Genomic DNA, 55,024 nt, shown 5'->3' with positions numbered 1-55,024 from the left:
GTGGATCTTAAAACTCCCAGATACACGATAAATTGTTTAAGTCTCTTTCCAGGTAAGTACACAAAGCACAGAAATGTACACACTGTATTCAGACATAGCTGGGGGACAAGGGTGGTTCTGAGACTCGCAAGTCCATCACTGTGCAAACATCGTAAAGTACACTGCATACAAATGGAGTCTACTTACACAAGTTAAGAGGGCTACATCCCTCAGTGATACAATCCTAAAGGACCACCGTTATTCACATGGTCTATCCTCAACCAAAATGTGTGTGAGTGTATATACATGTGTGTGTGAATGTGAATGTGTATGCATGTGAGTGTGAATGTGTATGTGTGTGACTGTGAATGTGTATGTGAGTGTGAATGTGTATGTGAGTGACTATGAATGTGTATGTCTGTGTGTGAGTGTGAATGTGTATGTGTGTGACTGTGAATGTGTATGTGAGTGAGTGTGAATGTGTATGTATGTGAGTGTGAATGTGTATGTGAGTGACTGTGAATGTGTATGTCTGTGTGTGAGTGTGAATGTGTATGTATGTGTGTGTATGTGTGTGAGTATGAATGTGTATGTGAGTGAGTGTAAATTTGTATGTGAGTGAGTGTGAATGTGTATGTATGTGTGTGAGCGTGAATGTGTATGTGTGTGAGTGTGAATGTGTATGTGAGTGAGTGTGAATGCGTATGTGTGTGAGTATGAATGTGTATTGTGTGAGTGTTTGAGTGTGAATGTGCATGCATGTGTGTGTAAATTTAAGTGTGAATTATATGCATGTGTGTTTTCGTATGTGAGTGTGATTGTGTCAGCTGGAAGACATTAGCATTCTCTAACTAAGCGACAAACAACAAAAATGCAAGAAACAAAACATCTGAGAGAATGTTCGATAATTGTGATTTTTTTTTCATTAAGAGCATCTTAATTTTTCCCATCAGCTTGATTTTCTGCTTCTGTGTTTGGTTGGCATCCAACCAGAGACCTCAACCACATTAGGCAGGTGCCTCTACCTCCCAACCACACCCCAGGCTCTCCAGCTGAATCTACACTGGATTTTGTTTCCTTGTATTTTGTTTGTTTGTTTGTTTCTCCCCCATCCCCACCCTAATACTGAGGACTGAACTCAGGGCACACTGTACATGCTAGGCAAGCACTCTACCATGAGCTACATCCCAGACCTTGCTGTCAAGACAAACACTGTCTCTTGATATTCCTCTTAATTACACATCTAAGCCCAAGAAAAGGTTGGGAAAAAAAAAATGGATCCAAGGAAAGACTTAATTAGGGTCTGTCCGTTAGCAGTCTGGAAGCGCTTCCTGTGGAATGGGGGAGGGGTGTCTTCTTTGTCACGCCAGAAAGGTTAAGCGGGTGCATGATTTGTTTTCAGCCTTTGCCAAGTCACAGCCTATCTAAGGCAATAAGAGAATGCGATTTTCTTTGTTCACAGTATGCTGCCAGCCTGGAACACTGCATGTCACAGGAAAGAAAATGAAACGGGGGGGGGGGGGTAGTGAGCCAGCTCCTGACTGCAAATCACTCCCCCTCACCATCAGCATCATCCAGAGAGCTTCCTCCGGCCTGACTCATTTACACCTTGCTCCAGACTAAGCAAGACTCTGAGATGAAGTATAAGTACAGAGGCAAAGACCTACCCCACCCCCGCCTGCTTCACAACCCTGATTAAGGCATCTAGACAGAAGCAGAGGAGCGGAAAGGAGAGAGCAGAGCAAAACAGAAACATGTCAGAGAAAAATGTCATACGCAAGTGAAGGCTAGAGGCAAGGAGCCGAGGGACTCCAGGAACCGATGACAGGCCATCAGGAATTTGCAAGAAGCAGGTGTTCATAAAAGACCACTTGCCAAACAAAGCTCTTGATACCAAATCTGAGCATCTGAGCCCTTTTATGTTATGCTAAACACATTTGTCTTATCTGTTTCTAACCAAGCCTAACCTTGCTCAGAAATGTTTGTTTAAAGTAGTTTCACTCCATATCTTATCTTCTAGGGATAAGATCTGCTATACTCAGGCAGGAAGTTCTCAGCTCACTTCTAGCCCTCAGGCCTGGCCTGGCCTTAAGGTGGCAGCAAACCCAACTTCTGTAGAGCTCAACGTCAGAGAGAGAGAGAGAGAGAGAGAGAGAGAGAGAGAGAGAGAGAGAGAGAGAGAGACTGTGTATCAGCTCAGTGGTAGAGCACTTACCTAGCTTGGTCAGGCCCTAGATTTGACTCCAGCACATACATACATAACACACACACACACACACACACAAACACACACACACACACACACACACACACACACACACACACACACAATCTTCACTTCTATAATTCCACACAACTTTTTAAACCCACCATTTTTTCACTTGTCTTCAATGTACATGAGTCCTTTTACAGACTGGCCTTGCCTTGACCTAATAATAAGTGAGCTGTTTAGGAACAAAAGATGCCTGGGGATAAAGTGATGGTTCAGTGGCTAACAGCACTGTAATAGTCAAGTTTCTTTTGGGGTGTGTATGCGCATGTGCATGAGAGAGAGAGAGAGAGAGAGAGAGAGAGAGAGAGAGAGAGAGAGAGGGAGAGAGAGAGAGAGTGTTGGTCCTCCTTGGATGAAGACTTTTAGGTAAAAAATGCAAATAGAGTTGATACTGTTTTCTTGTACCTATTTGACAGTTTTGAGCATCACAGCAAACATGAGAATTTCATGTCTTTTTCAGTGCTTTTCTTTTTCCAGTGCTGAGGACCGAACCCCAAGTTTTGGGTTGGAACCTCTAGTTCACACTCTGCCCCTGCACGATCCAGAAAGCCCCAGTCCTGTCTCTCTTCCTCTCCAAACCCTGCCTGCTCAGAGTCTCCAACAAAGGATAGGCACCAAAAATCTCTGTTCCACATTCTTGGTGGCTACTGAACCTTCTGCCCCTGGGACTTACCAGCCATCCAAGTCCTAGCCTAAGTGGTCAGCTTTTGAACCATACTTGGGCACAAACCCAGCTTGTGGTTGACATGTCATCACCCTTTGCCTACAACCTATAACATCTTCCTAATTTTGTTAGGGGGCAAGACTCCACTGGCCCCAGTCTCTGGGACCCAAGGACCCACCCAGGAGTTGCATTGTTTAAATGAACCTGTTGTTATACTTTTTCAATTCAGCTTGATCTGGCTTACTACATTGGTGGAGAAATCTATTATAGGGGTGAGGCAGAAAACTATTACCAAGACTTTGCTAGGCAAGTATTCTACCATTGAGCTGCCCCTGCCCCCATAATTTCCACTTTGAAAAGTCAGTCTGTGACACACATAAGTTGACTGAACAAATTCTCACATTATGAAAATAATTATGATAACTACTTGCCTCTAGAAGCATGATGTCTGGCAAACACAGAAATCCAATCCAGGCTACTCTTCCTTCCAGTGCTACAGCCCCTGAGGCTTTTTATTTTGCAGTTAATAAGAAGGAAAAAAGACTGTCAGACATCTGTGCTGGAGCAAAGGGAATGTGACTCTATTTCCCTTGTGTATCTTCTTCTATGACCTCTTGCCAAACAGAAAAGGCCAGACTCCTTTTATAGGAGGCAGATTTTTCTGGTCTCTTCTGCAGCTCAACACAAAAACAGGATCAATATTTGCCAGGTTCATCAGACATTGCAAAGGAAAAACAAACAAACAAACAAACAAACAAACAAAAAACAACTTAGGGGCCAGGGTGTAACTTAGAGGTGGAACACTCCCTAGCATAGGCAAAGCTTGGGTTTGACTTTTAATACATGGGGTGAGAGCCTCCAGTCACCGAGAGGCTGAGGCAGGGAGATGGGGAGTTTTAATAGTGAGGCCCTATTAAAACAACCAAAACCCCTCAGCTGTGTCTAGGGGAGGTGGTGGGAGCTAGAGTAGACACCTTACAGTTACAGTATAACCTGTGTGTCACTGTCTCTCCAGAACTTCTTGACCTTAGCCCTAGAAGAGAGTAGTTGGAAGAGAGATTTAAAATTCCCACAAACCAGTTTTCTAATACCACTTTTTGTTTTCCCACAGTGACCCAGAAAAGGAACCATCCAGCCATCCTGGGATACCTGCCCTGACAGTCACATTGACCATAGTAGCAGCCCCTTCCCAGGATCAACTGGTCTCACTGAAACTTGTGCTTGTCCAGTGTTCTCAGCCTTCCTAAAACTGCAACAGCGTACCCAGCTTTTCCATGGAACTTCAGTCATACGCCCCCCCTCCCCCAGCCACAGCCATTTTACCCACAGCCATTTCCTCAGTGCCTCTTGGGATCATCTTAGTTAGAGCTGGCAGCCTTCTCATTGGGTCTGCCAGAGATTCCAGAGATAGTGTTTGGTTATAACATCCAGCTTGATCCTGCATGATCTGGAAAGCCTTCCCCCCCTCCAAACCCTGCACCCCACTCAGAGATTCTCCAAAAATGAAAAGGCACCAAAAATCCCAGTTCTACATTCTTGCAACTATTGTAACTTCCTTCCCTGTTGCCACCAGGAGTTGAAGTCCCTGCCTAAGCAGCCGGCTTTTGACCATACTTGGGTACAAGCCCAGCTTGGGGCAGACACATCATCACCCCTTACCTACAATCTAGAAAGTCTCCCTGCTTTAATGTGGGAGTGTAACTTCTCTGGCCTCAATCTCTGGGACCAGAGAATTCACCTGGGAGTTACTTTGCTCAAATATACCTGTTGCTATACTTTTTCAATTCAGCTTGATCTGGCCTACTGTGTCAGCAGAGAAACTTATTCTCAGGAGGCAGAATACTAACTAGATAGGAATGCAAATTCTCTGCTTCTTCTGGCCCATGTATACAGAAACAAATGTGATTGTGACTGCTGCTGTCCTCACCGTGTCCTGGTTGAGTTTTTGTTGTTGTGTTGATGTCCACTTGATGAAAACTAGAGCTCTATGTGAAGAAGAACCGCAATTAAGAAAACGCCTCCATCATTAAACTGGCCTAAAGGCACATCTATAGTTTATTTTTCTTGATTATGATTGATGTGCCAGGGCCCAGCTCACTGCAAGCAAGTGCCACTGCTGGGCAGGTGGTCATGGGTTGCATAAAAAAATCCAGCTGAGCAAGTCATAGAGAGCAATTCAGTATGATAGTAAGTCCTTGTTTGTCCATGGTCTCCCTGAGTTCCTTTTATGGTGGACTGTAAGCTGTAAGGTAAAATAAGCCCTTTCCTCCCCAGGTTTCTTTTGGCTGTGGTGTTCATCACAGCAACACAAAACAGACTGATCTACAACATTGCCCTGCTCCCTACTTTTGAGATAGATAGGAAAGATGTTCATAACTCACTTACATCACCTCTGCTGTTTTCTGTCCTGTTTGTCTCCAGGGAGACAAGAAGCCCAATTCCCTTAATGCCATATGATCTCCTACACTCATGCTACATTTGCCATCTTATAGATATTGTGACATGGCTCTGTTTTCCTGAGCTGGTCCTCTCTTACATTCATTATCTGGCAATTAACTCTAATTCATAACGACTGGAACTTTTCACTTATTTTTTTCTACAAATTGATAATGTTTAGACATGGAGTGTGAACAAAAAAAACCATTAAGAGTGGCTTTTTTAGCTTTGTTTTTACAGGGGGTTGGTTTCGTTTTGTTTCGTTGATGCTGGTTGGTTTGGGTTTTGTTTTTTTTGTTTGTTTGTTTTTCATCTTGAGGACAATTAGAATTAAAAGAAAAGCACTAGGCAAGCAAGCTATAAATCCCAGCAGCTGTGGGGAGGAGGGAAAGGGGGAGAGAGAGAGAGATAGAGACAGAGAAAGAGAGAGGGTCATGCTGTGTGCAGATGGCCACATAGCAGAAAGTGAAAAGAGAATAAGATTGGGTTTAAGTTTCAGAGGAAGAGTGTAAACGCCCAAACTACCAGAGAAACATACATAGCCCGTAGAAAGAGACAGGGGAAAAGGGGGTGGGGGGCAGTTATAGGCATGATCACAGATACACATAAAGCAGATTAAAGAAAGATTGTCTATGTACAATAGAGGAGACCCCACAAGGGCTTAGAAATGAGGAGTTCCACGGAACATCCAGGACACTGAGTCTACACTCCTAAGGAAATGGAAATGGTGATTTCCAGCAAGAGGTTTCCCTGAGGTACAGAGAGCACCAAGTCCTCCTATAAAGCACTAGAGAAGGCAGAGATGTTAAACACACAGTTTTTCTCTTCTACAGAGGGATTTCACCTGTTTTCCACCCAGAAGGCTGGTGTGGATGCTGTTTATAGCCTGGTGATCATTTGCTACCTATAGAGCCAGGCCTCTCCCTAGTCCCCAGACTCCAGAGCATTGTTCCCCAGTCAACAGAAAACATTCCTATGAAAGACGTCCCAGCCCCTCCCAATTCTGACAAATGCCCCAAAATGATGTGACAGACTTTGATGATCCCCACTCCCTGGGGAGTGGATGGGGGTGCTGATGGGGGGGCATGGGAGGATGGGAGGGTGGGAGGGAGAGGGAACTGGGATTGATATATAAAATAAGATTGCTTCTAAATTAAGTAAACAAATTTAAAAAGAAAGAGGTGCCAGTACTTTGCAAAAGAGTCTACTATTATGCTCATTCCAGACCCTTCCTCCTTGACCCTTATCCTGAGCATTGTCAGTCAATAGATATAATTTACTTATTTATGTTTTTATGTTCATTGGTGTTTTGCCTACATGTATGTCTGTGTGAGGGTATCAGATCCCTGGGACAGGAATTAAAGACAGTTGTGAGCTGTCATGTGGATGCTGGGACTCGAACCCGGGTCCTCTGGAAGAGCAGCCAGTGCTCTTAACTTAACCTCTGAGCCATCTCTCCAGCCCCGGAGCCCATTCTTGTGGAAGAGGTCACAAGTACTTTGCAAAAGACATGCACTATGCAAAGGAGTTTTGATGTGGCCATGCCTTGAGCTTTTTGTGATAATTTTGTGTCACAAGGAAACTTTTTCCAAAGTTGTACTATGCCTAAATATATCAAAAGTAAGCTGCTGGAGGTCAGACTGGAAGTCTGAACCAGCCTAGGCAACTGCACCTTGCTGACCTGTATTCCCTAATTGACAATCTTGGGTCATTCCACAGCTGGTCATGACATTTGCAGGGATCCCTACACTAAGAAACTTAGGTAGGCAGACTCCGGATGCCCTGAAGATTATCTCCACTCACAACAGAAAAGACTGGTTCCCAGTCTTTTTTCTGTCCATCACTAAGATCTGCCTAGGAACTTGCTTGGTTCACAGCCTCGAAGGACAGCAGATCATTCCAACAATGTTTCTACACTACTCCAGTGAGTGACCCTGAAGCATCATTTTCTAAGCATCATTTTTAATGGAAGCCACTGTCTGTTTCCTCTTTACTGGGCCTGAGTTTGAATGAACATACACAGCTCTCTTGATTTTATTTTTGTTTTGTTTTTAACCTACTTTCCTATAGCAATGTTAGTATAATCTTTCTTGTTATTTTTGATCATATTCTTTTAGTTGAAAGTGCCAGAAACATAAACAAATTTCAACCATTTAATGGCATTCTCATCAAAATTCCAATGCCATCCTTATAAAAAATAGGAAAAAAAATCCTAAAATGTACATGGAGGCACCAAAGACCATAAACAGATAAAGAAATACCAAATGAAAGGACCAACACTGTATAAGTATGGTCACATCTTGCTTCAAGTTCTACTGCAAAGCCAAAGGAACAGAAACAGTGTGACACTGGCACAGAAACAGACTGGCACTCAGTGGAAGAGGACAGAGTGCCAAGGGGTAAAATGCTACTGTAGAACTTTATTTTGTCGCCACTGCGGCAATCCGGGCGGCGCCTGCGCAAAGGGCTGAGCGCGGAGGGGCTGCCAGACTGCCCAAAGCCGCAGGGAAGATGGTGGAAAACTCACCTTTGCCATTGCCAGAAAGAGCGATTTATGGCTTTGCTCTTTTCTTAAGCTCTCAGTTCGGCTTCATACTTTATCTTGTATGGGCTTTCATTCCTGAATCCTGGCTAAACTCCTTAGGCTTAACTTATTGGCCTCAAAAATACTGGGCGGTTGCATTGCCTGACCACCTCCTTATTGCTGTTGTAATTGGCTATGTCCTCTTATTTGGAATTAATATGATGAGTACCTCTCCACTCAACTCCATTCATACGATCACAGATAACTATGCTAAAAACCAACAGTGGAAGAACTACCAGGAAGACGCCATCCCAGCGTTGAGAGACGTTCCCATTAGTGAAGTAAACAAAATGTTCTTCCTTGAAGCTCCAGAGCTTAACACCCAAAACTGAGCTGTATGTAAAAGTCCTAACAACAAACAGTTACAAGATTGGGGTGAATAATTTTGAGCATAATTATACTGATCGTCCTTTTAATACTCAGTATTGACATGTAAAAGCATGGAAGTTGATTTCTTAAATTGAGTTCAATTAATATTGTAAATATTTTCAATTTGTGTTTTTAATTGACAGAATAAATAAAATACCACATTATACTGTAAAAAAAAATGCTACTGTAGCCCCCCCAATTCTGACAAAGATACCAAAAAGCACACTTGGAAAAACGTCAACTTCAAAACAAATGGTGCTGGAAAAACTGGATATCCACATAAAGCAAACTGAAAGCAGAGTTCTCTCACCATGTGCAGAAACAGCCCAAATGGATCAAAGACCTCAGGATGAGAGAGAAAGAGAGAGAGAGAGAGAAGCACAAGCAGGGACTGAGAGGGACTAATGGGAAGGGGTAGTCAGACCCCGAACAGCCTCTTGCAGTGTTAGCAGACAAGCTGGAGATATCTCTGTTTGTATGTGTTTGCCTTGCAAAGATAGGTATGGCAGCTTCTTTTATTGTTTTATTGATAAATAAAGCTCAGGAGTCAGATATTAGGGTATAAACCTGATGGATCCTCAGAGCAATAGAGAAAAAGTTCAGCTGACCCTCCTTGCCACCTTCCCAAATGGAAAAGGCCCATGAATCTTTCCCAACCCCTCCATATTCCTCTTTGTGTCTCTCTATCTTCCTCTGGGTCCACCAGAAAACTCTTTGGCTTATTTCAGCCAGCTGAATGCGAATTCTGCCCTCTAAATCAAGGTTTAACTCCATTGGCGGTCTCAGAGTGACAATAAAAACAAATCTCCTGCAACATTTCCCCCTTTTGTCTAAATAAAAAGGAAAGGTTTTAACTGTAACATAGTAAAACTATATACAACAAGAACAATTTTCAGGTAAGAATTAAATTCACAATGTCCAGACCATTTGTATTTGGCAAAGTCAGAGAAAATATTCCATTATCTATCCTCTCTTGATGAATCTAAAGTTTTATACCTAACCTACTTTCTATCATAACTAAGGAAAACTGTAACCATAACTATTTGGCCTTCAACCCCTTCAGAGACCCAAGAAGGATATAATATTATGAGTAAACAGAAATGCAGAGCAAATAAATTCCAAAACTAAGAAATGACAGAAACATCTGGCTGCCTGAATAGTCACCCAAGGTTCCTCTGTAATGTTGGGGCATCTATTTTCAGCTTGCAGGCCTAGAATATCTGACAGACTTTTCTGTGAAGCAGGAAAATTTGAAGGACTGTCCTACCTTGTCTTGGCAAAGTTTGACAGTTGCCTTTCTTTGTGTCCTGCTTGTCTAGTTTGGACAGCATACTGTCAGCAGTCGAGGCGAGGGCAGGTTTTTGCCCAGTGACTAACTTTACCACAATGAAAGCAATTTCCATATGGAATTTCTTTGATTTCTATCATCCTTTTTTGAAGTAAATTGGTGCTTCCAGGAGCAGGCATGTCTCATTGTCATGAAAGCCTTATGTTATTAAAACATTTTAAATGCCATAGTCTATAGGTCTCTGAGGTGTTTGAAGACCATCTATCTATTTAAAATATATCTCTGTTTGACCTTGAAAACACACCTAAGTTTGATTGCTATAGATGATTAACTACTAACCTATCTTTCCTTATTATCCTAAGTAACTATCAAGGACTAGAACTTTATATTACATTTTAAAATGAGTTACATAGGTACAGTACCTAAACAAGAGTAGAAACATATATACAGTACAACAAAAAATAACATATAAATGTATATGTATGTGTATATATATATGTGTGTATGTATACACATACACACATACAGTATAACAAAAATAAGAATACACACCTTTAATCCCAGCACTTGGCAGGCAGAGTCAGGCAGATCTCTGTAAGTTTGAGGTCAGCATGGTCTATAGAGCAAGTTCCAGGACAGGCTCCAAAGCTGTACAGAGAAACCCTGTCTTGAAAAAAAATGGACTTCAGGTACAGTAGGATCCAGGTGTGGTGAAATTTTGCTTGTACAAATAAAGCCTGTTTGAAGGTCAGAGAATGGAGCTTGCCACTAGCTAACCATAGAGGCCCAGCATATCCGACAGACATTTCTGTTAAGCAGGATATTTTGAAGGACTGGACCTCCTTGTCTTGCAAGGTTTGCAGTCACTCTTATTAGTGTCCTGTTTATCCAATGCTCAGCTATCTCAGTCAGTAGAGCATGAGACTCTTAATCTCAGGGTTGTGGGTTCCTGCCTCACATTGGACGCCATTTGTAGATGGCCCTTCAGTCCCAAATAAACACACAGAGGCTTATATTAATTACAAACTGTTTGGTTGATGGCTCAGGCTTCTTATTAGTTACCTCCCTCTTAATTATTAGCCCATTTCTAATAAACAATGTATTTCCACGAGGCTGTGGCTTACCCATAATGCTCGGGCATCTTATTCCTTCAGTGGCTACATGGCATCTCTCTGGCAGCTACTCCCTGCCTTTCCTCTTCCCAGAATTCTCCTAGTCTTGTAGTCCCCTTCTGCCTGGCTACTGGCCAGTCAGCATTTATTTATCAACCAATAAAAGAAACATACATTCACAGCATACAGAAGGACATCCCCATCATCTAGGAGGCCAAAAGATGTCATTGGGTCCTCCCACCCTTCACTGTCTTGCTTTCTCGCTTGGAGCTACATTCAGGTTGCCTATCCTTCCTCATGTTACTGTAGAGAAGACCACTCTGAACTTTCCACCTCCAGACTCCCAGCTAGTTATTCCACCAGCGGTGATGGGAGGAGAAGGAGAAGTGCAAGTTTCTTTCTTCTCGTCTCAGAACATATCCCAAGGAAGGCCGAGTGACCTCACTCCGCAATATGCAAACCCAAAGCCCGTTGCCATGACCAAAAGATCATAGATCCATCGCTGCCAATCTGAGCTTCACATGAACTAAGAAGCAAAGGCAGTTGAAGAAAAAAGCAAGCTCTTTTGACCAGGCTGGCCCTGTTCTCACGTAGCCAAGCTCCACAGACTCTTAGTCAGCAGTTAATGTCCACAGACAAGCAATTCTTTGTCCAGCAGGCAGCCCCAAGGCCCATCCATCCCTTTTGTATAGCTCCTCATATATTTGTGTCTCCCAGTTACAAAAAGCTGAAGCCATTACTAACCAGTAAGGGCATATAATCTAACTCCATTCCCCCTGAGCCCATGTCTTTCGCCTCCCCTCATGCAGAGATCACTGCAGGCCCCCAGAAATGAGAACCCTCCAGCTAAGACTGTCACAGGTTGTATGGATTGCCCTTGCACAAGCTTAGCTCGTACCAGCTGCCCCTATTACAGGTCTGCATCTGCCGGAGGAAGTGGTGCTGTTCAGTCTGCACCGGAAGACTCTGTTGGCTAACAAGGGCCAGGCCTGGACTTTAGACCTGGAGGCAAAGCCAGAGTAATGAGGAACTCTATTGCTATGAGGTGTGGCCCAGATGGGACACAAAACCAAGGGACATCCTGGTAGACACCTTGCCATCACCCCTACTGATGGCCACCTTCACCAACCAACAAACAAAACCAAACCAAAAAACAAGTTAATTAATTAATTAAATAAAAATAATAAAATCTAAAATGTTTGTACTAGTTCTGTTTTGCTTTGTTTTGGTTTGTTTTTTTCAAGATAGGGTTTCTCTGCGTAGCCTGGCTGTCCTGGAACTCACTCTGTAGACCAGGCTATCCCAGAACCAAAGAGATCCACTTGCCTCTGCCTCCTGACTGCTGAGATTAAAGGCTTGGGCCATCACTTCCCAGCTTTTTGCATTAATCTTGATGGGTCAGTTTGTTTGTTTTGAGACAGGGTCTCAGTATGTAGTCCTGACTGGTCTGGAATTGGTAGAGATACACCTGCCTTGGCCTCTAGTGCTTGGATTTAAATTGTGCAGCACCAAGCTCAGCATATTGAGTTAAAATATAATTCTTCCACAAGACATGGTAGTTGTTACCTATAATTCTAGCACTTGGGAGGTAAAGGCAGGAGAATCAGAAGTTCAAAGCCATCTTTGGGTATATAACGTGTTCTAAGTCAACCTGAATTGTGTAAGGTCTAGTCGGTAACACTCATTTCTCTCATACTCAATATTTTGCCCCTTGGATTTTGCATTTAATGTATCTCATTTGTTACAGACTGAGTCATGATTCTTTTTACATCCATCAGGTTCTCCAGATTGACATCTCGGTCTAGAAAAGACCACCAAGGCTTGCCTATCTTCGTACCTCTGTGTAACATAGAAGCCAGCACAAGCAGACTTCAACAGTGTTTAGAGGCCAGACATGGTGGTGCCCACGTAAAATCCTACTGTTTGAGAGGCAAGATGAAGCTCTGTAACAGGCCCCCAGACCTTAGCACAACTGACTCCATGGTAGAAGTACCATTCAGGCTATAAAACTCAGCATGTAGACAGTGCCACCCACCAAAACTAAAACAAAGGCCTAATCCATCGAAGTCCATAGCTCTGGGAAAAGCTCTAAATGTACTAACCTTACCTTTTGATTTCTGTAGTTCCACTTCTGGCCAACTGCTCTTGTCAACTGCAGTGTGTCAGCCCAGGACATGGGTTTGTGCTTGAAAGCTCACTCTGAGAAAAGATCCGTGCTACACTGGATCTGGAACACCCAGTGTAGTCACTGTCTGGCTAATAGACTTTCTCTTGGCTTAAACCCATGTCCTAACAGTCTCTAGTGAATACCCCACAAGAGCTCCAGGGCAGCTTGAGCTACATAACAAAACCCTATTTCAAAAACAACAATAATAACAAAACAATCTTTGATTGAAGGAAAAAAGAAAAAAGCCACTGACAAAATTGTAAGATTTGAGAATGTTACTGTTTATCTGTTTCTTGTTTACCAGAGCTTGTGGTAAAGACTTTGCCAAGTTTTTAAAACTTACTTTTGCTTTGGTTTGGGGGTGGGGGTTGTTGTTTTTTGGTTTGGTTTTTGAGATAGGGTCTCATGTACCCCAGTCTAGCCTGGAACTTGTTATGTAGGTAGCTGAGGATATCAGAGAACTCCTGCTCCTCCCTCCTGCTCCCCAACCCCACTCCACCCCTACCCCCAATGCTGGGATTACAGGTACACACCATGGCTTTCAGATTTTAGGGTTTGTTTGTGGTGTTTTGAGACAAGTCCTTGTATCCGAGGCTGGCCTTGAACTTGCTTTGTAGCCAAGAATGACCTTTAGCCTCCTGACTGTCTAATCTTCTTCCTTCTTCCTCCCAGGTGCTGGGATTTCAAGCCTATACCAGTATGTCATCCGGGGTCAAATTCAGCTCATTGGGTTTGTGCTCTTACCCTCTGATACATCTCACCAGCCCCATCATTTGTCTCTTTGAGACAGGGTTTCACTCAGTAGCCCAAGTTGGCCTCGTGAGACATGGTCTCACTCAGTAGCCTAAGCTAACCTCAAAGTCCATGTAATCGTGCCGCTTCCACCTCCCGAACGAACGCTGGGATTACAAACATGTGTCACCATTTCCAGGGATCACTTTACTTATTAACACGATGGTTGAAGTAATAATCCCATTTTACAGATAAAGAAACTGAGGCAAGTGAATTGGAAATCCTGAGTGACGATGGCAGAACTTAGAACAACCTGGATTTCTTTCTTTTTTTGGAGGGGTGGATTTCAAGGCAGGGTTTCTCTGTGGCTTTGGAGGCTGTCCTGGAATCTTGTAGACCAGGCTGGTCTCGAACTCACAGAGATCCACCTGCCTCTGCCTCCCCAGTGCTGGGATTAAAGGTGTGTGCTACCACTGCCTGGGCAGCCTGGATTTCTAACACATCTCTTGCTTTGGCTACTTCTCCCCTGGGCACAGGAATGAAAGAGCTAAAGAAGCAGGTGGCACTTTGTTTACCCACTCATCCTTTACTCACTCAGTAGCCCAGGCTGGCCTGGGCATCACTGACCACACTTGTCACTTGCAGGAGCCATCTGCTGGTGAGGTCAGGGATAGTGATCCAGGCCTCCCCCTTTACCCCTTGGCAAGCTCATGGTGCCCCCCCCCACACACAAAGTGTTTCCAGATAAGCCGGGCCAGCCCCTCTTGGTGAAGGGCAGGACTCCCCCTGCCCCCCATGTCTGTCACACCCAGAAAGAAGTAGCTGACTCTCTCCAGGGCCTGAGTGGGAGGAAGAGAGCCGATAAGGGGCAGAACTGATGTCATCAGCTCACAAAGCTGCCCTTGTCTCAGCGGGCTTCAACAGATCAGCTCCTCCCTGAGCTTCCTGCGCTCTGGTGGGGAAACCCCTTGAAAAACACTGACATGAAAAGGGAAACGCAGAGCACCCCAAACTAGAACCTAAAATGGTTGAGCAACAAAGACCAGCTTGTGAGGGAGAACAATAAAATTCAGAAGGCTCCTAGGAAGGAGCCATCTCAAATCTTTGCAGCTGGGGAATCCAAGCTCGTCCTACAGAAGAGCCTCAAGACAGAAGGGATGGTTGTGAGCATGCGTGGATGGCGGATGCTTTCGGGAGCCGAACGCAGGTCGGGAAGGCAGGTTGTCCTGGGGCCAGGTTTTTCCCGTACCACACATGCATATATAAACTTGTCATTTAAGGGAAATCATTTCTTTTGTTTTAATTTTGTGTGTGAGTGTGGTTGCCTGTGTGGTGATTAGAGGACAACTTTGGGGAGTCAATTCTCTTATCATGTAGGATCTGGGGACAAAACTCAGGAATCAGAATGAGGTTACAAGCACTTTTTGTTTTGTTTTTCGAGACAGGGTTCCTCTGTATTCTTTTGGTGCCTGTTCACTCTGTAGACCAGGCTGGCCTCTAACTTACAGAGATCTGCCTGCCTCTGCCTCTGCCTCCCGTGTGCTTCACCAACACTTTTACATGCTGAGCCATGTTGATACCCCCACCACACACTTTTTTTTTTTTTTTGAGTTAGGGTGGGTCTCATGTAGCCCATGATGGTCTCAAACTTGCTATTTAGCCAAGGGTAGCCTTGAACCCCTGATCCTCCTGCCTCCCCCTCAAAACTTCTTGGATTAAAGGTGTGTGACCCTATGTTGTGGACTGCCACCAGTGGATGTCAGGTTGGCAGATTCAGTACTGTGGAGGCTCAAAACCTTCCTGATGCAATGGGGAGAACCAATAACAACCCCCTGCCAGGAGGGAACAACTCAGGGCGTGGTGTGTTAGGGATGAGTATGTACCTCCAAGTTAGGCGGCTGGTCATTATGAGTACTTAAGTCACATTTAAAATCATAGTCAGGCTTGGTGATTCACAGCACTTGGGAGGCTGAGGCCGGAGGATTGTCCCAAATTTGAGACCACCTAGGCTACAGGAGACTGACCCTTTCTCAAAAACAAAATGGGGGGAGGGTTCATGCCTTTAATCCCAGTGCTAGAGATCACAGGCAGATCTCTGTGAGTTTGAAGCCAGCCTTATCTACAAAGTGAATTCCATGACAGCCAAGGCTACACAGAGAATCTCTGTCTCAAAAAAATTAGGGCTGGTAAGACACAGTGAATACAGAAACCTAATGACCTGAGTTTAATTCCCAGGACTCACATGGTAGGAGGAGAGAACTGACTCTTAAAAGTTGCCCTCTGGCCGGGCGTTGGTGGCTCACGCCTTTAATCCCAGCACTTGGGAGGCAGAGGCAGGCGGATCTCTGTGAGTTCGAGACCAGCCTGGTCTATAGAATTAGTTCCAGGACAGCCTCGAGAGCCACAGAGAAACCCTGTCTCGAAAAACCAAAAAGAAAAAGTTGCCTCTGACCTCCACACACATACAAATTGTAAAAAAAAAAAAAAAAAGATTGAAGACAATAAGTATATTACATACAGTATGAAGTGTCAATGAAACCCATTTTTACACAATTAATAAATTCTAATCAGTTTCATCTATTATTATTACTGGGTTTTTGAGACAGGATTTCTCTGTGTAACTCTGGCTATCCTAGACCTCTGTAGCCAGGCTGGCCTGGGACTCACAGAAATGTGCCTGCCTCTGCCTCCCAAGTTCAGGGATTAAATGGTAGCTAATCAATTCTTATTTTAAAAATTAGCTCATTGAAAACCGCTTCAGAATGTGAGACACACAACTCTGGCTGGTGCAGTTTCTTGGGAAGCCAAACACAGCCTCTTTCAAGCTCCAAGGTGGAGTCAATGGTCAAGAGCATGCCCTGGGGAAGTGCAAGTCCTTCACCTCAGGACAAGACTAAGATCACTTAGTCAAAGCTAAATGAGAGGCAGAGTGGAGCAAAGGTGACAGGTCAAACTTAGGCAGGGAGTCTGGGGACAGTGTCCCGTCATCTGCAGCAGGAAAAGCTGGGATCCCAGGCAGGAGAGCTGTGGGAGAGGGCAAGAGCCCTGACCGACGAGGAGCCACAGGGGATAAAGGCTGAACCCCCAGTTCTGATCTTTGGTGTGGAGGGGTGGGCAGTGGAGTGTGTGGAAATGGCCCCTGAGGGACTTAGAGGTGGTGGGGGTGACTATGCCAAGAACATGGGACACCTCCCTTTCTACTCCTGTGAAAGTGTGGCACTGTACCTAAGTGAGTTATATGAGCTTTGGCTGGGTTCTGCTGGCTTTCAACCCAACCACAGGGTTTTAGTCAAACCCCTGTTCCCAGGTCTTAAAGACTCAAAAATGCAAAATTATTTTACTATCAAGCAAAAGAGAAAGCGAACTGGCATTCCATCTTCATTTTTGTTTTGATTTTTTGTGGCAGAGTATGGCTTTTCAGCTCAAGCTGACTTGATTGTGCTACTTCCAAGCCCAGATCCATCCTCCTGCATTAGCTTCCCCAGTGCTGGGAAGACAAGCCCAGTGTTTACCAGAAAAGAGCATCTGAGTTGGGTATGGTGGTACACTTCTGTAATCTCGGAACTTGGGTGGTAGAGGCCAAAGGATCAGGAGTTCAAGGTCATCCTCAACTATACTATATAGGGAGTTCAAGACTAGCTTAGTCCACTTGAGACTCACACACACACACACACACACACACACACACACACACACACACACACACACACACGAGGGTCTGGAAAGATGGCTCAGCAGTGAAGAGCACTTGCGGCTCAATGGTTAGGACCAGGGTTCGATTCCCAGCACCCCTGTAAACAAGCCAGACAAACTATTCTAGTTTACAAGAAGTTAGATGGGAAGTGTTCCAGGGCTTTTCTTTTGGGCCACCAACCAGCTCCCAAATCATGACACACAGAGACTTATTAATTTTGAATGCTCAGCCTAGCTTAGGCTCATTTCTGGCCAACTCTTTTAACTTAAATTAACCTGTTTCTCTTTACCTTTTGCCTCAGGGCTTATTACCTTTCTTATTTCTGTATATCTGATTTTCAGAGCTTCCCTGCCTGCCTGGCTTCTTGCCCGGGGTGTGTCCCTCATTCTCTCCTCCTTCTCTCCTTCCTTTCTTTTTTGAGCCTAGATTTCTCCTTCTATTTACTCTCTCTGTCCTGGCCAGCTTGACCTATCCTTTCTCTGCCTAGTTATTGACCAGTCAGCTCTCTACCACACCAATCAGGTGCCTTAGGCAGGCAGGGTGAAACCGATGAAACACATCTTTCCATAATTAAACAAATGCATCATAAACTACAGCAACACACATTTACACAGTTAATGTAATTCTGCAGCATAAACAAATATAACACATCATTGCCTAGTTAAATAATATTCTACAACAGGAGGGGAATTTATAAATCCACAAGTTATTTGGACTAGCCTTTAGGCTCGCCCCCGCTCAGCACGCCCCTCTGCTAGCCTCGGGCTCTGGACACACCAGCCACCGTGGCTCCCGGCAGGCACGCCGTGGCTCGCTACCCTCGCCGCCCCGGGCATGCGGTGCTGGTGACCTGGGGTGGCCGCAGAGTCTGCACCGTGTGGGCCAGGGTCTGGAGAGAGCAGCGGAGCTTCCTGGGCTGGGAGCGGAGTCGCTGCACCTGCCCGAGCTGGGCGGGGCGCCACCCGCTACAGGACCCGCCCCGCCCCGCCCTCCCGGCCGCTCCGTCGGGAAACCGGCGAGCGGCTCGGCGGCTGCGGCTCGGTCTCGGCACGATAGGTAAGCAGCAGCGGGGCGCGCGACCCCGCGGTGTTCTGGGACCTCGCATCCCTGAGCTCCTCCGGGCCTCTCTCCACCCGCGCTCGCCCTGAGTACCGCCTCTCGGTGCCTCGCACCCCTCCTCTCCGACCCGCAGTAAAATGAAAGGGCCGGGCCAGAGGTCCTCCGACTTCGCTCTGTGCCCTGCGCGCCGCCATGGCAACTCGCGCCTCCCTGGGGGGACCCCCTCCGCCTTTGCGGTCCAGAAATGGGGAGGGACGAGCGGGGAGCCCAGACTCCCCCTTCCCCTAATGCACTCCCGGGCGCCTACCGGGCGCCTCCCCAGATTGGGACCACCTAATGTGTTCAAGCGCGGGAAGTCCTTCGGAGAGGGTCCTTCCTGCATGTCACCCTTGCGCAGAAGGGACAAACCAGGAGTAGCCTCGTTGGTGGGGGGCCCTCAGAGACCTTGCCTGATTGACACACACACACACACCCCACCATGCGTGGGGATTTTGAGGAGTAAAGAACAGAGTTCTGTGGTTTTGGGTAGGGAGTGTATGACTGTGACTGTCACCAACTTCCTGATTCTCTCCCTCACTTGTTCCATGCCTCCTGGTGACTACAAGGAGAACCCTCCTGTTACCCACGGGCCTGTCGTCCCAGACTCCAGACCACTGCTTGTGTGGGCACTGCTGATGATAGCTTGCCCAGAAAGCTCAAAAGGGAATCCCTGCTTTAAGCAGAAATTCACCACAGTGGTCCCAGGGAGAGCTTTTACGGGTTGCACCCTGAGCTCACAAAGGCAGGCACCGGCTGAGGTTAATGACTCTAGATACACCAAAGAGCCTGCAGGGTTATGTTCATTTAACCGCAGGTGTGTGTGCATTACATAGGCGCTCCTCCCCTCCCGACAGGAGAGCTGTTCCCCTGTCATCAGAGAGAAGCTAAGAAGGATGAGACAGGCAAATTCATGTGATGACTGGATCAAGGTTTTGAAATCTACTTCATTCAAATTATCCAAGAGTAACCTGCGTCATCACAGACATTACCCAGCTCCATTTCCTCAGCGATGCCATGTGCTTCAGGAATCCAGAGGTGACAGGAGAGAACTATTATCCGGGATACCAGGACCCAAGAGCAAAACAGGGCTGTCACAAGGAAGTGTAGAGCAAGTGAAACTGAAGGAAATTGGCTACTGAGTAATCACTGCCCACAACTGGTACTGTCTGCTGAGCACAGCAGAGTCCAGGAAAAGGGAGGCCCCGTGGGTGTCAGGTGCCCTCTGAGATCAGAACTGTCATAGTTCAAGTTCATCTGGGAGAAACCCTGACACTAGAGCTGACCGTAGGCTGAGTTCTTGTAGCCAGTGCCTGGAACAAAAGTCAGGCTGTGGAGAGGCAGCTCCATCCTCACCTGAGAGCTGCTCACCAGGCAGGCAGTGATACAATGAAGGCAGCAGGTGGCTGACTCAGCGCTCCCACTGATGTAGCTATATGACCCTGGCCACATCACATAAACACTTCCTGGGCAGGGAGCAGATGAGGAGGAGCTGTGGAAGTAATTTGCTGGAGCTCTAAGGACCAACCAGATGTGAGATGTGTCATGGCCCTGAACAGATGGGAGCCTGGGTGCCAGTATTGCCTCTACTTTTTCCTAGCTGTGTGCCGGTAGTCAGCCTAGTCTCCATGAACTTCAGTTTCCTTCGAGGTAAAACAGAAGGTAGGAGTTGGGCATGTAGCTCAGTTGGCAGGGTGTTTGCCTAGTGTGCCTAAGACTCTGGGTCCAGTCTCTAGCATTGCATAAACTGGGTATAATAGGACACGCCTGTAACTCGTAGGAGGTAGAAGCATGAGAATTCAAAATTCAAGGTCATCCTTGGCCATATAATGAGTTTGAGGCTAACCCGGACTACATGAGATTCTGTCTCAAAGAAAAAGCAAAAATCCAAACCAAACAAAACAGAAAACATAACTTGTGTGAGGTTTTGTTTCTTATTTTATTTTATTTTTCAGACCTAGTCTCTACATAACCCTGGCTGGGCTGGAGTCACTCTGTAGACCAGGCTGACCTCAAACTCATAGAGATCCACCTGCCCCTGCCCCTGCAAGTGCTAAGATTAAAGGTGTGCACTACCACTATGATCCCAGCTACTCAGGAGGATGGGGCAGAAGGATTTCTTGAGTCCAGGAGTATAAGGCAAGCCTGGGAGGCATAGTGAAGGGACCACAGGCAGAGTCCTTGTAGCCAATATCCCTTTTTCCTTGAAAAAGCAATTGAAAGATGATAGCATTGTCCTAAACATCCCTGGGTCTGATGGACATATTCTGATGTCTTCAGTTCAGGAAGTTAAGCTGAGTATTTGGTGAATCTGGGTGTTTGGCCATTCCAGAGCTCGGGTGAACTTGGCTCTTCATATATCCTGGACCCTCCTTTTGGAAAAGCCCCAAATGTCCGTTTCTGGCAGATGGGACAAGAGTGAGGGTTTCAATAAGCAAGAGGTCAAGTACAGGGCAGTGCCTGTCTCTGTGTGGATCTCAATGCTGTAATTGTGCTGGGTGAAGGCCTGTGTGGTAAACAAGGATGGGTTCAGCCCAGGGAGAACATGGCTTTAGAATGATCCCACTGGCACCTGAGAGCCCTGTGGGGCCTGGTTGTTCTCCAGCACCGGACCCAGCCCTATCCTGAGTCCTAGGGAGAGATGTGCAGGAAGAAACTCCATTCTTACCTGTAGCTCTGCACCTTACAACAAACAAAACATACATACATGTGCACCCCCCCACACACACACGTACATTCACATACATACACACTTGCGTGCACGTACACACATATATACACATACCTCTGAGCACATGCATACACACACACACACCTACCTCAGTGCAGAGGGATGGACACCTTGAAGGTAGGAGGCTGACCAAACAGTCAGAATAAGCATTCTAGATACAGAAGCTTGGGAAATAGGACTTAAGGGTGGAGAAAGAAAGGGCAAGCGAGATGTAGGTGTCTGGGCTTGTTGCTTCACTCTCCATGAATCTAGTGGGAAAGTCCCACCTGGAGAAAGCAAGGCAAATGAGTGATGTTAGGGACAAAGAAGCACACCCAGCTCCCAGGGGCAGTGACACACGTAGGAAACCTTGTTTTCTTTTGTATTTTAGAGACAGGGTTCCATGTAGCCTAGGGGTTGCCTCAAATTCTCCATATAAATGAAAGTGGCCCTGGACGTTTTTTTAAATTTTATCTTATGTGTGTAAATGTCTTTCTTGTCTGCACTTATGTATGTGTACCATGTGCATGCCTGGTGCCCATGGAGGTCAGAAGACGACATTGGATCCCATGGGACTGGAGTCGCAGGTGGTTGTGAAACACTGTGTCCTCTGCAAGAGCAGCAAATGCTCTTACACTGAGCCATCTCTCCATCCCCTTGAACTCTTGGTCCTCCTTTCAATGCTTTCCAAGGGTTGGGCTACCATGTCCTACTAGGAAGACTTCTTTTTATTTGTTTTTAATTTTAATTATGCATATATGTATATGCCAGAGAGGAATTGGATCCCCCTGGAGCTGGAGTTATAGGTCATTGTGAAGCGTCAGATAAGGATGCTGGGAACTGAACTCAGGTCCTCTGGGGGAGCCATAAGCACTCTTAGCTGCTGAGTCATCTTTCCAGCCTCAGAAGACTTCTGGGGCGGAGGATAGGGGGAAGAGTTACAAGTAAGAGTTTAGACTCTACTTTGTTTTGCTTTGCTAAGACCTTAGGAAGAGAAAGCCAGCCACGCAAAGTATCTGGTTAGGCTGGAAGGTAAATGCAGACAACAAGCCGACTGCTGGACAATTCTACTACAGTTGAATAGCCTTAGTCTAAAGAAAGGTGACGAGGGCTTTGCTGATCATGAACTGGAGAAGCCCATAGCAAAGGAATCTGGCAGGCACTACATCTGGCCCTCCAGGGTGAGAACAGTTTTTGACAACAGTTTTGAGTGGAAAGGAAGGGCATGAAGGGATAAGGGGAGGGGCCCCAGGAGGCCGGGAATAATCAGCAAAGGCTTGGTAACCTTGGTACTGGGAAGTGATTGAACATAACAGAGTTTGGAGTGGACCCAGAATTAGAGGTACTTGGATTCCAGTGCTGCTGGGGAACTGCTCAAGTCAGTGGGCTTAGCTGGCTGCTTGCAGACCTGAGTGCCGTGGCAGGGGAGTGTCCAGCCTTCCTGGGTAGAACTCCTGCAACCTAGAGCAGACTGCTGTCCCATGACCCCCAGCTTGTCTCTTCCCTACCTGCCACCAGCCACCAGCCACTCGATTCAAGCCCTGGGAGGTTAGAGAGGCCCAGCTCCTCCCCATGGAGTCTCTCCATCCCCGGAGTCCTGGAACAAATCCTATGTGCTGCTGAACTTCCTTTTAGCTGCCTGTTCTGATTTTCAGTGAGTTTTGTTTAGGGTAAGACAACAAAGGTGTAACAAACACCTTTTTATGCCAAACGCTGATCCCATTACACAGTGGTAAGAAAAGTGGTTGGTTTTTTGTTTGTTTGTTTGTTTTTTCCAGTAGAAAATCTGTTTGGATAACTTCAGTTCAACATTTTGTGTAAACCTAAATGAACCCAGATGGGCTGGGGGAGAGGCCTTTTGATGGACTGGCTACAGAAATAACTTCCCACAGCATTCTGAGAGGGTGAGCCAGGTCACTGGAGTTTCGGTCTTCAGGAAGAGTCAACGTGTCCATGAAGGTGTAACTCAGGGACAGGAAGTGGAAACCTCCCACTGTCCTGGGACCAGAGGGGGAGGGAAAGCTCTGGGGCTCATTCAGTCATCTCCCCACAGTATGACTACAGGGAGATGAGGCCACTGGGCTTGACGAAGAGAACATGTCATTGAGGATGAAGAGAAAGAGACCACCATTTAGCCAGACAGCCTTGTAGTGCCCTTCCCCTCCAGGATCTTGAAGACAGCCTGTTCCTTCACCATGATGTCCACCAGCATATACCTATGTACTTGTTAGAGTGGCTCCACCCAATGCTTTTGAAGAGATTTGTAATTGAGCCAATTAACTTAAGCAAATATCCTGTGGTGATGGCTTGACAGCTCTGTTCCTGGAGGCCACGTCATCTCTCCACTCTCCCTCCCTGAGGTGTGCAGTTCATTTGAATACAAGAAGAAACTTCATTACAAAGAGGCCACCTGGCCAGCAAGGGTGTGTTCTGGGTGGCTGACCCATCTGTCTTTCACAGGAGCCAAGACCTCACTTGGTACTTCCTAGTTCGGCATCTTTTAGCATTTGACAACTGAGTGGGAGCTGGAGAGAAGGGAATGGCAGTAAGGGGGGTTTAGGAGTGAAAGGGGGGGACAGAAGAGCCCAGTCTCTGTAATAACTCCATGGGGGAGGTAAGAGATCGTCTGAGAACTGAAAACCAGGACCTGCCTTGGGAGCTACTAGCTGTGTGTCTGAAGTCATCCAACCAAGCTAGGCTCACTTATAAAACAAGACTCCTGGATATCCAGATAGACATTCAGATAGCAAACTAAGTGTGACAACAGAGTGTCACCTAACTCAAACTCTTGCGGGAAGTGTCAGCATCATTAGAAAACCACTCTCCAAACTTTAACCCCTCTAGCTCACTCCATTTATAAGAGGCTCGGCCACCTACCACATACAATTGGTACTTTGGACTTTGCAAGTGACAAAGTGGTAGAGATGGATGGCATGGCCCTTGAAGTCCAGGAGTCCAGGTCCCTAGCAGGGCAGACACGTTGACACAAGGCAGGCTTGTGTCATGATAAGAATGATGAGAATTAGGAACAAGAAAAGGCATGAGACCAGAGGTGGAGGTATGGCTCAGTGGTAAAATGCCCTTGCCTAGAGCATATGAAGTCCTGGGGAAGGAAGGAAGGAAAAGAGACAGGTAAATAAGGGGAACAGGTTAATTCTGTTTTAGTTTATGAATTTTGTATGACCCAATTTTCATATTACTTTACTGAAGATGACACTAGATCAGAGAAGACTTCCCAGAAGAGGCCAGCAGTAGGATCAGGTCGTGTCACTGAGTTTTAAATGTGTGACTATAAAGAAGGGCATTTTCCTAGACCTGGAACTCATGTAAGTGTGGCAGGATGGCTCAAAAGTCTCCCAGCAGATTTACACTTGTGATAACATCAGCAGTATAAAGTGTGTGAAGTAACAAAAATTACCTGAAAATGACCTAATCATTTAAATGTGTTTACCTTCAATTTAGAAGTAGAAATTTTGAAGAACACATTTTTTAGTTTTTATTTTATCCCATTGCATTTCATTTTTTGAGACAGGTCCTCACATAGCCCAGGCTGGCTACAAACTCTATAAAGTCCTGTGACCATGAACTTCTGAGTCTCCTGCTGCCACCTCCTGAGTGCTGAGATTACAGGTGTCACCATTCCCAAAATATACAGTGCTGGGGTTGGAGCTGAGGGCCTCAGGTGTCCCAGACTAGCACTTGACCCATGAGCCACATTCCCCAGCCTAAGTCCTATTTTCTATCAAGTAGGATGCAATAATATTAAATTTTGATTATTCAAAATTCATAAACTAAAAGCAAAAATAAAATTTCCAAAGATCCTTGTTAAATCTGTAGCATTTATAGCTCTGAAGCTAAGAGCTGTTCTGAGACTTTGGTATATTCTGTAGCCATAAGTAATAACTGAGAAGAAAATATAATAAAATAATGCAATGTAGTTTTGGAGAGGTTGTTGTTTGTTTTTGTAGTGCTAGAGATGGTACCTGCTGGACAAGTGCTCTACCACTGAACTATGTTCCCAGTCCAACGTGTGGTACACTTTGTTTCTCCTCTTCTCTTTTTAGGCAGTCCCTCACTGTATATCCCTGGCCTGGAACTCACTATGTAGACCAGGGTGGTCTCAAACTCTTAGTGAGCCATCTATCCTTGTTTCCTGAGTGCTGGGACTAAAGACATGTGCCATTGTAACTGTTGTTTCCTATTCTGGCCTTTTTTAAAATTAATTTTTATTTTTATATATATGACTGTTTTACCTGAATGTGTGTCTACTGCATGCATGTCTGGTGTCCTTGAAGACCAGAAGAGGGTGCTGGATCCCCTGGTACTGGAGTTCTGAGCAGTTGTGAGCTCTCATGTAGGTGCTGGGACAGATCCAGGGGCCTCTGCAAAAGCAGCCAGTGCTCTTAACCGCTGAGCCATCTCTCCAGCCTGCCTCCCCCATAAGCTGGCCTTAAAGACTTTTTTATGCAATGACGGTTTGGAATCAGTAATGGGTAGACACTGGGCTCTGCTTCTAGAGCAGTGAGTGAGTCTGTGCTGTGTCTAGTGGAGTCGATCCTATTTCTTCAGTCTGGGAAGGCTTCCTCAACTAGGACTTGGGGCATCTTGGCTCTGACAGTCTGATGAGCAACAGGTCCAAGGGAGGGCTGTGAGCAAACCTGCTGATGGCCTGACGGCCAGGCTGCTACACAGGCCTGAACAGCAGGATGTGGGTCCTGCAGGGCCCTGAACTTAACCACCTACTACATCCAGGGCTATTCCTTTCCCCAGGCTTGTGGGGTGCAACCTCCTGGCTCTTGCTAACTATGATTCTAGGCATTGCATCTGCATGGAGTAGCAACCCTCAACCCCAGAGACCTGTGGCATCCATGAAATTGGTGTTTCCCAAGGGCTACCTTCCTGTTGCCAGCATGCTGAGCCAACACTGCAGAGAACAAGTTGCTTCCTGCCAAGTCTAATCACAGGTGTCTCATTTCGTTTCAGGATGTGGTTAGAACCTTGAGGAACTGCAGGTTCCAGAGAGAGAGAACACTTTAGACAGCCAGACTGGATCCAGAGAGCAGATGCTCCAGAGAGCTTCAGTTTAGCCCAAGGTCTCTTTCTCCAGAGAAAATAAAAGGAGGAAAGGTGTCCGCCTCTTCAAGGGACCACAGGTGGCGCCTGGATGAGGGTGCTGGAGTGACCGGTGACTCCAGGAGGCCTTCCTGGAGGAGGTGAGTCCTGGCCTGGCTCTGGCTAGTCATCACAGTGTTACCATGCCTATGTCTCCAGCTGTGCCCACTCTCATGCTGGAGTGGGAAGTAAACAGAAATCTGCCAAAGAATACAGGCTACAGGGTAGCTCAACAGATCTGCCCCAGTCTCAGAGTTCAGTCTGCTCTTGACAGTATCCAGACTGAGGTCTGTAGCTAAGCAGAGCCCCCTGGAACCTGGCCCTCAGCAATAGCTCAGTCCCTGGGAAGGAGCCTCCACACACAACCCTGCTTCTCTACTTGAAGCCTTTGTGAGACCTATAGGGAACTCTGTATTTCGAGGTTGTCTGTGCTGTGTGCTACCTTTTACTTTCAGTAACTTGAATAGGCAGTGCCGTGTAGGCTCACAGTGCCAGACTGCATTCTGTGCTCACTCCTCCCCTGCCTCCCCTGTGGAACCACCTTGTCCGCTTAATTTTATTTCCTTTTTTAAAATTTGTTTTTATTTTATGCATATGAGTGTTTTGCCTGCATGTATGCCTGTGTACCACTTGGGTCTCTTGTGCCTGCCTGTGAGGCCAGAAGAGAGCGTCAGATCTCCTGGAACTGGAGTTACAGCAGTTGTGAGGTGTCATGTGGGTGCTGGAATTGAACCCAGGTCTTCAGAGCACATAATGCTCTTAACTGCTGAGTTGTTTCCCCAGGACCCTCCTCCCACTTCCTGCTCTGTAGGAAGACCTTCACATCCCTTGGGGAAAGGAGTTGAGTCTCACACCCCATTGTATACCTTTGCGTCCCACCCTAAGACCCAAAGAGATTTTGCTGGTGCCACCTCTGCCATCGGCATGGCTGCTCCCTGGGTCGGATAGCCAGGTCCCTCTTACCTGATCATCACCTCACTGCCCACTAGCTAACATATTCCTCCTCCTAGAAAATCCTTCCTGGAAAATTGCTCCTCATTTCTCAAGGGCAAAGAGCATAAGGACTGCTGCTAGGCTTCAGCCCCTCCTCCAGCCATCTTCTGCTGCTCCTATCTGACCTCCTGTTCCCGCCGTCCTGGGCAGCTGTTCTCTGATTGGTCATTCTGTTTTGGCCTTTGATGATGCTCTTTGCTTGAAATATGTTCAGCTCGTTCAGACAACTGAGGAAAACTAGGTGCCCAGCCCAAGCCTGTCCCCCTATATGATGTTTTGGCCTTTCTCTATTTGCCATGTCCTATATACTCCTCCTTCCATCCGAGGATACCCCTCTTACGCTCCCTTCTTGCTCCATAATCTCTGGAATCTGATTAACTGCACCCTCCCTGAGGGGAGGCCTTACCCATCCCAGCCCTGCCAGAGCCCCTGGCACATAGCAAGTCTTCCACTCATCAACAGAATCAATAAAGGCCTCTCATATCCTAGATAACCCTTAATACAAAGCAGGAATTTAAAAAGATGTATCTGTGTTGTGGGTGTGGGTGTTTGGGTTGCTTGTATGAACGTGCACCATATGCATGCAATGCCCTTGGAGGTCAGAAGAGGGTGCTGGATCCCCTGGAACGAGTTGCAGGTAGTTGTCAGCTGCCATGTTGTGTTGGTAACTAAACCCAGGTCCTATGCAAGAGCAGCTGAGCCATCTCTGCAGCCTCGGAATAAAGATTTTTTCTCATTTGATTTTTGATAATGCTGTGAAAGAAACCACCTGTCTCCTCAGCACAGACCTGAGTTTGCTGGCCATTGAGCCCACGCTGTCCATGCACTTATTCTCCACATACAAGGGACTCCCAACACCAGGCTTCACACGGGCAGGACACACTGTGGCGTTAACTAACAGCACTAAACATCTCAAGCAGTCACTTGTTTTTTTCTTCATACTAGATCAAACAGGTTTACTGTGTGTACTATGAGGAAGGGGGAAAGGTGTGTGGGGGGTAACTATCATGCTACCAGCCCAGAATCACTTTTAGGCAAGGCATGCAAGGTGTGATGAGGTGGCTTTGGGCAAAGAACAGATGCCTGGGGGCAATTGCTGGGAAACTGCATGGGGCCTTATTCACTACAACAATAGAAGTACTTGAGGTCTTAGGAAATGACATGAACCCTGCTGTAGATTTTACATGCATCACCTAACTTAATCCTCCACACAGTCCCAGCTGGGTGTTAGTGACACCTAGTTCATAGATGAGAAAATCAAGGCTTAGTGGGATAAAGTAAATCTCCCAAGGGTCACACGTGGCTAATGGTAAACTAGTTTTTAAAAGCTGCCTGGGCACACTGATAAGACTGCCAAACTTCTGAGAAATACTTCCTTTTCTCCCTTAATCCTGTACCAACTGTAGAGATAGGGGCTCCTCTAAAGGGCGGATTGAGCCTGAGGCCATGTCTCTTGCTACCAGCATCTATTGGCTAGTGATCTTTATCTCAGCTTCACTTCCATAGGAGTACTTCATACTCATCCTCTGACTGGAGTGCTGCCTGGCACACTACCCCTCTCCCCTCCTCTACCTTCATGCCTAGTCCTGCCTGGAAGGTGTTGTCATAGAATAGAATCTTAGAGTGAAAACAACAACAAAATTTCCTCTAGAATTAGCTTGTGGGAGCTGAGGCAGGAGATCATGGGTTTGGGACCAAAGAGCTACATAGTGAAACCCTGTCAAAAAATAAGATAATTGCCAGACAGTAGAGGAACACGCCTTTAATTCCAGCACTCAGGAGGCAGAGGCAGGTGAATCTCTGTGAGTTCGAGGCCAGCCTGGTCTACAGAGTGAGTTCAGGACAGCCAGGGCTACACAGAGAAACCCTGTTTCAAAAACACAATATATATATATATATATGTATGTATGTATGTATGTATGTATGTATGCATATGTATATGTACATATATACATACATACATGCACACACACACACACACACACACACATTCTAAGTTAGTAACTACAGAAGAATCTGCTTGGCCTGTAGACATCATGAGTTTGAACTCCTCCATGGGCATATACATATATGTATTTTGAGGATCAGGGAATTTTTAACAATCTGAAAAGCTAACAGATGAACCTAGAAACATATCTTAACTAGATATCATGAATACATAGAATGTATGTAGAAATAATATATCTGACACAAAAGATACACAAACCTATTGTGTGTGTATGTTTTTAATAGTCTCATATGGTCCAAGTTGACCTTGAACTTATTAGGTAGCTGAGGATAACCTTGAACTTCAGATCCTCCTGCCTCTGCCCTCTGAGTGTTAAGTGTGTCCACCTTACTCTGCCAACTAAGCTACACCCCCAGCCACACAAATCTATTGTGAACAGTTCAATTTATCAGAACTTAGGCACACAAGCATGGGTGCACATGGTGCTGTTTGAAGTGAAGACCAATGCAACCGATCTAAAGATGAATGGTCAGTCCTAGCTATAGGGGACTAGCTGTATGAAGAGTGTTTAGACACCTGAGGCCTCAAAACTGAAGTAAGTCATAATTACACAAAATGAGCCATAATATTACAGTACTGAAATCTATATAACCATACTACGGTGATCATCTCAGAGCTTTCTCTCCTGTGCTCCTGTGGTAACCTCAAGCGTTGTGAGTAGCTGCTTAAAATGTCACTTGACGCCGGGCATTGGTGGCGCATGCTTTAATCCCAGCACTTGGGAGGCAGAAGCAGGCGGATCTCTGTGAGTTCGAGGCCAGCCTGGTCTCCAGAGCGAGTGCCAGGGTAGGTTCCAAAGCTACACAGAGAAACCCTATCTCGGAAAACAAAACAAAACAAAAAAGTCACTTGACACTAATTGTCTTCATCTGAGCTGGTCATTCTTCCAGAAAATCTAACATCATGTTACACGGTAATCTTTCATAGTTGGTGTATATTGGGCACCATAAAGAGTATACAGCAAAAGGAAATTTAGGTACCAGGATGCTGTGAGATACCCCCTTCTCTGATGAGTCACACTCAGGCCCCAAGTCCCTACCTCCCTCCCCATCTCTGCAATGGTTCATTTCTTTCATATCCCCTCTTTTCTCAGGCTGTGGCCACCCTGGCATATCAAGCTATTTCCAAAGTGAGGTTCAAGACTTGGTGCTGACCCTGTTGGGCCCCAGTCAGGAAGATGAGGCTCCTTCGAAGACGCCACATGTCCCTGCGTCTAGCCATGATCGGCAGTGCCTTCATGCTCTTCCTCTTCATCCGGCAAAAGGATGTAAGCAAAAGGGAGCCAGCCATGGAGAAACCGTGGCTGAAGTCCCTGGTGGGCCAGAAGGACCACGTCCTGGACCTCATGCTAGGTGCCGTAAACAACATTAGAGATGTCATGCCCAAGCTGCAGATCAGGGCTCCGGACCCCCAGCAGACTCTGGTCTCCACAAACCGCTCCTGCCTTCCAGGGTTCTATACCCCTGCTGAGTTGAAGCCTTTCTGGGAACGGCCACCTCAGGACCCCAGCAGCCCCGGGGCAGATGGAAAAGCATTTCAGAAGAAAGAATGGACCCCTCTAGAGACCCAGGAAAAGGATGAGGGCTATAAGAAACACTGCTTCAATGCCTTTGCCAGTGACCGCATCTCTTTGCAGAGGTCCCTGGGGCCAGACACCCGACCCCCAGAGTAAGTAGCATCCAGAACTCTCAGAGGAGATCAGAGCTTTCCCAGAACTGTGGCTAGGAGGGCTGTGGTCACCAGCCAGTTGTCATGAAGCAAGCTGAAGGGGATTTGAGAATAGACAGGGATTTTTTCTCTTTTTTTGGCCAATTGCCCTGATCCTAGGGGCTAGAGTTCAGGAGTACTATGGTCTGGCAGAGGCCCATAGGGACAGGTGAGACTAAAACAGAGTTGTGGAGGGAACAGGATATAAAAGAAGGAACCCAGGCCTATCAACCAGGATCTGGCACAGGGAACTGGGAGGGCTGGGACAAAGCTGTGGCTTCTGCAGCCCTCAGATGCTGAACCCGCCCCTGCCATCTGGGCCTCTGATGCTAATCAGAGAGAGATGTTGACTGACTGCTGCTGTGGTGGCCCAGAAGGTTCCCCACACCACTGGGTTCCCTCTAGTGAAGGCCACAGGCCCAAAAAGTCATTCCAGCTTCAAGAGGAAGTGTGCTTTGGAACTCTTAGGACCTTTTCCTAAAATTGAATAACAGCAGTCCTCAACTGAACATTTGCCTTTAATGACTCAGCCCTCTGGGCCCTCTGGACAGTCACACCTTATGCAGCGTCCAAGGTACAGAGTGAGTCAGCTGCGGGAGCACCTGGCCTTCAAGCAGGGTGCCACTGTGGGAGGAGTGGGGTACCTGAGCATCGCCTTAGGGCACTGAGCCAGCTCAGGAGTGGCTTTGGAGGGGGCTGGCTAGTAGTGCATGGAGGGTAGAAGGAAGGAGCCACAGAGTAAGAGCAGTTATTCCCAAGTACAACAGGGAAGGGAGACTGGTGTGTGGAGGGGGGGGTTGGGGGGGTTAGTGAGCTCTAGACAGATCTCTTTCCCATCCTGGAACGCCTCCCCTCCCCAACCCCAGGACTTAGAGAGCTGTGTCCATGCTTCCATTGTTGCAGGTGTGTTGACCAGAGATTCCGGCGTTGTCCCCCACTGCCCGCCACCAGCGTGATCATTGTGTTCCACAATGAAGCCTGGTCCACCCTGCTGCGCACAGTATACAGCGTCCTGCACACTAGCCCTGCCATCCTGCTGAAGGAGGTCATCCTAGTGGATGATGCCAGTACAGAGGGTGAGGCTGGCAGGTCTGGGGAGGGGTGGGGCCCAGGGGCTCTCAGAGGAGGGCCGGCCAGGTCAGGCCTGCTGCTTCACACCTGTCACAAAGGCAGGGAGCAGAAAGAAGGCGGGTGAAGACCCTCTGTCCTTTCCAAAGTCCTTCCACAATCATCCCAAAAAAGCATGGCAATCCACTACTCCTTAGACTAGTTTCTGTATTAGTTAGGTTTTCTGTTGCTGTGATAAAAGCTCATGACCAAAAGCATCTTGGAAAGGAAAGGGTTTATTTCAGGTTATAGTTGTCATCCAGCATGAAGGGAAGTCAGGACAAGAACTCAAGGCAGGAACCTAAAGGAAGGAATACTACAAACTGGTTTGCTTTGCATAGCTTACTCAGCCTGCTTATATAACCCAGGACCCCCTGACCAGGAGTAGCACCGCCCACAGTGACCTGGGCCCTCCCACATAATTAAGAAACTGTCCCATCGGCTTTGGACTACAGGCCCGTCCTATGGAGGCCTTTTCTCAATCGTCAATCTTTCTAGTGTGTGTCAAGTTGAAAAAAAAAAAGAAAGAAAGAAATGGGGGGGGAGGAAGGAAGAGAGGAAGGAAGGAAGGAAGGAAGAAAAAGACCAACCAAGGCAGTACCTTTTTATAGCAGCTAGCAGGCCTGTGTTCCTAAATATATTTATATTTAAATTATATGTATTATATGTGTCCTGTGTGCATGTGTGGGTGTGTGCGTGTGCACACAGGTGCCCAAGGAAGCCAGGGGATCCCCTGGGGATTGAGTTAAAGGTGGTTCTGAGCAACCTGATGTGGGTGCTGGGATCAGAACTAAGGTCCACTAGAGGAGCAGGATGTGGTTTTAAACACTGAGCCATCTCTCCAGACCGCATTCCTGTGTTCTCTCTGGTCACCTCCTGTTTGCCCTGGGCTCTCATTCTTTTGTTTTGTTCTGTTTTTCCTTCTGTGTGAAAGTGTCTTGCCTGCACGTATGTCTGTGTACCATGTGTATACCTGATGCCCTTGGAGGCCAAAGGAACCCCTGGAACTGGAGTTACAGAGGATCGTGAGTCTCTATGTGGGTGCTGGGAATCAGACCCATGTCCTCTGTAAGAGCATCCAGAATTCTTAACCACTGGGTCATCTCTCCAGCACCCCCCCACACACACACACACTCCCTCTTAAGGCCACATCTATCATCTCTAAGTTCTCACCTAAGAACCCTGGCTGGTCCCCTTCATTTTCTGGCTCCTGCTTTGAGAATGTGTGCTGTCCTCCCTGACACAATGCTATTCACTGCCACGTCTCTACATATACTCCTAGGGGATGTGCATGCTCTAGCACCCCTCCCCAAAGCTCTCAGACTCTGGGAAGACTCCAGGAGCTGCTGTTCAGTGGGGAACAGAAGAACCATGGGGTCAGCAATCTCTTCATGTCTGTCCACACAGGATAAAATTTCCCACCTTTGACTGTTTGATCAGATTAACTGGCTTTTGTTACACATACAAAAGGGCTGTGTCTCTAAAGGACAGTGTACCTGCTCTCTGTCCTCCTATGCAGGTGCCCCACAGCAGCGCTGTGACCATGATTATATGGGCATTTGATACTTGGGGGGAGGAGAACCTGTCCTAGGCTGGGGGACTTTTAATTTCTTGCTATGAATCAGAAGCAGAGCCCATACTTCACCCCTTACTGCCCTCTCTTCTTGAAACTTATTTTATTAATTGGTTTTTTTGAGACGGGGTTTCTCTGTGTAGCTCTGCCTGTCCTGGAACTCTGTAGATCAGGCTGGCCTCAAACTCACAGAGTTCCTCCTCCCTCTGCCTTCCAAGTGCTGGGATTACAGGCCTGTACCACCACTGCTTAATTTATTTAGTTGAAAAGAAGAAAATTATTTTAGATTTTTACATTTTTTATGTATATGATTGCTTGCCTGCATGTATATAAGCACATCATGTGTATGCCTGGTGCCTGCAGAGGCCAGAAAAGGGCATTGGATCCCCTGGAACTGGAGTGAAGGATGGTTGTGAGCCGATATAGGTACTGGAAACCGAACCCAGCCAGTGCTCTTAACTGTTGACCTATCTCTCCAATACCTTTGTGGGTTTTTTTCTTATTTTTTTAATGATTCCTTATTTCTTATGTGCATCAGTGTTCTGCCTGCATTGTGTATACGTGCGAGGGTGTTATATCCCCTGAAACTGGAGTTACAGACAGTTGTGAGTTGCCATGTGGGTTCTGGGAATTGAACCTGGGTCCTCTGGAAGAGCAGCCAGCATCTTAACCTCTGAACCATCTTTCCAGCCCTTGTGTTTTTTCTTTAAAATAAGATCTTATTTGTACATATGTATATGTAAATGTGTCTGTGTGCACATGAGTGTAGTGCCCACAGAGGCAAGAAGAGGTCGGCTCACAACCACCTGGTCAAACAGGTGGTTGTGAGCCACGTAAAGTGGGTGTTGGGAACCAAATCCGGGTCCCCTGAAGAGCAGCAAGGGCTCTTAAGCACTGTGCCATCTCTCCAACCCCTATGAAATGATTTTAGATAATAGTGAGTTCTATGAAGCAGTTCCACTAAGAGAGGAAAAGGAACAGTGCTAGATACTAAGTCAGGGAACTCCTTCAGCTGAGATACCAGGGAAGGCTACTCAGGCTGTCCTGCACAAAAACAACAGCCAGCTCTCTCCAAGGGCTTGGTGTGCTGGTGAGAAAGCAGGCTGGTGAGACTGAAAGGAAGTGAGCAAGGCGAAGTGAGCAAGCACGAATACAAAAGAAGTGAATGAGGGTGAGGCACAAGGCCTGTGTAAGCAGTTGCAAGTGAGTGTGCTCTTCTGTGAGTGGTGCAGAGTGCAAGAGGTGCTGGCACCACCGTTTTTTTGTTTGTTTGTTTGTTTGTTTGTTTGTTTGTTTTTCTTGGGTTTTTTTTTGCTTGACTTTTCTTTTTAATCTATAAATTTAATATTTTCTTTTAAATATATGAACTGTTCTCTCATGTGTGTGTATGATGCTGAGACTCAAATCTAGGACCCTGTGTACAATAGGCAAGCCTCCTGCCTCTCCATCTTAACCATGTTTTCCTTTCTCTTCTTAAAAAAAGATTTCTTTTAGCCAGGCATGAAGGCATTTCCCTATAATCCAGCATTTGGGATTTAGTCTATGAATTTGAGGCCAGCCTGGTCTGCATAACAAATTTCAGGCAAGCCAAGGCTACATAGCTTTTGACTTCTAGGACAGCCAGGGCTAGAATAAATAAGCTCTGTCTAAAAAAAATATTATTATTTGGGTGTGCATGTGCATGCGTGTGTTTGAGTACAGGCACACATGTCATGGTACATGTGTGGAGGTCAGAGGACAACTTTTGGGCACTTCTCTCCTCTGACTCTCCTGCCTCTGCCTTCCATCTCACTGTAGGAGGTCTGGGATTACAGATACATGCTTCCGCACATGACTGGTTCTGGAGATGGAATTCATGTCATCAGCACTGTGCCTGTACCCTCGGAGCCATCCTACTGGCCCCATTTTGCCATTTTTTAAGTGCATAGCCCTTTGGCACTAAATCTACCCAAATTGTTGTGCAACCATCGCCATTTCCATTTGCAGACCTATTTCATCTTCTCATATTGCAACTCTGTGCCCATTAAAACCACAGTTGCCATCTGCCCCAGTGCCTGGTAGCCTCCGTTCTACCTTCTGTCTGCTGAGTTTGACCACTCTAGGTACCTCAAATAGGGGAAACCATTTGTCTTTTGGAGACTGGCTTCTTTCACATTCCATAGTATCACCAAGATCTGTCTGTGGAACATACATCAGAATTCCCTTTCTTTTTCAGGCTGAATAATATTCCCTGGTGTAGCTACACCTCATTTTGCATATGCATTCATATGTTGGTGGACATTTAGATGGGTTTACCAGTGGCTTTATGACCAATCCTGCTATGAGCAGGTATACAAATATCTGTTTCAGTCCCTGTTTTGAAATCTTTTTTATCTGTACCCAGAAGTGAAATTGCTAGATTGTATTATGATAATTCTGGGGTGGATTATTTTTTATTAATTGTTATTTGGTTGGATTTTTTTTTTTTGTTCCAGTGCTGGAAACTGAACCCAGGGCTTTGCACTTGTGGGAGAGTTAGTTCTTTCCTTCCACTCTGTGTTCCAGTAATTCAACTCAGGTTGTTGGGTTCCTAGCAAGCACCTTCACTCACTAAGTCATCTCACTGGTCCTAGATTTGTTTCTAATGCACCTTTGAAACATTGTTAGTAAAAATTATCTAATTGTAGTGAGCTAAAACAGAAGAATTGTGAGTTTGAGTACTGCCTGAACCATATAGTAACACCACATCTTAAAAACAAACAAAGCATTGGTAGCACATGCCTTTAATCCCAGCATTTGGGAGGCAGAGGCAGGCAGATCTCTTGTGAGTTCGAGGACAGCCTGGTCTACAAAGCTAGACAGAGAAACGCTATCTCAAACAAAACAAAACAAAAAACCAAATAACAACAAAAAATACTCACAAAAATGACCTGATTTATAGTTCTAAGAGATGAGGTACAAGAGGAAGCCAAGAATATAATTCAGTTAGTTGAGTGTTTGCTTAGCATGTACAGGGTCCTGGGTATAAGCCACTGAGCAGCATTAACCAAGCATCATGGCGCATGCCTGTAATCCCAAAGTGTGGAAGTCAGATACAGGAGGATCAGAAATTCAAGGTCATCCTCAAGTACACAAAGAGTGTGAGACCAGGGACAGGAATGATGCCAAGGCTGGTAAGATAACACAACATTGAAGAGCACTGGCTGCTCTTTCAGAGGACCCAATTCGGTTCCCAGCACCCACCTGGAGGGTCACAACTCTCCAATCCTAGGGATCCAACATCTTCTGGTCTCCATGGGCAATATATCTGTCTCCTGAGTGCTGGGATTAATGGTGTATGCCACCACCACCCAGCAAGGAAACTGCAGTTTAAAGTGGCTTCCTTATCTAAAACATTTTGGGAGAGTATGGAGTAGTGACTGAGAGAGTGGTTGACTGTGACAGCTGAGGTGACAGTAGGAATGGGGTAAGAACTGATCAGCTTTCTGTTGAGTTGACAGCAGAGCTTTAAGGAAAGGAAGGGGCAGGGAGAGCCCAGCTTGGCTCCAGGGTGGATCAGCTAAAGGGATGCTGGTGGGGAAGTCACCAGATGAGGCTGGGGAGGGGCAGACTTGCTGTGAGGAGCAGAGTTCTGCAAGGCTGGAGGAAAGCCTTAGAGCTGTCACTCACAGAAGCATTGTGTGCCATGGGCTGCATGGGGTGTAGGAAAGGGGTTTACTGCAGTCTTGTGGACTCTCATCCTGAGGAGTGGTGGCAGACTATGGAACCTAAATCACAAACTGTCATGTGAGGAACATGAGAGCATATGCTGGTCCTCCTGTCTCTAGGCTCAGCTGTGCTATACTCTGCCCTAGGTCCTATGTCCAATAATCTCAAAGGTGGTGCAGACAGTGGATGACGTGGGAGAGTTGTCTGACTCTCCTGCAAAGACCTGAGGCCTAGAACCAAGAGCCCCTAGTCTGACCCCCTGAGACTGAAAGGAAGGCGTGGGAGAGCTCTAGAGCACAAGGTCCTGGAAGTCACAGCTCAGTACTTCTCACTGTCTTACCACACAACCCACTTCCTGTGATGCTTGCATGCCGTTATCTCCACCATAAGATTCCGGTGAGCAGAACTGATCAGGGTCTCTGGGAGTCAAGCTGCTGAGAAGATGACACTCCAGCTGGGCTCCTCTTTCCTGTCAGCAACACCTGGCTGGGGCCAGGCTGGTGCTCACACATCCAGTGGTAGTGGCAGATCCTCCGGGCACAGGCCAGTGTCCCACCCCTGGACAGTGCATTGCAGACACTAAGTCACTGCTGGGCTGAAGCCACCACATGAGGCTAAATGGGACAGCCAGGTCCTGGCACCAAAGACAATAGGCTCCATTTCTGGAGCAAGACAAGCCCTCCTTCTCAGGTGACTTCCTGGAGGGTTTCATTCCCAGGGCAGTGGGTCAGAAACACTGGCCTACCAGAAGGGCTGAAAAAGAAAAAATGAGTTCAAGTTGCAAAGTATAGTTACTTTCCCTGGGGCTCTGCTCTCCCTGGCGGCTTGACCAAGTCCCTTTATTCTCTCTCCTCCAGCAAGACCATAAGTAACTAAGGGGACCAAGAAATACCCCCACCCCCAAGAAACTCCCATCCGTTAAGTCCTGGTAGGTGGCCTCGCAGTTCTTGGAGGAGACAAGTCTTCACACAGAAGCTGCTTAGGACCCTGTCACTGCCATCATGTTGGCTGGGGTGACCTGGGCTCCAATTCTTGACTTTCCATCTGTTAACCTGAGGTTGACAGACATGAAGTCACCTGCTTTAATGACTGGCACATAGTAGGTGTTCAAGTATTTGGGTGGTATAGGGTGTGTGTGTGTGTGTGTGTGTGTGTGTGTGTGTGTGTGTGTGTGTGTTTGATATCAGTGACAGCACAATGAGTTGTTTTCAGGACCTGTGATTTATAAGGCATGGTGGCCAGAGCAAGGCCCAGTGTGAGCTCACAACTGGAAGGGAAAGGACACATACAATTGTCACAGCTGTCCTCCACTGCTAAAGCTACAAGCAACTCCATTTTACAGCTATGAACAGAAGAGGGGGCTGGAGAGATGGCTCAGGAGTTAAAAGCATGAGCGTCTCTTCCAGAGTCCTGTGTAGCTGGACAGCTCAACCCTGCCTCTAACTCCAGGTCCAGGGGACCTGACATCCTCTGGGCCCTGCAACACTGCACTCACACCAGCAGACATACGCACATACGCATAATTTAAAAATAGAATTTTTTTTGTTGTTGTTAATGTCTCTAAAATAGAACAGTAAGCCAGATGTAGTGGTGCACACATTTACTCTCAGCACTCGGGAGGCAGAGGCAGGCAGATGCAGGTAGATCTCTGTGAGTTCAAGGCCAGCCTGGTCTGTGGTGCTGAAGAGGAGTCTATGCTAGGCAGGTGTCCTGCCACTGATCCATACCCACAGTCCCTTTTATATTTTGTGTACTTACCTTGTTTTACTCTTCTTAAGGAGTTCCATTTACAGAGGAGAAAATCAAAGATTAGGCTTGTAGGGGGCAGTGTAGCTTAGTGGTGCAGCACTTGCATGATACAAGGTCATGGGTTCAATTCCCAGCCCCTCACAGAGGGTAGATGGCCACAGGCACAGGACCCTGATGACACACATGTCCTCTAAAGGACCCAGCCACAGGCAGGGCTTCCTCCCTGCATGTCTCCCCTCTCTGCCTTTGCCTATGTAATGGCTCTGCGCAGGTGTGTGGGAAGGTTGACATTCAGACCTGCTGGAGACCTGGGAGTACCTGGGCTTGGTGCCCACAGGGGATTGGTGAGGTACTGGTAACAGTGGCCTTGTCCCTTCCAGAATACCTGAAGGAGAGGCTGGAGCAGTACGTACAACAGCTGCAGATCGTGAGGGTAGTGCGACAGCAGGAGCGGAAGGGACTCATTACAGCCCGGCTGCTGGGGGCGAGTGTGGCGCAGGCCGAGGTGCTCACGTTCCTGGACGCCCACTGTGAGTAGGAGATGCCCCTGGTGGAGGTCTAGATACCTGCCCTTCACCACTGGAGGATGAGGAAGGGCCCAGACCCACCTGTTCAGAAGTAAAGAGACTTGGAGCTCTTTCCCCATTCCTCCCCTCACGCTGATTCCAGGCATGGTTCCTGAGAGAGCACAGCCATGAGGCTTGGTGACTCAGAACAGCTGGCAGTGCACTCGGATGGCATTTACCCTTCCCTTACGTGTGCCCTGAAAAGAACCCCTGTCCCTACTAGGAACACTCTTGCATGTGGAGTTAAATAGGCCTCCCCCGTGACTTTTTCTGAAAGAACAATAGAAACAGGAAAACTCTAGACTGTCATCAGGAACCCTGGTTCCCATCTGACTCTGCCACTAACTAAGCCTCAGTTCCCTTGCTCACCTAACAAAACATCATTAATATAAAGTAAAAATGTGACTCAAAATATGGCTCAGAGTTTAAAAACATTTGTTCTTGCAGAGGACCAGGGTTTGATCCCCAGCACCCACATAGCTGCTCACAACCATCCGTAACTCCAATTCTAGGGGATTCAATCCCTTTTGCTGACCTCTGCAGGCACAAGGCACACACAAGGTACATAGCTATACAAGCAGACAAAACACTCACATGCATAAAGCAAAATAAATAAATCTGAAACAATAAAGAAATGTAGAACTTATGTTCATTTACAGTCCCAAAACTAGCCGGGCAGTGGTGGCACATGCCTTTAATCCCAGCACTCAGGAGGCAGAGGCAGAGGCAGGTGGATCTCTATGAGTTTGAGGCCAGCCTGGTCTACAAAGCTATACAGAGATATCCTGTCTTGAAAAATCAAGAGAGACAGACAAAGAAAGAAAGAAAGAGAGAGAGAGAGAGAGAGAGAGAGAGAGAGAGAGAGAGAGCAAACCCTAAAACATCTAGGCATTGTGACAGTGCCTGTTATCTCAGCATTTTGGTGGCAGAGGCAGGGGGATCACAGCAAGTTTGAAGCCACCCCCAGCCCCTACCTACCCCACTCCCCACCCCCCACCCCCACTCAGTATAGTGTATAGCAAGTTCTAGCCAGTGGAGACTACATAACAAAGCAAGCAAGAAAGAAGCCCCCGAAGCCTGGGAGGAGAATGATTCTACAGTTAGAGCTGGGAGTTCACATGCACTTCTCTGAAGGACAGAGAGCCAAAGCCCACACTCAGGTGGGGGCTGGAAACCCTGAAGATACCTCGTCCAGGTCCATGGTGGTTTGCATCTGATTTATGCTGACCAGGTTGCTTCCCCCAAACCTACCCCTCCCAAAGCTTCAGAGATGCTCTGTGTCCCCGTGCACCCCTCCCTATCCTCCGGGGCTCCTCTGAGGGTAGAGGGTTCAGCTGCAGCTAGGCCCCTGACCTCCACTTTCTTGTCTGGGTCTGCAGGTGAGTGCTTCCATGGCTGGCTGGAACCCCTCCTGGCTCGAATTGCTGAGGATAAGACAGCGGTGGTGAGCCCAGACATTGTCACCATCGACCTTAACACTTTCCAGTTCTCCAAACCTGTACAGAAAGGCAAAGCCCACAGCCGTGGCAACTTTGACTGGAGCCTGACCTTCGGCTGGGAGATGCTCCCTGCACATGAGAAGCAGAGACGCAAGGATGAAACCTACCCCATCAAGTAAGGACTGCACCCCGGGGAGCCCCCACCCTGGTCTCCACCCACTCAGCTCCGGGTACCACTTCACACCAACATCTGCTAGGTGCTTTATCAAGCCACACCCACTGTGAGGTAGGTCCTTCGGTTAGCCTGTTTTACCCAAGGCAGTGAGCAGGGAGCAGGTAACATTACCTCAGAAGCCCAAGGCAGTAAGCTCAGATCCTGCAGCTAGCACAGGGTAGGCAAGGACCTGTGTGACCCAGCATGGACCATACCGCCTCACGCCATGATAGCTTGCTCCTGTACATCTTCACCTCACTTCTTGTTCCCTATACCTAGAAGACCAGGACCTCTGCTTGCAGAGTAGGTGGGAGATGCTGTGTGGAGGTCATTGTTGAATAACCATTGTAATAGGTAGTTGTGGCATGGGCTCCCAGACTTGGAAAAGGAAAACAGGTGCTGAGCCTGATGTTGCATGCTTGCACTCTGTCTTAGGGTTGCTATTGCTGTGATAAAACACCATATCTAAAAGCAAGGTGGGGAGGAAAGGGTTTTTGTGGCTTATGCTTCTACATCGTAGTCCATCATCAAAGGAAGCCAGGGCAGGAACTCAAACAGGGCAGGATCCTGGAAGCAGGAGCTGATGCAGAGGCTATGAAGGGGAGCTGCTTACTGGCTTGCTTCACGTGGATTGCTCAACCTGCTTTCTTCCTCTTTTTTTTTTTTTTTTTTGGCTTTTCCAGACAAGGGTTTCTCTGTATTGCTTTGGAGCCTATCCTGGAACTCTCTCTGTAGACCAGGCTGGCCCCAAACTCACAGAGATCTGCCTGCCTCTGCCTCCTGAGTGCTGGGATTAAAGGCATACGCCACCAATGCCTGGCTTCAACCTGCTTTCTTATAGAACCTGGGACCACCAGCCCAAGGGATGGCACCACAATGTGCTGTGCCCTCCCCCCTCAATCACTGATTTTAAAAATGCCCTACAGGCTTACCTGCAGTCTGATGTTATGGAAGTACTTTCTCAATTGTGGCTTCCTCCTCTCAGATGACGTTAGCTGTGTCAAGCTAAAGCTATCCAACACATAATCCTAGCCTCTCAGGAAGCTGAGACAAGAGGACCACAAATTCAAAGACTGTCTGGGTTACAGTGTGAGTTTGCTGGGAAATTCAGTGAGACCTTGTCTTAAAATGTTAAGACGTGTCACTGCCCAGGGGTAGAGCACTTCCCATCATATGCAAAGGCCTAGGGTCAGTCTAGGGCAGGGCAGGGTAGGGTGAGGGAAAATGAGCAAACACAGGCTATTCGGGCCAGTTTGAAGCTCGTTACAGTTGCCCTGTACTTTCCATGAAAAGACACATCCTAATAGTCTGACTTTGCCACCCACCTACATATAGTCTATTGGTGTTCTTTTATTTTTTTTAGGGAGGGAGAGGGGTTAGGTTTTGGGTTTTCTACAATTGTTTCAAAATGTGAAAACTATACTAGGCCTGATAGTGCACATCTGAAACCCCACCTTTGGAAGGGAAAACAATATCAGAAGTTCAAGTTATCCTTACTAACCAGTTCCAGGACAGCCTTGAAGAGACCCTATCAAAAAAAAAAAAAAAGTAGAAACCATTCTTTACCATGGAGTAGTGATTTTCAACCTTCCTAACGCCGTGACACTTTAATACAGTTCCTCATGTTGTGGTGACCCCCAACCATAAAATTATGTTATTGCTACTTCATAACTGTAATTTTGGTGCTGTTATGAACCATAATGTAAATATCTGATATGTGATCCCCCCAAAGGGGTGGCGACCCACAGGTTGAGAACCACAGCCATAGTGTCCTCTGAAAACAAGCAGTCAGGCTACATAACCAACATGCTCAAAGCTGGTGGAGGCTTGCCTCTCTTGTTCCCTGCCTGCCGGAACCTCTACAGATTACGGTTTTTCTTTTCTGCTGTGTGTGTGTGTGTGTGTGTGTGTGTGTGTGTGTTCACTTGGGCTAATGTGTATGCAGGTGCGCATGTGCACATGTTTTTGCATGTGTTGTGGGCACACATGTAAGTGAGTGCTTCTGCTTGTGTGTGCATGTGCCCACGGTTGATGTTGGGAGTCATCCTTAATCGATCTTCTACCTCATTCACTGAGGCACTGTCTCCCAGTTAAACCCAAACTCACCAACATAACTGGGGTTGCTAGTCAGCTTTCTCTAGGGATCGTGTCTCTGAAGCTTGAGTAACAAGAAGGTTGGCATGACCACCTGGAATTTACCTGAGGTTTTAGGATCTGAACTTAGACCCTCCCACTTGGATAGCAAACACTTTGGCTGCTGAGCCATATGTGTGCCCTTGTTCTGTCTGGATCGTTATGAATTTTAGGCTAGCCTGAGCTACAAAGTTCCAGGAAAGCCTGGACTATAGAGTAAGAACCTCCCACCCCCATCTTGAGAAACAAAAACCAAAACGAAGAGGGGAAGAGAAGACAGGAAAGGAAGGAATCTGCACTCCCTGCTGACTCTCTATCTCATAGGAACCTTTGTTTGGCATATATGGCAACAAACCCTTACCCCACCCAGCCCAGGGCCAGGCACACAGCAGCACGGTTAAGGGCAGGGCACCTGGCCGTCACCCATCACTAAAGTCCTGGTCTCTGCAAGACCGTCCAGCGGGAGGACAAAGCTCCAGTGTTTGAGGAATGAATGTGCTATTTGGTTCGGGTGCCCTGACAGCACACATGGCTTGCTAGAAACACTCTGTATGGTGGTCCTTCAACAGTACCATTGGTGGTAACTCACATCCTTGTTCTCAGAGTGGTGGGGTGGCTGAGAGGATAGCTAAGAGACACAGGGTCCCAGGAAGTAGGCCAGGATATACAGGCCTAGAGGCTACCTGTTGGGATAAGTCTACAGTGATGTTCCTGGGTGGCATTTACCCTCATGGCTAATTTGTCAGTGACCCCCTCAATCTGGGACCCTCTCAGATGCTCTCAAGAGCAAGTTAGCCTCAGAGTGCTCATCTCGAGTTCTAGGGCTCTCTGAGTCCTCCTGGGGCTACTCGGGTTGCCTTAGGACCCCTGGCAGAAGACAGAAGTGGTGACAGGAAGCCAGCCCAAGCATGAGGGTTTCCCAACTGTGATTCCTTCTAGAATGTGGCCATAAAAGTGACATCACGGAGCAAGAGCAGGTCCAGAGAATCCTCCACTTCACTGGACTCTCGTGGCGTCACCTTGCTACATTGGCCCAATCTTGACTTGGGTCTTTGCCTCCCTGCCGTCACCTGAAAGCCAGAACTCTTAGTAGTTTCCCCACTGTCCAGACTGAATTTACCCTCCCTGTCCACCCTGTTGTCAGGAGCATCTCTCACCAGTGCCCCCTCCCCTGTTCAAGGCCACGAGCAGCTTCTCTCTGAGCTTAAGTTTCTCGGGCAGTCTAAAACACATTAGCAGACTATGCCCCAGCTAATACTGTGGCCATATAGTCCCTGAAGGAACGAGGACTCTGACACAGAATGGGGCCAGCCCAGCCTGTAACATGCACTCATCTCATCATGGTCTGAATCCTGCCTATTTGCAGAAGCTGTTTCAAGGGGCTTCTAGAGGTGGTCATCCTTTCTGCCTTAGTCACATTGCCGTACAAGATGAGAGCCGCAGTTTTCTCCTCTCTCTAGACTGTGGTCCCAGGAACCAGGTTGCCTTTGTCATCTCCAGCTGCAGCGTTGGCACTCAGGCCCTGCTGGGTGATGTTCCCTATATCCCTAGTTGAACAGTGAAGGAGATCATTTAGATCATTGGACTGCCTCTCTCTTGGGCCCAGGTGTGGAAGGGGAAGCAGGCACAATGAAAATTAGCAGGAGGGGCTGAATGACCCAGCAAAGAGGACATGAAGGAGGAGACCTAGCAGGGGAACCAGTCACCAGCCTTCCCTGCCAAGCACCTGCCGCCTCACTACTGATAGTGTACTTCTCGGTCTCTCCAGATCCCCAACGTTTGCCGGTGGCCTCTTCTCCATCTCCAAGGCCTACTTTGAGCACATCGGTACCTATGATGACCAGATGGAGATCTGGGGAGGGGAGAATGTGGAAATGTCCTTCCGGGTGAGGATGAAGAGGGCTTCAAGCGGGAAATCGTAACATCTCAGCCGTGTCTTGACAAGCTGTGTATCAGGCATTGATAGCCTGTCATCTCTGGAACTGAACCTGCCGTGGCTCCACTGTCCCCTGCCAGGGTGGTAGGCTCTGGAGATGAGTTCAATGGCTTGAGCAAAATTCCAGGGCAGAACTTCTAAGAGGTTAGGGGTCGTGGGAGCAGTAAGGATCAAATTCAGGAAACGGACTGTTTTATGGAGAATGTGGGAACTGGTTTGGGTGGAAACGGAAGTGGGTCAGGAGCCAGTGTACCATCCTCCATTTTGGAAAAATCAGTCTCCTCTTCCCAAGTCAAAAGACACCTGCCCTGGTGGCCTTTGGGTTTTCCCCATGTGCTTTCAACAAGCTCTTCATAACCAAGAGGCAAGAGGTGGAACCCAGTTCTGATGGAGGCAGAACTCTGAGGAATTCTGGGAATGAGGCAAATCAAGATAGGTCAGGAAGGATGGCCCTGAAGGCTGCATGAATCCCCAGGTAGCTTATTAACAGGAAAATGAGCTTGTTGATGGAGTCACCCAGTGCCTGGCGTATATTAAGTACATAATTGCCTTCTGATGTTACTATAGCTATGACTATGGACTTCTGTTACGGTCATATCGAAGTGAATAACAAGTAGCTCCCAAAACAAGACCCCAAAGAGCCCAGTGGGAGAAAGGTCTTCAGCCAGCCCGCTGACATAGAGAGGGCCACCAGCCAGTATCTGGTTCACACATTCAGTAAGCCTCTGACCCGGATCCAGGATCTCTCCTGGAAAACTGGCATGTTCAAGGCCCAGTGGCCACAGGCCCCTGACTGGTGCTCTGACATGGGAGAGGTCAGCTTTCATGTCTCTTCTCTGACATGAGTCCTGTGACTCAGGACTCTGCACACCTACATCCACATACCCAGAGTGAACAGCACAGACAGCCTGGACATGAGTAACTGCACTGTAGGAGGAAGCCCACCAATGTCTCTTTCTTCAGGGATAGAAAAGGCGACATTTGCTTCCATCATAGCACCTGGAGTCTGGCGTTCTGGGAACTGAACAGAACTGCTTGGGGGAGGTTGTCATCCAACCTCCTGAAGGTCCCATCTTTTGTGTCAGGTATGGCAGTGTGGAGGCCAGCTGGAGATCATCCCCTGCTCCGTGGTAGGCCACGTGTTCCGAACCAAGAGTCCTCACACCTTCCCCAAGGGCACCAGTGTCATTGCACGCAATCAGGTGCGCCTGGCTGAGGTCTGGATGGACAGCTACAAGAAGATCTTCTACAGGAGAAATCTGCAGGCAGCAAAGATAGTCCAGGAGGTGAGACCCTAGTGGCCGGGTAGCATCTGGTGAAAGGATCATGGACACCAGGCCCATGGTCAACTGCCCAGTGGCAGGGCCATCCCATCTCTATCTTCCTGTCTCCCTTCATCCATCAGAACTCTGCAAGCTAGCCCAATGAACACAGGGCTCTGGGGCTAGAGGAGAACAGGGTGAGCTGTTGTGGTACCTCCCAGGGGAGTGGGGAGGGTGGAGGGGTTGGTCCCAGAATCACTCAGGGGAGAAGAAAGGAAGGAAAGGGATGAGAAGGAAAACCCATCACTGGAGAAATGGTTCTGACAGGCTCAGAGTTGAAGACCAGGAGGGCTGACTGGGGAGTCCCAGGAGGATGAGGGAGTGTTGTAAGTAGTGAGGTCCCCAAGGTAAGGCAAGGGGTCAGGTATTGCTGTGAGGCTGAGCCAGTAGCCACGATGAGCAGGAGAGAGGCCTCAGTACTCCATGTTGTCTGGACTACTGCTCGACCCAGACATGAAGACCTGGGCTGTGGCACTGACCTTTTAGAGGACTGACTTGGTTGACAGAATAACTTCGGTGACATTTCGGAGCGACTGCAACTGAGGGAACAGCTACACTGCCACAACTTTTCCTGGTATCTGCACAATGTCTACCCAGAGATGTTTGTCCCTGACCTGAACCCCACCTTCTATGGAGCTGTAAGTTAACCTGCCCATCCCCATGGTGCCCTAAAGAAGTCAAGACCATGCACCCCCAGAGCAGCCAGGCCAGGAGGACAGGAAAAATAATTTGGGGCTTCCTCCAATAGTTAAAAACTACCAAAGAGGGAAACCCATGAGTATTGATTGAGTGTTTAGTCCATGAGAATACCCATGAAAGTGTGTAAATACACATCGCTGGTCCCATGCTCGCTGTTTCCGTCCAGATCTTGAACAAGGCCCAGGTGATGCTGAGGGTCAGCTTCCAAGTGCTGAAGACCTCTCTGACCTGGCATACTAAGGGCCTACCCATCTTACCCCACAGAGAGCACCCAGCCCTGCCCTGCCCAGCCTTAGGGCTCTTCAGCCACACTTTGCCATTAGTTCCAGGCATCTGGGTTCATGCCCAGAGGGGGAAAGTCATTCCAATTGCTCCCCCACACCCAACTGAGTAATCCTGTTTCCCCTCTGCTCACCTCTCTGCAGATCAAGAATCTGGGCACCAATCAGTGTTTGGATGTAGGTGAGAACAACCGCGGAGGGAAGCCCCTCATCATGTATGTCTGCCACAACCTTGGCGGCAATCAGGTAGAGAAAATAATGCTCACCCTGGGCAGCCCCTACAGAAACCAATCTCTGAGGCACTTCCTCTTTCCAGGGGGCCCCCTTTCTCTATTCTAAATAGCCCTTTTCTGGGGCCTCCCATAGCAGAAATGCAGGAAGCAGCTAGGCTAAATGGGAAAGCATGCTGCTCACAGACAAGGTCTGCAGTTAATGCACACAGACGAGGTCTGTGACATGATGCAACAGATGACTGAGTCAGGGACACAGAGTTGGCATCATTCTGGGCACTAGAGGATGAAGGGATACTGACAATAACAGAGAAGGCTGTGGAAGAGACTAGCTGCTGGCGGCTGTGGAAAACTGTTGAGAATTCTCTCACCCACACCTATACTTTATCCTCAATGCCCACCCCCAGCCAGAAACTACCACTCTGACCCCCAGATAGCCGCCTACTAATGCCCTGGAAACTTTCCCATGCCCCACAGTGCCCCAGTACATCCCTGAGGGGTAACTTCTACTCCCCGTCTTAGTTTGTGTTCTATTGCTGTGATAAAACACCATGACCAAAAGAGGAAAGGGTTTTTAGACACAGGTCTCACTGTGAAGCCTGGCTGTCCTGGAACTCATTATATAGACCAGGCTGGCCTCAAACTCACAGAGATCCACCTGCCTCTGCCTCCTGAGTGCTGAGATTAAATCTGTGCACAAACACTCCTGAAGGGTTTATTTTAGGTCACACTTCTACATCACAGTCTATCGTTGAGGGAAGTCAGGGCAGGACTTGGAGGCAGGAACTGAAGCAGAGGCCATGGAGAACCCCGTGCTTACTAGCTTACTCTCCAAGCTTATACTCAGTTGGCTTTCTACCTACCAGTATCTCCTGTCCAGGAGCACCACTTCCCACAGTGGGCTGGGCCCTGGCATCAGTCAAGGAAATGCCCTGAAGCCCTGCCTACTGGTCAATCTGATGGGGACATTTTCTCAATTGAGTCTTCTTCCAGATGACCCGAGTTTGTTTAAAGGTAACAAAAACCAACCCAAATGCTCCTATCCACTGTCCCCTCAGACACCCAGGACTCAGATCTGGTAAATATACGGTATTTAAAAACAGAGCTGATGCAAGATAAAGGGTAGCTGGAACCAATTGCCAAAAAGTGCAAATGAAAACAAAGCCACGTGAAGGCAGATGCAGAGACAACTAGCTTTAGGATGGTTTTAGGGGGTTCATTGGCGAATATCTTTTATTGCAATGGTGATTTAATTAGCAAACCCAGAACCATCAGGTGACTGTGATGGCACATGCCGTGCATGGGCTGCATGGCACAATGTTCCAGTAGTTGGAAGGCTGAGGCAGAAGGATCATGAGTTTGAGGCCAGCCTGGTCTACATGACAGAGATCAAGACCAGCCTGGGCTACAAAACAAGACTCCATGTCACACACACACACACAAAAGTAGGGCTGTTTTTCCAGTGTATGACTTCACGATGGTGCTTAAAATAAGACTAAGGTAATCTTAATTTATAGTTCAGGTTATATGCACTGTTAATCCAGTATAATCCGATGTGGCAACAATCATGGCAGTGACACAAATCACTAAAAGTCTAAGTCTCGGCACAGCCTCACTTCCTCCCCCCCCCCCCCCCCCCAGGAAGCCATCTACTGGCAAGGGCAAGTAACTCTGGGAGGTAGTGGGGAAGCCGCCCACCTGCTCCACGGGACATCTTTGTCTTGACTTCCAGTACTTTGAGTACACATCCCAGCGGGACCTTCGTCACAACATTGGGAAGCAGCTGTGTCTACATGCCAGTGCTAGCACACTGGGCCTTAGGAGCTGTCAGTTCACTGGCAAAAATAGCAAAGTGCCCAAGGACGAGGAATGGGAGTTGACTCAGGTGAGTCAGTGGCCCAGAAAGCTCAGGAACCTGAGTCCAGAGCACCACATTTCCTTCTTTATTGTCTTCTTCTTCATCTTCTGCTGGGACATCATGGGAGGATTAGAGCAGGGTTGAATGCACAGTGGGTGTGGACTCCATCAATGGTTGCTGATGTCTGGCTAATAAAAAAAAAAAATGGAGCAGAGATGATGATCCAGGTGCTTCTGCCATGGCACATTTTAAGGCTGAGTCCACATAGATGAAGGTGAAGAGTCCCTCAAGGTGCTCACCTGCCTCCTTGTGCCAAGTGCAGAGCAAGGCACAGACATTGTCTCTCTTAATAGTCTAGGAGCTCCGTCCCTAAAGACAACATCCACGTTTCCACAAAGTAGCCAGATGACATTCAACAAGTTTGTCTGACCCGAGCCCTCACCACTGGAAATGGCAGGCTGGATTCAGGTCTTTCTAAGTCTGACTGGGAGTTCAGGGTCTTTCCCTGGCACCACATGGCTGTGAAATGGGTGTGGGAATTCACATCGCTAAGCCCAAGCTCTGATCACTTAGTCACCTACTCAGAAAAGGTGAATGGCCTTAACCGTGAACCTATCAGGAAGGACAGAGCCAAAGTTTAACCAGAAGCAGAAAGGGGGCAGGCGGCAGTGGCCCCAGGTTTTTGAGCCTGGCCATCCCCGGGGAAAGGGGAAGCCCTGAAAGGGTTTTTGTTGTTGTTGTTTGTATTTTTCTAACAGCCATGGTCTTGCAGTCTTCTATGACAGCCATAAGGCTAAAGCTGGGCCTAGAGCCCAGCATCTATATGGGGTGTTCATCTTTGGGAAGGAATTGGAATTGTCCCCCTTGTATCTCGTTTGGTTTCCTTTGCCTTTTGTCTCTGCCCTTGTCTCTTCATCCTCAGGTTGACCCTCTGCTGTGTTGCCTTTTAGGATCAACTCATCAGGAACTCAGGATCGGGCACCTGCCTGATATCGCAGGACAAAAAACCAGCCATGGCCCCCTGTAACCCCAGTGACCCCCACCAGCTCTGGCTGTTTGTCTAGGCCTGGGATCACCCCCACTGCATGTCCATCAAGCCCCTCATGAAGTGGGGCCACCAAGCACCTGGAAGTCTTCTCCCCTGGCTCCTCTGGAAGTCTGAGAGTTGGATTTCCAAGCCCAGTGGCCATCAAGGCAGGATCTTCTTAATTCTTGCAACAATACTGGTCCCATTTTCTTTCCTCTATGCCAGTGGAAGAGACCAGGAGGTCACATACTGTTTGGCCCAAAGCTTTCCTCATCTCCTAGAGACAGTGGCCTCCAAAGCCGACTAAAACTATGTCCTACGGAAGGACTGGTTAGCACACCCTAGCACCAAACCATTCTGACTTCTACAGAGTGCCTTTACCCTACAGCATCTGTGCAATTATCCATGGGAAGAGACGGGAAAGGAGCCCCCACTGTACCAATAAGAAGGTCGTGACTAAGCTGGGATATAGTCCGGGAAAAGGCCGGGGTTTGACTCCCTAACACCACAGAAAACAGAAAAGGAAGGCCAGGGGAGGAAATCAGAGACAGAAATAGAGAGGCTTTTCTGTAATCACATGGCAGGCAGGTGGCTCAAGCTGGGGCTGAGGCCTCATCTTTGGTGCTGAGCCAGGGCTCCTTCCATCATGCAAGAACACTAGACCATGCCCTGCCAGCCTTTCTTTCTTTCGTTCCTTCTTTCTTTCTTTCTTCCTTCCTTTTTTTTTGTTTTGTTTTGTTTTTTGAGACAGGGTTTCTCTGTAGCTTTGGAGCCTATCCAGGCACTCGCTCTAGAGACCAGACTGGCCTCTAACTCACAGAGATCTGCCTGCCTCTGCCTCCCAAGTGCTGGGATTAAAGGCGTGCACCACCAACGCCAGTCGCCTTGCCATTTCTTGACCCCTCTCTGACCATTCTGACTGGATGGCCGGCCTCCAGATAGCCAGGTAGCAAGGTAGGAGACCACACTGAGAATCCTGGGTTGTTAGTGTTGAAGGAAGTTCATGGGCTGAGGTGCTGGTAAGTCTCAACTCGTAAGGCTTGGCCCCTTTGTTCTAACCCATATATAAGGAGATAAAGAGTAAAGCAGGAACTAGGCATGAAGGCACAGGCTTGCAGTCTTGGTACTTAGAGACTAATATATCTTAAATCCAAGGCCAGCCTGGGCTACAGAGTTCAACCTTGTCTTGAAAGCAATAAAAAATACCATGGGGAATATGAGGGCAATGCCTCGAAGCCCTTGAATTAGGATAGACCAATTTTTTATTTATTTTTCAGCAAAAGCTAAATAGGTGTTTTGTACAAGGTCATTTGGCAAGATGCTTGGCAGCTCTGAGGCCAAACACCAGATAAGGCTAATCAGAGTCCTAGCAAGCCTGAGGGTTCAGGGACTGTGTGCAGATGACTGAAGGACTAACGCCATCAACTGTCCTTGCACAAGTGCCCTGTGTGGAGCCAACCTGAGGATGCCAACCCTTCTACAATCAACTTGGATCCCACTGTTGCTCTACCTGGAAGAAAATAGAAATGTCCAGCAAGGCTTTGAGGGACTTCAGTATCGAGCTGTCACCACATGAGGGCACCATGGGATCACAGCTTCCTCCTGCTCCATGCACCTAACTGCACACTGCAGCTAGTCTCCCAGGGAGACAGGGGTGGTCTAGCCAAAGGGAAGGAAACTGGCCAAGCTGTGGTCCAGCATGGGGGAAGGGAAGGGAGACTGACATGGGGACCTGGTGGGAATAAAGGTTTTATGATATTGGTAGATGGATGCTGTTTGTATTGGGCTCCACTCTCTGCCTTGGCTGAAACAAATTGGGAAGAACCACATTGTTCTGTTACAACCACCGTCACTTACCTGCAAACATCCTCTAGCCAGTGTGTTGGGTGTGAAGTGTGTGCAGGTGTGAGATGTAAGATGGGAGGGACCCTTCCCCCCGCGGACTCCCACTCTAAATGTAAGCGAGACCCAGAATGTGCTAGTAAAGGAGTTAAAAGGAGTCAGGAAAGGCCCCATACAGTGGCAGTTGACCCCCATCAAAGGAAGACTAGAGAACAGATGTCACACAAGCAGCTCCTCAGCATGAGCCAAACCACAGGTGAAGGTAGAAGGAGCCTGGGAAACACAGTAGGATGAGGTGATGATGGGAACAGAAGCTAGAAGGTGGCTTTGGTGGGTCCCAAGGCAGAGGCAGGCAGATGTCAGTGAGAGGCCAGCCTGGTCTACATAGCAAGTTTCAGGACAGACTCCAAAACAATACAGAGAAACCCTGTCTTGGAAAATAGAAGGGGGGAAGGGAGGTTGCCTGATGGTAGCAGTGTATGCCTTTAAATCCTAGCCCTCAGGAGGCAGAGGCAGGTGGATCTCTGTGAGTTTAAGGCCAGCCTGCTCTACAGAGAGTTCCAGCTAGAGCTATATAGCAAGACCTCTTCCCCCCCCCAAAAAAAGAGGGGGACTGACAAGATGATTCAGTGGTTAGGGGCTCTGTCTGCTCATCCAGGGGACCTGGGTTCAATTCCCAGCAGCCACAAAGGGACTCAAAACTGTGTAACTCCAGTTCTGGAAGATCCATGTCCTCTTCTGGCCTCTGAGCACACCAGGCACATGTGTGGTACACAGATACACATGCAGCAAAACACTGGTACGCATAAAAAAGAATTTAAAGTTATTTTAAATTTTAAAAAACTAAAAAGGAATTTAAGAGTTGGGAGAGTTTGGTCAGTAGCATGGGCCAGGCATGCACCAAGCCCAGGGTTTGGTTCTCTAAGCCAGGTAAAGTAGATGTGATAGACAGCACAAGCCAGTAATTCCTGCATTCAGGAGGTAGAAACAAGAAGATGAGATGTTCACATCAGTCACATAGAGGGTTGGAGACCGATCTTGGCTACAATGACAGCAGTATGTATGGATCACATTGGCGGATTCTAGTCCTTTCTTCAGATCTTAAGCAAAAGCACTTTCATGGGCCCCTGAATGCATTCTGGGCCGTAAGTATTCAGCCTAATGGGCCAACCCTGCCCCTACACGAGGAGGTTGAGTTCCAGCTGAGGAAAGCTCAGAGAACTCACAGCTAACAGAAGCTGCCACAGGAACGGAAAAGGACCGTATGCCCTCCTACCCCAGAGTAGGCCCAGGTTAGCGGAATGGAATGGGGTGTTGAAAAGACTCAGAGTTGGCTGACCTTGTCCTAACTCAACACCTTACTTAAAGCCCACCCCAAGACTATTCTCAGACCTACCAAGAGTCCTGCTTTCTCAACCTGCTGCTTCCATAGAACTACCTTCTGATACTTGAGTTTTGAGACAGGCCACAAGTAGCCCAGTCTGGTCTCATTTAGCCCACGCTGGCTCTCACCCCCTCCCTAGTCTCCGGCCTCCTCCACCTTCTAAGCAATGGAACTGCAGATGTAAGCAACCACACATGGAGGAGGCTAGTTTTCAAATACATACAATGATGAAGGATGGGATGGGGTTTCACTGGGTCAGACCAAGAACAGAATTGGTCCTGCCCCTAAAGACATTAGAGTCTGTGATGTTGGACTATACACCAGAGGGGGCTCTCAAGCTTTCTCTTATACACCTCATCCTGGACCAGCAACTGCCTTTCAGCCTCCAGAGAAGCAGGAAGGTGGGAGAGGAATGACAAGATGCCTTGGATTCTCCAGCCAGCTCAGTCTTCTCCATGAGATTGCCTGGTTTTGGATGCTGGAGGCAGACTGCAGAAGGAGCCCTTCAAGCTACCCGGGCATTCTCCTGAAGACTCAGGGGACATACTGCAGAGTCCTGCAAGTGCACTCCCCAGCCTCTCCCAGCCCCAAAGCCTGGACTCTGAGGTTGGTAGGTGAAAAGGGCCCTAGGGAAATCAGGGCAGCCCCCAGGCTCCACTACACTGCTGCTCCCACGCACTCTGCTCTGAGATCTGCAATGACCCTGATCTTTTTGTGCCCAGCTGATGGTCCTCTGTCCTCTCTGGGGCACACTGACCTCTTACCTCCTTCCTCATCTAACCCTTCCCCTTGTGCATTCTCGGCCCTCCATCCTCATGGCCTTCCTTCTCCCAGTCCTGAGGGTCCCCTCTTCCATCCTGCCCACATTCCCTCGCCCTGAGAGTTCTGTAGCTTTCCTTTTGAGCCTTACCAAAGCGGTTTCTCTCCATAGCATCTTCTCTGCTTTGCTCCTGGCTCAAGCCTACATCCATGTCCTGGAGAAAAGCCCCATCTCCATCTTTGGACATAGAGAAGCTGCTGTATCTCCCCATCTCCCCAATCCCTACATGCACAGG

At 47.7% G+C, this 55,024-nt stretch overlaps 2 protein-coding genes across 2 annotated transcripts; both read left to right on the top strand.

Annotated features, from left to right (window-relative positions):
* Positions 1-7,802: 7,802 nt before the first annotated feature.
* LOC100769454 (phosphatidylinositol N-acetylglucosaminyltransferase subunit P) lies at positions 7,803-8,273 on the top strand. Its single transcript, XM_027396023.2, has one exon. The coding sequence runs from the start codon at positions 7,863-7,865 to the stop codon at positions 8,265-8,267; it is 405 nt and encodes a 134-aa protein (XP_027251824.1). The 5' UTR covers positions 7,803-7,862; the 3' UTR covers positions 8,268-8,273.
* Positions 8,274-30,392: 22,119 nt separating this feature from the next.
* On the top strand, positions 30,393-50,780 carry Galnt6 (polypeptide N-acetylgalactosaminyltransferase 6). Its single transcript, XM_035439218.1, has 10 exons — positions 30,393-30,883; positions 31,826-31,998; positions 39,419-39,568; positions 40,984-41,218; positions 45,159-45,276; positions 46,412-46,612; positions 47,155-47,286; positions 47,773-47,874; positions 49,591-49,743; positions 50,667-50,780. The coding sequence occupies exons 1-10, from the start codon at positions 30,393-30,395 to the stop codon at positions 50,778-50,780; spliced, it is 1,869 nt and encodes a 622-aa protein (XP_035295109.1).
* The last annotated feature ends 4,244 nt before the right edge of the window (positions 50,781-55,024 follow it).

Source organism: Cricetulus griseus, chromosome 2, assembly GCF_003668045.3.
Source record: "Cricetulus griseus strain 17A/GY chromosome 2, alternate assembly CriGri-PICRH-1.0, whole genome shotgun sequence".
NCBI lineage: Eukaryota > Metazoa > Chordata > Mammalia > Rodentia > Cricetidae > Cricetulus > Cricetulus griseus.
Note: the sequence above shows the minus strand (reverse complement) of the source record. Positions and strands in the feature narration are given on the sequence as shown.

Coding starts and splice junctions, on each gene's coding strand:
- Galnt6 (XM_035439218.1), top strand. CDS start 30,393: ATGAGGCTCCTTCGAAGACGCCACATGTCCCTGCGTCTAGCCATGATC. Junction 30,884..31,825: donor CCAGACACCCGACCCCCAGA/GTAAGTAGCATC, acceptor CCATTGTTGCAG/GTGTGTTGACCAGAGATTCC. Junction 46,613..47,154: donor CAGCAAAGATAGTCCAGGAG/GTGAGACCCTAG, acceptor CTTGGTTGACAG/AATAACTTCGGTGACATTTC.
- LOC100769454 (XM_027396023.2), top strand. CDS start 7,863: ATGGTGGAAAACTCACCTTTGCCATTGCCAGAAAGAGCGATTTATGGC.